The sequence below is a fragment of the Spinacia oleracea genome, chromosome 6 (genome assembly GCF_020520425.1).
Source record: "Spinacia oleracea cultivar Varoflay chromosome 6, BTI_SOV_V1, whole genome shotgun sequence".
Classification (NCBI taxonomy): domain Eukaryota; kingdom Viridiplantae; phylum Streptophyta; class Magnoliopsida; order Caryophyllales; family Amaranthaceae; genus Spinacia; species Spinacia oleracea.
In genome coordinates this window covers 856,014-907,885 of record NC_079492.1, presented here as the reverse complement: position 1 = coordinate 907,885, position 51,872 = coordinate 856,014, and the positions used below count along the sequence as shown (strand labels likewise).

At 36.1% G+C, this 51,872-nt stretch overlaps 3 protein-coding genes across 3 annotated transcripts; 2 read left to right on the top strand and 1 right to left on the bottom strand.

Moving 5' to 3' along the window:
• The first annotated feature begins 25,966 nt into the window (after nucleotides 1-25,966).
• Nucleotides 25,967-31,930, top strand: LOC130462756 (plastid-lipid-associated protein, chloroplastic-like). Its single transcript, XM_056831647.1, has 3 exons — nucleotides 25,967-26,646; nucleotides 30,396-30,591; nucleotides 31,351-31,930. The coding sequence occupies exons 1-3, from the start codon at nucleotides 26,192-26,194 to the stop codon at nucleotides 31,660-31,662; spliced, it is 963 nt and encodes a 320-aa protein (XP_056687625.1). The 5' UTR covers nucleotides 25,967-26,191; the 3' UTR covers nucleotides 31,663-31,930.
• A 4,465-nt stretch (nucleotides 31,931-36,395) lies between these two features.
• LOC110777655 (plastid-lipid-associated protein, chloroplastic-like) lies at nucleotides 36,396-42,366 on the top strand. The gene is made up of 3 exons (XM_021982246.2): nucleotides 36,396-37,075; nucleotides 40,832-41,027; nucleotides 41,787-42,366. Exons 1-3 carry the CDS (start codon nucleotides 36,621-36,623, stop codon nucleotides 42,096-42,098), a joined length of 963 nt encoding a protein of 320 aa, XP_021837938.1. The 5' UTR covers nucleotides 36,396-36,620; the 3' UTR covers nucleotides 42,099-42,366.
• Nucleotides 42,367-45,657: 3,291 nt separating this feature from the next.
• LOC110777656 (probable pectinesterase 8) lies at nucleotides 45,658-47,840 on the bottom strand. Its single transcript, XM_021982247.2, has 5 exons — nucleotides 47,190-47,840; nucleotides 46,873-47,044; nucleotides 46,568-46,774; nucleotides 46,198-46,457; nucleotides 45,658-46,124 (listed from the first exon to the last, which is right to left on the bottom strand). Exons 1-5 carry the CDS (start codon nucleotides 47,606-47,608, stop codon nucleotides 45,896-45,898), a joined length of 1,287 nt encoding a protein of 428 aa, XP_021837939.2. The 5' UTR covers nucleotides 47,609-47,840; the 3' UTR covers nucleotides 45,658-45,895.
• Nucleotides 47,841-51,872: the final 4,032 nt, after the last annotated feature.

Here is a 51,872-nt window from a genome sequence, read left to right as displayed (position 1 = left end):
ATACGGAGTTATTACAGGGCAGGGACGATGAGCCTCTCAAATTTCACATTATAAATCTTAATAAAAATAAAATTCAATTACTGGTTAATGTATTATTATGCAATACCAATGGCTAGACCTGTCAAACGGGTCGGTCGGGTCGGGTTGTAAAAATTTACTTTCGGGTTCGGGTTGAATCGGGTCGGTCACTTTCGGGTTCGGGTTTACAAATGCTTGTTCAAGACCCAGAACTTTCGGGTTCGGGTCGACTCAACGGGTTGAGAGATTTTAAAACGCGCATTATATTTTCATTAATTTAGGTGAAAAATATACAAAATATTGGCACAACTTAACAAATTTTCCTACGAAAGTTTATATTTTGTCAAATTCAATCATAAAATGGCGTATAATTCAAATTAAAATCATATTACACAGAACAATAGTAAAAACAACGTGTCTTTTATGCTTAAATTTTCTCATAATCTCATTTATTACTATAAATACAATGATTTTCAATCGGTCGGGTCTAAAACGGGTTCGGTCGGGTTTTGACCCATTCCTTTTCGGGTTGTTCGGGTTCGGATAAAATCGGGTTACGGGTCACAAAATCTTGTTCAGGACCCAGTATTTTTGGGTCGGGTTCGGGTCGGTTTTCGGGTCGGGTCGATTTTTGACAGCTCTACCAATGGCCATATATGGTTTTAATTACGGACAAATTTTCTTTTAATTTCTTTCTTTTTTTTCTTTTAATTGAATAAGAGATTCATTTTTGAAAATTTGTCTAGAATTTATAATCACCACGTTATTGTAGCCCAATACGATTACAAAAAGAATCGTAGAATAGTAATTATTAAAGTGGGTCCATACCGTAGAGAGATGGTAAAAAGGGAAAGTCAAAAGAAGAACGAACAACCAGCTTCGGATAGGTGATTTAATTATTGAGATTGAGAAATTGGAAAGAGCAAAAGACAAATTAGATAGAAGAAAAAGGGATTAGTAGACCCCAAAATTAAAGAAAAAGGGTGTTTGTGATTGGAAACTTGGAAAAAGTTGCTTGTGGGATGTTGCAAATTTAATTGGCGCCATAGTTTTGTTGTGTTTTCTATTTTATTTGTAGATCTAAGGCCCTGTTTTGTTTGGCTTAATTTCAGTTTCAGGACTTATTTGACAGTTTAATTCAGTTCAAAAAATTCAGTTCAGTTCAGCTATAAAGAACATGGCCTAAATTGTTTGCACTTTTAGGTGTTTTATAGGTTACATCTAGCCTAGCTAGAGTTGTTAATTCAGGCCAGATCCAGTTTTGATGTGGGTTAAGTCATATTTAGGTCGAGTAGGTAAATTATACACGCCACAAAATAATTTGTATAACAAAATGTTAATTAATTTATGTATTTTGGATTATTACTACTATGTATACCAACATTCCTAAATGTAGCCTAAATGGAAACACTATTGCTTGCAAGGTTGGTGAACTTGTAAGGCTTGGCGGGAAGTTGAGAGCCATTGAGTAGTAGTTATGGGCTGATTAACCAACAAAGTTGTGGTTGCATGAGTTTGTTATGAATTCAAAGTCAGTATTCAATTCAATTCATTTCTTATTGTGTGTAATTAATGTGATTTTTGGCCCCCTAGACCTCTACTCCGTAGTTATTTATATTACCAAGCTTTTCTTACCAAACTTAAGTTTATTTTGGTGCATTATTACATTGTATTTCGAGATGTGAAAAAAGGAAAGGAACAACAAGCTAAGTAGTTTTTCATGTCCTACTCGATCATAAGCTACATAGACGCATAGGTCATGGGACTTGAGGGGGTGCCATTGTACCTATGAAATATCATGTGATATCACAACACGTAGTTCTCGCGTTTAGAAACTTTAATTTTGGCTTATTTTATCTATTTTCCAGTGTTATATGTTCTTCCGATGATTTGCTCCATAATCCGTAGGTAGGATCCCATCTTATGAGTGGGGTTCGTTACGACTCTGTTCTATTCGACTTATTTTGTCTAACTTTATATTATCTGAACTTATTTTGTCTCGTACCCTACTTTTTCCATTAACCACCAATTTTTTTAAGGATGGGGTATATATGAGTATATATATATGTGACTACCCAAATAATGTATACCGTATTTCGTCCAAGAAAGTTGATCGATTCAACAAACGGTTACTATTATGTACTCCGTAATCAATATGGCGATATACCATGTACTATACGTATAAAAGATCTATTGATTCAAAAATGGAAATTTCGAATAAATACGACTATAATATAAGTAATAGGAAAAATGGTGAGGTGAGTGATTATTTATTTTATTTATTTATTTTGGTCATACTTTGGGAAACAATTAGTTAAGGACTGATTAACAAATGGTTGATTAGTGTTGATCAAAAGTATATAAATAATGTAGGAAAGAGATATCTAGGCCTTTGGCCACCTACTCGAATATTTTATATTCAGAGTCTTCTTCGATCACCTAAACTACAAGTAGCTCCAACTTAATTATTGACGCAAAGTTCAGGAATCATACGACGTGTGTGTGTATATATATATATATATATATATATATATATATATATATATATATATATATATATATATATATATATATATATATATATATATATATATATATATATATATGAAGAATATCAGAAGATCAGAGGGAATTGAGAGAGAATGATATTTTTATTATCTGATTTCTTGCCCAACAAACAAGCTAAAGTTGCCTTATATACAAGCTAGTAAAGCCTAGGCTAACAAACTCTAACTAACTGTGTAACAACTTCTAACAACCTTGTGTAATAATAATAAATATAAATAGATATTTCCTATATCCCCCCTTCAAGCTGGACTTTGGAAGCAAGGCCAAGCTTGGAAGATAAAAATCGATGTTGGGAGGAAGAAAGGGGTTTGGTGAGCAAGTCTGCTAACTGATTTGAACTTGAAACATGAGCTGTTTGGATGAATCCATCCTCAACCTGTTCACGAACATAGTGCATGTCCCTTTTTAGGTGTTTAGTTTTATCATGAAACATGGGGTTCTTGGCCAAATGCTCAGCAGAAGTATTATCACAATATAGAGGCACAGGCAATGGGACAGTGACTTGTAGGTCTTCAAGAAGCCCCTGAATCCAAACTAGTTCACTAGCTGTAGCTGACATACTTCTGTATTCAGCCTCAGCTGAAGATTTGCTCACAGTTCGTTGCTTTTTGGTTTTCCAAGAAATCAAATTTGTACCAAGAAAAACAGCATAAGCACTAAGGGATCTGCTGTTGTACTGACATGAACTCCAGTCTGCATCACTATATGCAGACAGATGAGTTGTGGAATCAGCAGAATACCATAAGCCTTCATCAACAGTCCCTTTCAAGTATTTGAGAACATGAAGAGCAGCCCTTAAGTGAGGAACCCTTGGAGAGCTCACAAACTGACTGAGGTGTTGCACTGAATAAGATAAATCTGGTCTGGTGATACTGAGATACAGTAATCTTCCCACTAATCTTCTGTATACATCAGGCTCAGTGAGTAAATCACCTTCATCAGTGGTCAGCTTTAAACCACAAGAAAGAGGTGCAGGAGCAGCAGTACAATTATCCATGCCAGCATCAAGAAGAATATCCTTGATGTATTTTCTTTGAGAAAGAAAAATTCCATTAGAGTTTCTGTGAACTTCAATGCCAAGAAAATATGATAAAAGACCAAGATCCTTAATTGTGAATGCTTGATCAAGCAAAAGTTTGACCTCATTGATTTGTGAAACAGAAGTACCAGTTATCAGAATATCATCCACATACACCAAAAGTACCAAAAATTCTCCATGAAGTGATCTGGTAAACAAGGAGTAGTCTTGCTTAGATTGCTCAAAGTGTAAAGATTTCAGAAACTTGCTTAACTCCGTGTTCCACTGTCTAGATGCCTGTCTGAGACCATAGAGAGATCTTTTCAGCTTGCAAACCTCACCAGGTTGAGCTTTAAGATAACCAGGTGGTGGCTTCATGTAAACCTCTTCATCAATAAAGCCATGCAAAAATGCATTATTAACATCCAATTGAAACAGATCCCAACCTCTGACTGCAGCTAAAGCAATTACAACCCTGACTGTTGCTAATTTGGCAACTGGGGAGAAGGTTTGAGTAAAATCCTTGCCTTCAACCTGTTGATATCCAATAGCAACTAATCTGGCTTTATATTTGTCAATAGTATAATCTGGATTTAGTTTAGTCCTGTAAACCCACTTTGATCCAATAGCCTTTTTATTCTCAGGAAGAGGAGTAAGTTCCCAAGTTTCATTGCTCTCAAGTGCTTCAATCTCTTTATTCATAGCCAGAATCCAATTGTCATCATCTTTGGCTTGATTGTAGTGTTTAGGATCATTGGAAGCAAGACCAACAGAGAGAGCCAAAGATTCCCATGTATCATAACTATCAAGAGCCATTGCAATCAACCAAGCTTCATCATTCTCAAAATTAGGAAAACAGGAATTGACTGAAAATGAAAGAGAATCACTGCTAGATGGAGTTTCTGTATGTCTGTGAGGAACATATCCTCCAACAAAACCTTTGAGAGTAGTGGAAGGTTTAATTTGTCTAGGAATATGTCTAATGACAGTATCAGTGTGAGGAAGAGATTCTGTAGCCAGAATTGGTGTAGGTTCAGTCATAGGTTGAGTGTCATTAGTGTGACTGTCTGAAGTACTAGAATCAGAAGAATGAGAAGCAGGAGAAGAGGCAATATGGTTTAAAGATGGTGGAGAAGAAGAGTTGTGATGTGTTTTAGAAGAGGAACTATCTAGAAAAGGTTCAGAAGTAGGAGTATCAGGTACAAAATCAGGAGTGAAAGGTTGAGCTGTAGAGTGAAAATTATGAGAAGAATTGGGAATGAAAGAAGAAGAGTCAGTGCCAAATTGCACCATTTGAGGATTGGTGTTAACAGAAGAAATGGACTGAGATGATAGTTTGTAAGGAAATGTGTGTTCAAAAAACACAACATCTCTTGACACAAAAACAGTGTGTGTATCCAGATCATACAACTTAAAAGCTTTAAAACCAGCAGGATATCCAAGAAATAAACATCTTCTGGTTCTGGAATCAAATTTGTCTTTCTTAACTTGAGCATTGTAGGCAAAACAAAGTGAACCAAGCACTCTCAAATTATTATAGACAGGTCTAGTATCAAACATAACCTCATATGGTGTTTTCCAGTTCAGCACCTTTGAGGGTATTCTGTTTAACAAATAAGTGGCTGTAAGAACACATTCCCCCCAAAACTGCTTTGGAAGGCCAGCATGAAACCGTAGAGATCTAGCAATCTCAAGAAGACTTCTGTGTTTTCTCTCTACCCTGCCATTTTGTTGAGGAGAATATGGAACACTCCTTTCATGTAAAATACCTTTAGAAGCAATGAATGATCTACATGATTCCTTGACAATTTCAGTACCATTATCTGTCCTAATCTTCTTGACCTTTTTATTAAATTGTGTCTCAATCATAGACACAAATTCAGATACAACTCTTTCCACTTGCAATTTGTTATGCAATAGATAGGTCCAAGTAACCCTACTGTGATCATCAAGAATGGTTAAGAAGTAAGAAGCACCATCTAAGCTTCTGGTTATGTATGGACCCCAGAGATCCAAGTGTATCAATTCAAAACACTCAGATGCTTTACTATCACTGATAGGAAAAGGAGATTTATGATGCTTAGAGCTGTAACATACACCACAATTATATTCTGAAATACCTCTGCAACATTCATCATTTACATGTTTCAGTTTGGACAGAGATGCATGACCTAGTCTAGCATGTAGAAGATCAAGATTGTTTCTGTCACTATTCTTAGGCTTAGAAATACCAGTAGCAGTTTTATTTGGTAATCTAATCATGTTCACATTATTCACAACTTCCTCAGCAACATTAGCTACTGTACTACAACTTGAAACATGACAATTAATGCCAGAACTTCTCACAATAGTTGAAGACTTGTTCTCTGCAGGTGTGACAAAATAGTAAAGACCATGTCTCCTTTTTCCAGCACCAAGCAGCACAGAATTAGAGGGGTCCTGGAAACAATATTCACTCCCAGTAAATATGACATTAACACCAGTGTGCTCAATTAGTCTACCAACAGATAAAAGGTTGTGTCTAAAACCTTTCACCAGCAAAACATTTTTCAACATCAGATTGTTCCCTAGAAAGGTATCACCAATGATTTCAACACTCATTTGAGTTCCATCTGGCAGACCAACCTTAATAGGATTAAGCAGAGTTTTCTTGTTTATCAGTATACTTTCATCATATGTCATATGATCACAAGCTCCAGAGTCAACAATCCACAAACATTCATCAGGCAATTCACTCACAGTACAATTAAAAGAGTGAGATATTGTACCTGCATAGTTGGCAAAAGAACAATTTGTGCCACTGGTTTCACCATTCTGAGTTTGTTTGCCCTTCATTGCTTTCATAACCTCTTGACAAATAGCATTCAGCATCTCATTGCTTACAGTACCAGTATCTCCAGTTGTGTCATCCAATGGATTATCTCCAATTTCAGAGGTATGAACATTCGCTGCAAGTCTACCTCCATTGGATTGAATGCCTTTAGATGCCTTGATTGAATTATACCAATCAGGATATCCAATCAGCTTGAAACATTGATCAGCTGTGTGTCCTTTTCCTTTGCAGTGAGAGCAAACTCTGTTCAGTTTCTCCTTCTTCAATTCCTTCCAATCTTTCTTGCCAGATCCAACAGTGTATCTTTGAAACTGCTGTCCTCCTTTGTTAGTTTGTGCAGCCATAGCACTACTACTCATAACAATTCCTTCAGCTGTTGTGTTATTCATTTCCTTCTGCTTCTCTATTTGTTGTGTGATAGAAAACACCTTATTTATGCTAGGCAATGGATCCATTGACAACACATTAGTAACTGTTCCTTCAAAACCTCCATTAAGACCAAGCAGAAACTTCATCATCTTATCTTCTTCCTCAAATTCAGCCATCTTTTTCAAGAACATACAGCTACACTGACTTAATGCACCACAGATACATGAAGGAAATGCTCTTAGATTCTGCATTTCATCCCAAAGCTTCTTTAATTTGCCGTAATATGTGACTATAGTCATGTTCTCCTGATTGAGATTATCAATCTGCTTTTTCAATTGATAGATCAAAGGTCCATTGGATTGACCAAACCTTTCATTCAGTTCTTTCCATAACTCCACAGCATTGTCAATATATCCAAAATCATCAGCAAGCTCATTGTTCATAGAACTCAAAATCCAGCTAACTACCATGAAATCCACACGTTTCCACTTATGGTAATCTTTGTTATTCACAGCTGGTTTTTGTATCTCACCATTAATAAAACCTTCTTTGTTCTTAGCTATCAATGCACGCCTAACATTTCTACTCCAGCGAATGAAATTCATGCCATTAAAAGCTACAGAAACTAAAGAAGCAGTAGGATTATCAGAATTAGCAATGAAGAATGGATCAAAATTACCTCCACTGTCTCCATTGTGCACCTGAGAATCAGAATTTTCTGAATTCACAATCACCATTACGCTCAACTAATTGATCGATCACAATACTTTGATCAAGATATTGTCGTATTGCGCAAGAAATTTCGCAGTTGCAAGAAATTTCGCAGCAAGTAATCTGAGAAATCACACAATTTCAATGTGCTGATTTCAGGGGAAAAAAACGAAACCTAAATCTCAGAAGAGAGATTTGGCTCTGATACCATGAAGAATATCAGAAGATCAGAGGGAATTGAGAGAGAATGATATTTTTATTATCTGATTTCTTGCCCAACAAACAAGCTAAAGTTGCCTTATATACAAGCTAGTAAAGCCTAGGCTAACAAACTCTAACTAACTGTGTAACAACTTCTAACAACCTTGTGTAATAATAATAAATATAAATAGATATTTCCTATAATATATATATATAGCCATTATTAAGCTATTGATTTTGAGCTGTTAGATTAGAAGGGAACCAAAGGCCCAGATTTATTCTCACATAAGATTGTGTTCTCACATAGAGGGAGTGTTCTCACATGTATATAGATTTTGAGCTGTTAGATTAGAAGGGAACCAAAGGCCCAGATTTATTCTCACATAAGATTGTGTTCTCACATAGAGGGAGTGTTCTCACATGTATATATATATATATACATGTGAGAACACTCCCTCTATGTGAGAACACAATCTTATGTGAGAATAAATCTGGGCCTTTGGTTCCCTTCTAATCTAACAGCTCAAAATCAATAGCTTAATAATGGCAGTTTTGTAATTTCGCGAGTGATAACCCCAATTACTTTCCTCCTCTTTCACGTTATTACTCCTCTCTCAAATATTCCACAACTCAATTTTGTGTGTTTAAAGGTTTGATTTCAAATTTGTGTTTAATTTTTCAATTTTCTTTCATGATTATGTGATTAATTTTATGATTTTGGGCCGATTATGTTGAATTTGATTGTAATTTGGAATGATTATTTGTATTTTGATTCAACTTCGTTCTTAATTTTGTGTTTTTTCGAATTCGAACATATTTAGCGAAATTGTATTGTGTGAAATTCAATCATGTATTTGCGAATTTCATTATTTATTTATGTTGTTCTTTGATCTGAGTCTACATATTGTTTGATCCTTGTTGTGATATTCTTTTTAATTTCAGGTTTCTATCTGCTTGAGCTAAGGAATTAACAGTTCTTCATAGTCTACTATCATCAATCGCTGAATTGAATCTGGTGAGTTTTCTTATTAACATATTTTGTATAATTGCTCTTCATGTTCTGAACTTTTATTCACATGTTCTATTTTATTGTTGTACATGTTCTGACCAGTTTTTTCTCTCTCCAAAATGTAGTAGCAACTCTCTCTTCTCTCTCCCTCTCTCTAATACTTAAAACTTCAATGACCGTCACCAAAATTGTGAATTCCTTTACATTATTTGTATTTTTATTATATATTTACTGCATATCTTCACCAAATACCTAGAATTTTGTCTTATTTACGTTAAAATGAAAGGTACAAATTCAAATTTGGGGATACTTTTCAATTATGTAATGTTAATTTCTTTATTTTTAGATTCGTGTTTTCGATCTGTTTATCGTTTGATAATTTCCAGAAATAGTTTGACTCAAATATTGAATATTGGAATTTTATTGATTTATAGCAATCATGTATGTTCATACCTTTTTGTGTTGGAGACTTGGAGTATTAGTTTTTCCAGTTGTAGTTTTCTTACTGATAATTAGGAAGAAAAAAAAGAAAGGCAATGGACCATTGGTGATAATTTGACTAGCATTATAAAATAATAGTACAAGGCTAAGGAGAAGCAATGTGAGGATTTAAGCCTTGAACCTGAATGTCACAGTCCCTCATCCTAGTGTCCAGTATCTTTAATAATAGCCTAGTGTCTATTTTCCCTTCAATTATTAAGTCTTTTGAATACATGTGTGATATGCAGAATTTACAAACAATAAAACTAGAGATTGGTTCTGAATCTTTTGATTATGTTGCAGCTTAGAACTTCTATGGAGAATAGTAATTCTACCTTTGACAAAGAGAAGGCACAAGAACGGTTATAAAAGCTCTCTGGTGGTGTTGCTGTTTTTAAGGTCCTATGTTTGTTCCTGAAATATGATCCCTTACTGGACCAAGCTGAGTGGCATGGTGTGGACAAAGAAACTGAAGATTCTAAGACCCCTTTTATAGCAAGGGGTTTTGCTAGCATCTCGAGTCTCTCGAGTTTGCCTGATCTTGATCCCAAAGATGGAGTAATCGTAAGAGGTGATACTCCTATGTCAGTCACATGCTTTGCTGCTCCTAGTGATCAATGATGTATGTGGTCTCCCTAATTATAATCTTATCGGCTTGTCTCCCTTAAATGCTCGCCAACAGTTTATTTTAATGATGGCAGGGGTAAATGATGAATGTGGTTGATCCCATTTTATTTGGCAGGGTAAGCAGTTGCGTGTGTTCTAATTATTGTTCCATATGTTGTAATTATGGTTGTATATATTCTAATTGTTGTATTTGCTATAGAGAATACTACATGCATTGTTTTCTTGAATATTTTGTTAAAACCTATTAGCTCAAATGGTAGAGCAATGTGTCATTGCACATGGATGTAGGTTCGAATCCTACATAGGTTGTTTACAACACACAACTTAGCTCCAATGTGTTTATATGGATAGGTCCTACAAGAGAGTTACCCTCCAAAATATATCGACACCAACTGGTGATAATTTGTGCTTTCTTATCAGATTCCGCCAATGAGGAATTATGTTGGTTATACATCTTGGACAACTCATTCGTGCTTCCCTGCTCCCTGGCTAGTTTCTCCACAAATTGTTGCCTTCAGTTGTTCTAAAAATTAAGGCTAACGTTCTACAAATTTATACATATATTCTGAATTTTATACATATATTCTAAAGTAAGTTGAACAGATTCAAAAGTAAATAGGATTTAAAAGTAAAGAATCATCAAATAGGAGAACTGATATCATAAATGGAATGCAAAGAGTTGCCTATGTAGGATTCAAACCTACATCATTGTGCTATCGCACAAAGCTCTACCAATTGAGCTAATAGGCATTGTCCCAAAACATCAAGCATTTACGACCATCACTTGTATTAACACCATACACGCAAAACTTCTAGCAGCAACCAAACATAGCAGAACCACTGCCCACCCCAGACTGACCCGCAACAACCCTCCCTGCAAAAGAAATAGCGTGCACAAGCAGCTATTCAACCACTTAAGACAAAAACCAATCTCTACAACAACTATACTACCCCATAATGTTGCCCATGAAAACACATCATACCTAACATGACCCGAATTGTCATAAAAACAGGCCAAAAATCAGACCCAGAGCACATTCAGGAACATGTTAGATACAAGAAGAGAACATTATATTGGAACATACCTTTCTAGTTTCAGAACATCTTGTTATGAAATTTAAAACATAAAATATCCATAAATAATAGCTTGTCTACAGGAAGGAACAATATAAATTATGTTCTAAAAGGTGAAACTTAATGTTCTTAAAAGTGAGGCTTCACGTCTAAAGAATTGAGATGATGAAATATCAACCATTATTTGAAAGGATGTCACCTAAAAGTGTATTTTCGACAATTGGACTATAAATGGACTCTGGCGCTGATGTTTTATCGCTTATAAACTAGTAATACGTAGTAAAAAAATTATGTTCTAAAAGGTGAAACTTAATGTTCTAACAAGAGAAATTATGTGTTCTAACAATTGAATTTATATGTTCTAACAAGTGAAGCTATATGTTCTATACATTATTCCTATATGTTCTAAGCATTTAAGCTACATGTTCTAAGCATTTAAGCTATATGTTCTGCAAAGCAATGTACACACAAGTAAGAAAGGCAATAGACTAAAAAAAATTATCCTTCTACTCTACCCAACATATTCTACCAATATATATTTTGATGCACCTTCTCTATATTCTGCCGTGCTTTAAAATATGGCATGTTGAAAACTCTTCACATAGTTTATGAACAACCTAAATAACGAAACTAAGATCCGTATATATTTGTTATATAAAACATCGAGTCTCTTTTCATTCTTCCCAACCTCTACTCCTATCCCAACCCTACCCTCAAAACTTCCCCTGCTCTACCATATGGTACGTGTAGTCAAAAAAGATATGAAAGATTTTATTTGAATGATTCGCATATAAGTGGAGAGAGGAACAAGAGATTACACATATCTCATAAGTGGACCACATCGAATTGATGGTTAGTAAAGTCAGAACATGAGCCACAACTAGTATTAACCATTGCCTAGATCCAAAAAATCGATAGACTCTATGAGCCACTAAATATATTTGTTCTAAACCGTGAACAATATAAGCTATATGTTCTGTACATTATTCCTGTATGTTCTGTACAGATAAGCTATATGTTCTAACAAGATAAGCTATATGTTCTAACAAGATAAGCTATATGTTTTGTACATTATTCCTATATGTTCTAATCAGTTAAGCTACATGTTCTAATCAGTTGAGCTACATGTTCTAATCAGTTAAGCTACATGTTCTAATCAGTTGAGCTATATGTTCTATATGTTCTAATCAGTTGAGCTATATGTTCTAATCATTATTCCTATATGTTCTAATCAGTTAAGCTACATGTTCTAATCAGTTAAGCTACATGTTCTAATCAGTTGAGCTATATGTTCTAATCAGTTAAGCTACATGTTCTAATCAGTTAAGCTACATGTTCTAGTCAGTTGAGCTACATGTTCTAATCAGTTGAGCTATATGTTCTAACAAAAAATATAACCACTAATATAGACTGGTCAATAACAAATGCACTATAAGCATAAAACATGAGCCTACAGCTTTGTACCCACATTAGTCTTCAGAAAATGTCACTAAAAACATAGATGCAGAAGCCTATAGAAGTAATCTCATCAAATTCAAAACATGTGTACTTATAATTAGAACATATGCAATTATGATGTTCTACACAACGAGATATGATGTTCTACACAGTGAGTTATGATGTTCTACATAGTGAGCTATGATGTTCTAAATTCTTAACCTTCATGTTCTGAAGTATTGAGAGTATAAAATATTACTCTAAATTGTTCATTATGGCGTTCATAAGTGATGGCGAGACGATTGGCTACATTGCTTTGGCGTGTTTATTCTCATTTTCTCTGTTTAAAAATTCAGAACATATAACTATTACTTTTAGAACATCATAAAATATCAAAAATAACGAAATATTTTGAAATTCTCAAATTAATTCAAAACCAGAAATTAAATTCTTATAAAAAGTACTAAAAGTTCATAAAATTCAGAATATCCACAATTGCAACAAACATTAAATATATGGAACATAAAAATTCACAAAATCGTTAGAAACATCCACAATTTCACAGACCAAATAATTACAAAATCAAATTTCGAAATATTTCGAAAATAATAACAAAAATTTCGAAAATTAATTTATAAGTTTCACTAAAATTAAGCACCGAATACTTACTCTTGTGGATTCTCTGGATTGTTTGCTAGTTTGTCGTGCTTTTTTTTTTTGCTGAAAATCAAAATTTAACAAAAATTAACTTCAATAATGTTTGAAAACAAAGAAAGAAGTTTAAAATTAGGTTAACAATTTGTGTATTTTTCTTATCTTCGTCGTTCATATTGTTTTTTGTGCTCCAGTCATCCTCAATTGAACAAATTAGGTTAAAATTAGGGAAAATTGTTGAAGGAGAGAAGAAATATAGAACAATTGAGCTTGAATTTGAAGGAAATAATGCCCTTGGTCCAAGTATGCATTCTATGTTAAGTCTAATAAATGCGGTTCAGTATTAATTAACAAGTTAATAATTCAGTGAGATCAAGTGAGCTGAATGCCTAGCTAGAGGCCGCTTCAGTTCAAGTGGAATTAATGATATTAATCCACAGCTTACTCTTGACTGAACCCGTAGGGTCACACAAATAGTACGTAAACGGATCAAGTATTTAATGGCATTAGATACTCCATCTATGGATATTCGGAATCGACGGATCTTGGTTTCAGTGGGAGCTGAGATCGTCACAGGCAAGAAATGAATACTCCGGAAACGATGATATTGCCGGAAACGGAAATATGGATCGTATCGGAAATATAAATATTATCCAAGTCATAGATGTTGCCGGAAACGGAAACATGGTACGTATCGGAAAATATTATCGGAAATGGAAATATTGCCAGAATCGGAAATATTGCCGGAAACGGAAATATTGTCAGAATCGGAAATATTATCGGAATCGGAAAATAATTCCGGAAACGGAAATATTAAATATTTGTTCGAAACGGAAATTGATTCCGGAATCGGAAATATTAAATATTGTTCGTATCGGAAATGAATTCCGGAATCGGGAATTTAATCGGAAGCGTATCGTACGAATTAGCATCGGACGAGGCCCGCTAGACGAAGGCCCAGCACGAAGCCAGGCCGTCGCCCAGCGAGCCAACGCACACCAGCGCACGCCAAGCCTCGACCAGGCCCAGGCCCAGCGCAAGGCCAGGCCCAGCCAAGGCCTTGGGCGCGCGCGCGGAGCGCAGCAATGGGCCGAGCGATGTGCGCCTAGCGTGGGCCGCAAGGCTTGCGCGGGTGTACGGTGCTCGTGCATTGCTTGTGCGGGAATCCTGAAGCAATCAGGATTCGAAGTTTGATTAAATCCTAAAACTATTAGATAATGATTATTTAATTAGAGTCCTAGTAGGGTTATAATTAAATAAATTAGTATCCTAATAGGATTCCAAAACCCTTTCCATAACTCTATAAATACGTGCCTAGGGTCACATATTTTAACAGATTATTCAAGTATTCAAAGTGAGTTTTTGAGAGAAAATTCAGACACATTTCTTACCTAAGAGTGCCGAAAATCTTTAGTACCTTAAGGGCGATTCTAGTTGGTCAATCTTAAGGCGGATCCGGACGTGCTGTGGACTATCTACGGAGGGACGACACTTGGAGTCCTAAAGACTTGTTCTTGTTCGGTTCGGGCGCAGCTAGGGAAGGCACGCAACAAAGAGTATGCATCTAAACTATGCTATATGATTATGTGTAAATAATATGTATTCCTGGCTAAATGGTTTTTCCGCATGATTTATGAATTGTCATATGTATCATAACCTAACAGTGGTATCACGAGCCCCTTATTATTTTCATAATCTAAATTGCATGAACATGGTTAAATATTACAAATTTGCATGAATTAAAAGGGGTGATTAATTTTCGTAATTGTTAATTAATTGCAAATTGCGTTTATTTAATTATACATACGCAGTTTTTCGGCAGTTTCTTCGTTACTCATCAAAATCGAGTGATTTTTGTGTCAATTCCGCATGTAAAAGGCATTCTAAAATTTTGACAAAAATAGTATTTTTCTGCCGAACCCAGAATTCTCAAATTCGAAGCCTAACTATGACTTTTCGAAGGTTTTAGTTTTTCGAATGCAAAATTTCGTAAATTTAAGATGTTAAATTAAATATTTGCGATTCTTGTTGATAAATCTTCAATTTTTGATTGACCTACTGTATATGTTTAACAAGTTTGAATGCCTAGCCTTGTTAATTATGCAATCTAATTTGTAATTATGATTAATTTGTTGAAAATTAGAATAATTTAGAATTAATTTGATTTTCATAATTTTAATTATAATTTAATTAGAAACCTATGATTAAAAACCACCATAAAAATTGTAAATTTATGATAAATTTTAAATTTTTATGACCTAGGCTTGAATCCATAATAATCGGAAATCAATTGAATAATAAATTTTCGATTTTTTCGCCCTAAAATTATGAAATTAATATTATTTATTAATTTGTCATTAATTTTAAATATAAATTTTAAATTTTTTATGCGATTCGTTCATATAACTTGCACGCACAAAGCAATGGACGCTTCGTGTTACCCTTAAGGGGTGTTGTATAGTGCGGGCATGCGACGACGAGCAAGGGAACTCGTCGCCCGTGCGGCACGAATGCAATGAGCAGGGGCATGGTGCACGAGCACAAGGCAGTAGCCCTGCCTTGTGTCGTGGGCCACGAGCTATGGACGAATGGGCATGGGCGAAGGCAAGGCACGGCAGTCGCGTGTGGGCAGCAAGCGAGCTGCGCCACAACGCGCACTGCCTCGCGCAAGCGCGCGCAGCCTCGCGCGCAGCGAGCGCAAGCTCGCGTGCCACGAACGCTGCGCCCAGCGTCGATCGCGCGCAGCGAGCAATTGCTCGCGCACAGCGAGCGATGGCTCGCGCACAGCGAGCGATGGCTCGCGCACAGCGAGCGATGGCTCACGCACAGCGAGCGATGGCTCGCGTGCATCGAGCGCTGGAGCGCGCGCAGCGAGCGCTGGCGAGCGCGCACAGCGAGCGATGGCTCGCGTGCATCGAGCGCTGGCGCGCGCGCAGCGAGCACCACTTGTGCGATGGCTTGCGATGGAAGATGCAGCAACTATGCGACGAGCGCATGGGCTGCGCGCACATGGCCAGCGATGGCTGTGTGCGTGTGGCCCATGGGCGTGCGATGCGTAGGGTGTTTGCGTTGCGATTAGATCGTTTTGAATGTTTAATTTGAAATTTTTCAGTTTACGTAATTTTAATTAATTTTAAAATTAATAATTTAAATTATTTTCTTGGATTTTAATTTTAAATATTGTAATTATAATAAATTTTATTTATTCTAATTATTTTACTAAAATTAAAATCATGAATTAATTTAAATACGACTGAAATTAAATTAATCTTTTTGGATTCAATTATAAATTCATATGAGCTTTAAATTTTAATTAAATTTGTATGTTTTCGGTTAGACTAGAAATACATTTTTATGTTTAAAATTAGTAAAGCATATAAATTTATTGGTTTAAGTGGGAGCGCTTTTTAGTCATAAACTCTTGATTAGGTCTACGAATCCTTAAGGTTAAAACAACTTGATTAGAATTAATAAGGACTGAATAATTGGTAGATTATTGGTGCCCTTGATTAATTGTTGCAAATGTTTACGTGATGCATAATGTGTTTTACTAACCAGCTATGTGGGCCATTCATGATAATGAATGGGTGAATGGTATATATTGTATATGTTCTGTTTTGCAGGTTATGAAGTGACTAGTATGACCCAAATAGGATAGAAAATATGGTCTGCGTACCATTAATTTGAATGTAATTGGTCTAAAGTACCAAAGTTGTTTTTCAATTCAAATATGGTCTGCGTACCATCAAATAGTTGTAATTAGTTTTAATTATAGCTTATCCTATTTGAAGAAAATGGTGCCTCCCACGGAGATTTTCAAGACGGACTTTGAAGTCAAAGCTTCAAGATGAAGTCGGGCCATACTAGATCACCTTTATCTTATGCATGCTTTAAGTTATTTATTGCTTTAAATATGTCTTAATTATGCATAAGATTATGGCTTGATTATGTTGCATGATTAAGGATTTTAGTTCACTTAAAATCTAACCAACATAGTAAGAGCCTTAAGTTCCAAACTTAAAAATTGAGTTAAAAGGTGCCATGCCAAAATATACACTTGCTTGGATATCCTTTACATCAATCTAGTAATAGTTTTCGCTCAGCGAGGTGTTACTTATTGGTCCTAAAGGGGCAAGGTACACAAATAATTGTGAGTACATGTTAGTTTTGGTGAAACTCAACGATATAAGTAAGGAGTCCTTTTATGTCGTGGCAAAATCGATAGGTTTACCTAATAAGTTCTTAGACGTACCTATCAACCAAGAATAGTTTCTAGACTATTAGCAAAAGGCTTTTGCTTACCTAAGATGTTCTAGGATTAAGTCGACAAACTGTGCTTAGTTCTTCAATGATTTTAGGATCTTGGAATCATTTTATTCACACCTGCCGGAACAAATAACTTGAATAAAATGCTTAATAAACATTGAATTATGCATGTATGCTAGGATTTAAGTTTATTAAGAGAAACTGTGAATGGTAATTTATTTGTTTATTCTTTTCAATTGTAGTTTTTAATATGGCAAACAACAATTCATTCAACATTCGATCAATTCTCGAAAAGGAGAAGTTGAACGGGAAAAACTTCCTTGACTGGCAAAGGAACTTGCAAATAGTTCTTATGCAGGAAGAAAAGGAGTATGTCCTAGATGAGGCGATGCCCGAAGCCGCAGGCGACGGGGTCACTCAGGCAGCCCTCAATCGTTGGATTGATGCCAACAAGGATGTGAAATGTCTAATGCTCGCCACCATGAGTGCGGATCTGCAGAAAACGTTCATCAACTCAGATGCTTTCACAATCATCAGTGAGTTGAAGAATATGTTCCAAGATCTGGCTCGAGTCGAAAGATTCGAGACTCATAGGCAAATTCTTGAGACCAAGCTTAAGAAAGGCGAGCCCGTAAGTCCACATGTTCTCAAAATGATTGGACTCATTGAGAATATGAGTCGGCTGGATCAGCAATTTTCTCAGGAAATGGCTATAGACACCATCCTCCATTCTCTTCATAGCGGGTATGATCAGTTCAAACTGAACTACAGTATGAATAGTCTGGACAAAACGCTCACTGAGCTTCACGGTATGCTGAAAACCGCTGAAAAGACGCTCAAAAGTGATAAGCAGGATGTGCTTATGGTGCGTGGGGGCAAGTTCAAGAAATCTGGAAAGAAGAGGAATGCTAAGAAAGGTGGCAACAAGGCCAGCCCAACTAAGCAAACTGGCGCCAAATCTGTAAAGAGGAAGGTCAGTCAACCCACTTCTGAATCCGAATGCTTCTACTGCAAGAAGAAGGGGCATTGGAAGAGAGATTGCTTGAAGCTAAAGGAAGATCAGAAGAACGGAACAGTCGTTCCATCTTCAGGTATTTTCGTTATAGACTGTATACTTGCTAATTCAACTTCTTGGGTATTAGATACAGGTTGTGGCTCACACTTATGTTCCAATCCACAGGGACTAAGAAGAAGTAGAAAGTTAAGCAAGGGTGAAGTCGACCTACGAGTGGGAAATGGAGCACGGATTGCTGCATTAGCTGTAGGAACTTACTATTTGTCGTTGCCCTCCGGGCTAGTTTTGGAACTGGAAGAATGTTTCCATGTTCCAAGTCTTACTAAAAACATCATTTCAGTTTCTTGCTTAGATGCTAAGGGATTTTCCTTTTTAATAAAAGACAATAGTTGTTCGTTTTATTTTAAAGAGATGTTTTATGGATCTGCTAGATTAGTCAATGGACTTTATTTATTAGATCACGACAAACAAGTATATAACATAAATACCAAAAAGGCCAAAAAGGATGATTCAGATCTCACCTATCTGTGGCATTGTCGATTAGGCCATATAAACTTGAAACGCTAAGAAAGACTTCAAAAGGAAGGAATTCTAGAACCATTTGACTTAGAGGATTATGGTAAATGCGAATCATGTTTACTTGGCAAAATAACAAAGCAACCTTTCTCTAAAGTTGGAGAAAGAGCAAATGAACTATTGGGTTTAATCCATACAGATGTATGTGGACCAATGAGTACAAATGCTAGAGGTGGTTTCAGCTACTTTATCACTTTTACTGATGACTTCAGTAGGTATGGTTATGTCTACCTAATGAAGCATAAGTCTGAATCCTTTGACAAATTCAAGGAATTTCAGAGTGAAGTAGAGAATCAATTAGGCAAGAAGATTAAGGCACTGCGGTCTGATAGAGGCGGTGAATATCTGAGCTATGAATTTGATGACCATCTGAAAGAATGTGGAATTCTATCAGAATTGACTCCTCCTGGAACACCACAATGGAACGGTGTGTCAGAACGGAGGAACAGAACCTTGCTAGACATGGTCAGGTCAACGATGGGTCAGGCCGAACTTCCATTAGAATTTTGGGGACATGCACCAAATACAGCTGCACTCACTATAAATAGAGCTCCGTCTAAAGCTGTCGAAAAGACTCAATACGAATTATGGTTTGGAAAGCCTCCAAATGTGTCTTTTCTTAAGATTTGGGGATGTGAAGTATACGTCAAACGATTAATTTCAGACAAACTTCATCCAAAATCTGACAACTGTATCCTTGTGGGCTATCCAAAGGAAACAAAGGGGTATTACATCTACAATACATCTGAGAACAAGGTGTTTGTTGCTCGAGATGATGTCTTTTTGGAGAAAGATCACATTTCCAAAATGACAAGTGGGAGAAAAGTAGACCTCGAAGAAATTCGAGTCGAACAACAAACTCTAGAGAATGCTCAAGATGACATTCAGGATGAAACTCAGAGATCTTTAGAAGAATCTGGTGAGAATCATGGTCAAACTAGAAATGTTACCCCGCGTAGATCGCAAAGATATAGATCTCAACCGGAAAGGTACTTAGGTATTCTGACGAACGAGAGCTATGAAGTTCTATTACTTGAAAGTGATGAACCTGCGACTTACAAACAAGCTATGACGAGCCCTAGCTCCAAGCAATGGCAAGAAGCCATGCAATCTGAATTAGACTCCATGTCTGAAAACCAAGTATGGGATTTGGTCGATTTGCCAGATGGCTACCAAGCCATTGGAAGCAAATGGGTTTTCAAACTGAAAAAGGACAAGGATGGGAAACTTGAAGTTTTCAAAGCTAGATTGGTTGCAAAAGGTTACAGGCAAGTCCACGGTGTGGATTATGATGAAACCTTTTCACCAGTTGCAATGCTAAAGTCTATTCGGATAATGTTAGCAATCGCTGCATATTACGATTACGAAATATGGCAGATGGATGTCAAAACTGCTTTCTTAAACGGCGTTTTAACAGAAACTGTGTTTATGACACAGCCTGAAGGTTTTGAGGATCCAAAGAATGCTAAAAAGGTATGCAAGCTAAAGAAGTCAATCTACGGATTGAAGCAGGCATCCAGGAGCTGGAATATACGTTTTGATGAAGCAGTCAGTGACTTTGGTTTCATCAAGAACACAGACGAATCTTGTGTATACAAGAAAGTCAGTGGGAGCAAAATTGCTTTCCTAGTATTATATGTCGACGACATATTACTTATCGGAAATGACATTCCTATGTTGAACTCTGTCAAGATTTGGCTTGGGAAATGTTTTTCGATGAAAGATCTAGGAGAAGCACAGTACATATTGGGCATCAAGATTTACAGAGATAGATCTAAAAGGATGATTGGACTTAGTCAAAGCACTTATATCAATAAGGTGCTTGATAGGTTCAAGATGGCAGACTCCAAGCGAGGCTACCTACCCATGTCTCATGGAATAACTCTAAGCAAGACTCAGTGCCCAAAAACACTTGATGAGCGTGGACGAATGAATGGGATTCCATATGCATCATTGATTGGTTCAATAATGTATGCTATGATATGTACACGCCCGGATGTTGCGTACGCACCCAGTGCTACGAGCAGATACCAGTCAGACCCAGGAGAGGCGCATTGGACTGCTGCCAAGAATATTCTGAAGTACCTAAAAAGGCACAAAGATGACTTCCTGGTCTATGGTGGAGATGATGAATTAATTGTTAAAGGCTATACGGACGCAAGTTTCCAAACCGACAAAGATGATTTCAGATCACAGTCTGGGTTTGTCTTCTGCCTCAACGGGGGTGCAGTAAGCTGGAAAAGTGCTAAGCAAAGCACCATTGCGGATTCTACAACTGAAGCGGAGTACATTGCTGCACATGAAGCAGCAAAGGAAGCTATATGGCTAAGGAAGTTCATAAGTGAACTTGGTGTAGTCCCCTCCATTAAAGGACCAATAGCCCTGTATTGTGATAATAACGGAGCTATTGCACAGGCAAAGGAGCCTAGACACCACCAGAGAGTCAAGCATGTACTTCGTAGATTTCACCTTCTACGAGAGTTCGTTGAAAGAAAAGAAGTCGAGATAAACAAGATTGGAGCTGATGACAACATATCAGATCCATTAACTAAACCTCTGCCGCAGGCGAAGCACAACTCGCACACTGCAGCTATGGGAATCAAGCATATTGGAGAATGGCTTTGATATCCCTGTTTAATGTTTTAAAGTTTTAGAGTTTAAATCTTTGTAAAACATTATTGGTTAATCATTCACAATAAATGAAAAGAATTCATTTTTCCATTTAATTTGTGGTTTATTAAATGATGAGTCCCTTCAATTTGACGATGTATTCAAGATAGACTGTCAGGAGAAGTCCTGTGACTAAGAAATGTCTATCAGGTGAACTTGAATGTCAAAGGTTGAAAATGGTCCCTAGTCGGAGTTTTCTATAAAATTGGACGCATAGAAAACGTTAGACGACTAGAATGCAAGATGACTAGTAGTTCTGTTTCTTGAACTATGTGGACATGGCAATGTCATAATCATTTGCATAGATACTTACTTTGGGAAGACTAGTATCGGACAAGACCTATGAAACTTTACTGTAAGAGATGAAAATCTGTCATAAGTAAATTTCATTAAAATTATTAGACACTAAATCCTCAATACCTGAGTGATTTGAGATTACTTGTTTGAGAACTGGTTGCTTTGACGTTGACCAACCGTCGCACCGTAAAAGGAGGCTATAAAGGCAACGCTCAGGTAATCACCTATCAAACGAAGTCTAATCTCAAGATCGCAAGATTGGGATTGTCCTCCCATAAATCGGGATGAGATGCTTAAAAGTTGTACAAGGCCACTCGGAGAGCTAGAAACTGTGAAATGCATGGCCGTGCTCGGATGAATCATAGGCTATGATTATCTGTTTATTTGATCAGTTGAACTCTAAAACCGAGAAACACCTCTGGACATAATAAGGATGACAACTCTTACCTTATGTTCAAGAGCAAGCATCGAGCGACAAAGGAATTAGGAAATGCACACTTGTCCCTAAGGACAAGTGGGAGACTGAAGGAAATAATGCCCTTGGTCCAAGTATGCATTCTATGTTAAGTCTAATAAATGCGGTTCAGTATTAATTAACAAGTTAATAATTCAGTGAGATCAAGTGAGCTGAATGCCTAGCTAGAGGCCGCTTCAGTTCAAGTGGAATTAATGATATTAATCCACAGCTTACTCTTGACTGAACCCGTAGGGTCACACAAATAGTACGTAAACGGATCAAGTATTTAATGGCATTAGATACTCCATCTATGGATATTCGGAATCGACGGATCTTGGTTTCAGTGGGAGCTGAGATCGTCACAGGCAAGAAATGAATACTCCAGAAACGATGATATTGCCGGAAACGGAAATATGGATCGTATCGGAAATATAAATATTATCCAAGTCGTAGATGTTGCCGGAAACGGAAACATGGTACGTATCGGAAAATATTATCGGAAATGGAAATATTGCCAGAATCGGAAATATTGCCGGAAACGGAAATATTGTCAGAATCGGAAATATTATCGGAATCGGAAAATAATTCCGGAAACGGAAATATTAAATATTTGTTCGAAACGGAAATTGATTCCGGAATCGAAAATATTAAATATTGTTCGTATCGGAAATGAATTCCGGAATCGGGAATTTAATCGGAAGCGTATCGTACGAATTAGCATCGGACAAGGCCCGCTAGACGAAGGCCCAGCACGAAGCCAGGCCGTCGCCCAGCGAGCCAACGCACACCAGCGCACGCCAAGCCTCGACCAGGCCCAGGCCCAGCGCAAGGCCAGGCCCAGCCAAGGCCTTGGGCGCGCGCGCGCGGAGCGCAGCAATGGGCCGAGCGCTGTGCGCCTAGCGTGGGCCGCAAGGCTTGCGCGGGTGTACGGTGCTCGTGCATTGCTTGTGCGGGAATCCTGAAGCAATCAGGATTCGAAGTTTGATTAAATCCTAAAACTATTAGATAATGATTATTTAATTAGAGTCCTAGTAGGGTTATAATTAAATAAATTAGTATCCTAATAGGATTCCAAAACCCTTTCCATAACTCTATAAATACGTGCCTAGGATCACATATTTTAACAGATTATTCAAGTATTCAAAGTGAGTTTTTGAGAGAAAATTCAGACACATTTCTTACCTAAGAGTGCCGAAAATCTTTAGTACCTTAAGGGCGATTCTAGTTGGTCAATCTTAAGGCGGATCCGGACGTGCTGCGGACTATCTACGGAGGGACGACACTTGGAGTCCTAAAGACTTGTTCTTGTTCGATTCGGGCGCAGCTAGGGAAGGCACGCAACAAAGAGTATGCATCTAAACTATGCTATATGATTATGTGTAAATAATATGTATTCCTGGCTAAATGGTTTTTCCGCATGATTTATGAATTGTCATATGTATCATAACCTAACAGAATTTATCTTAAATCAACAATACACCGGCGACGAAGGAGGTTGATCAGCGGTTCTTTGAGCTTCGATGGTGGTTTTGTCGAGAGGAGAGAGAAAACGGTGAGAGAGAACAGGGAGTCGCGAGAGGGAGAAAGTGAAGAGGGAGGTTTAGAGAGAGAAAGTGGTTGGGGTTTATGAAAGAAACGTGGTTTTTATTTAGGAAAGATGGATGGTTGTTTCATCATTTAATCCTAACCATTAGATCGTATCTAATCCTACGGATTAGATTCATTCTCATATATAGTAGTATACTCACATAGGGACCTATTTTCACATGATCCCTCCCCTACATGGATATTACTTGTTTCTCCGTGACTTTCTTGGTTTCTATTATTCAAATTCATAGATATCTTAATTTTTAGAGTATTGATAGTATAATCATTCTCCGATGTCAAAAAAAAAAAACAAAAAAAAAAAACAAAAAAATAGTATAATCATTCGTCTATATATTAAATTGGCAGGTTCGTAAATCCTAAAACAAAATAGAAGTTGATTTGATGGATGTTATGTTAACAATTACTTCGTATGTTGTTGCGTGTGTAGTTATTTTTAAGACCATCTTAGTCATGTTGCAAGTCGTTCTTATAACTTGGCTCTACTCCACCTTTAGTGAGAAGCTCAAACTTTTAGGTTCATTCGGTATGTCAAAAGGAGAGTTTACAGATTAGAGGCTGGAATGTGAAATGATAATTTTTTGTTGGGAATTCATAAAAATATAGCCTATACCTTGTTTGGTCGTTGATAGGCAATTCACAAAAATATAGCCTATACCTTGTTTGGTTGTTGATGGGAATATGCAGGGAAAAAATAATAAATTTACAAAGTTATGCTTTCTCCGTATCTCTCGTCTTCCTTTAGCAATTTAGGCTCTGTTACGTTCACTTTATTTTTAACTTCATTAGGAAGAAATAAATTTAGATAAGTTCAATTAAATTCAGGCAATTTCATATAGTTCCAAACAATAAGAGTTGTTCAAGTAGTGACCTGGTCAAAATGAACTTGATTCAAATGACTTGTTTGTCAGTCTAGCCATCTAGTCATCTTGATTCAAATGACTTCCAATGGGCCTTGAAACAAGTTGTTCTTCCAATGGGCCTTGAGAGATGAATGAAGTATATGCAGTCCATCATCCAATCTCTTTTAGGCCACTTTAATATTGATCAGGATAACTAGATACTCTGTAAGTGATAACAAGGCAAGAGAAGCCTCTAGAGAACTAAAATCTAGATATTTTCTTCCAAATTCCCACTGCTTTGCGTTAGAAGCAGCCAAAGCGTTAATGACCTCTCAATAAATCAATCAAAAAATGTGGTACGTACTATTACTTTTCTTTTTATGGTTTCTCGATTGTTCACTTGTTGTATCTATGACCAAGTTTGTGACGTTTTCACACTTACTCAGCACTAGCTTTGACTACTAATAATTTTTTTGATGTGGTAAGTTACTGGTAACAAAGACTCAAAATTTAAACCAAAATTTTAAACCATCCATACGAGATTCAAGCTTAAACCAAAATTTAGACCATCCATACAAGATTCAAGTTTAAACCAAAATTTAGTAACAAATCAATAAATTGCGTATTGAGGAGTGTAGAACGAGAAGCATGGTCAATTTTGTCATTGTGCTTCTCAAAGATAATGCGTACATGATATGTAATTACTAATTACGTAGTCGTATTAATTAAGAGTCGATCTAATGATGAGAATTAATAACTTGAAAATTCTTCATATGTTAATTTGATCAAATGATTTGATATGCTTAATATAATTAATTTAATGAAAATATTGAGCAAATATTTTTTTCATACATAATCAATTAATAAAAATGGACATAAAATATACTGTAAAAAATAAATGAAATATTATTTTTAGGAAAAATATTTTAGATGGGAAAATTTTACACAAGTATGTGACATATTTCTTTCCTATTGTCTGTTTTAGTAAAAAATTATACATCTATATTGTTAAATGAAACGAAGTACATATAAAACTCTGTTCTATTTGACTTATTTTGACTGAACTTATATTAACTGAACTTATCTGAACTTACCTAGACTTACTTTCGTATTATTTGAACTTAACCGAACTTATTTAAACTTAACTGAAATTATTTGAACTTATCTGAATTTAACTGAAAAGAAGGGAGCAATAGATTTTGCCACAAAAATTGCAAAATTTGAAAATCACATTCTTGTATTCAACTATTAATTGCGTGGCTACATATACTCCCATCAAATACTTGGTTACCAAATCCACCACTATAAAAAAACCAAACTACCCACCTCTAGAATAAAATAACGTCATTTTTCTAATCATCTTTCAATTAAAATTTGTCAGTAGTGATCGTGCATTTCTTCTTTCAAAAGTAATCAAATACGGAGTAATTTGTAATTCAATTAGGAAAATAAATTGCTAAAATAATGTCGATAATCTCGCAATTTTGCCTACTGCCGGTAAAATCCCACACTTCACCTTCACAAACCCAACAGTTTACCACCAAATCCCGGCTCCTTTCTCCAACCCCACTAAACTCGACCCTTTTGAGCTCAGGGGCAAAAAGGGAAATCTCAACCATCACTGTGAAAGCAGCAGCGTCATCAGAGTCATTTGAGTGGGGATCAGAAAAACCCACCACCAGCAGCAACGGCGGTGCAGCGATTGCAGTTGCGGATGAGGAGACGGCAGTGGATGTGGATGAGAATTCTAGGTTGAAGCAACAACTGGTGGATTCGTTTTACGGGACAGATAGAGGGTTGAAAGCAAGCAGTGACACGAGGGCGGAGGTTGTAGAGTTGATTACGCAATTAGAAGCGAAGAATCCAACACCTTCTCCTACTGATGCTCTTTCTCTTCTCAATGGCAAGTGGATTTTAGCGTGAGTTTTCTTCTTACTCTCTCCTTATTTTTTGTTTTTAACTGTTTAAGCATAAATTATTTACGTATTGTGAAATATTGAAAACAGTTGATACTCCCTCCGTCCCGGAATACTCGATCCGGTTTGACCAGCACAGAGTTTAAGGGACTTGAATTGACTTATTTAATTTAATGGGTAGTAGTTGATAGTGGGGTATTATTTTAATGTAGTTAGTGGGAAATGTGTTAAGAGGTGGGGTTGAGAGAGAGTAGGGGTTGAATTTTTAATTATTTTTTGTATGGAGTAGGGGGTAGGTGGATTAATAGGGGTGGAGTGAGAAATAATATAATATTGTTAGAATATTTCCATTTTTAGAAATAGGTCAAGTATTAAGGGACGACCCGATAAGGAAAACAGGTCAAGTATTCCGGGACGGAGAGAGTATTTGAAATGAATCAAACAAGATCGTATTTGGTCCTCATCACATGAATTCTTTGTATGATTTTTGTTTGTATTTGAATTTGAACCTGATGTGGTATCAATTATCAATTTATCATGGTATGGTTTATAAGTTTGATTAGCTAAATTAGTTGGTAATGGTAAAATGTTAGGGTTGTATATTATATGCATCCAAGAGGCCAAGACAAGACCCAGGATCAAATCCCTTTTACTGTTTTACATCATTGTGCTGCTTTGGGGCTCTTTACATGGTGTTGGCAAGAAATATACCAAATATGTCAAGTTTGGTATAGTGCATTCATTACCTAATGTTTGGTATGAGACTTAATAACTTCCATATTTCTGTGCCTGTGGTAACAGAACACGTTAAGTGCATGCTTGGTATGGAAAAATTGAAGCTGAGAAACGGAATAAAGTAACCCAATCTGTTTTCAGGTGTTTGTTAAAATTAAAATGTAACCCATTCCGTTATCCGACGGTAATAGACTCCTCCAGAATGTTACCCTTCCCTTCTGCGTGGTAACGCAATCCGGTAACCTCCTCTAACAAAGAAATTAGAAGTTGAGCCTCCATTTATCGGAGACTCATCTCATCTCAACCTCCCTTCCCATATCTTATTATCTCTAACAAATTTGGAAATTATGAATTTGTTTAACTGTGCTTCATGCTCTTACCTGAATGGCTGAATCTCAGTAGTATTGATTTTTCTTTCCTCCTGATTGTGGTTTTGATTACTTTGAAAACAAATATCAAAATTTGAGAATCTGGAAAAGAATCTAAAATTTTAAAACTGGAAGAAAAAGTTCCAAAAGATTTGGTTTTGAAATTTTGAATCATTATGATTATCGTGATGGTAAGATAGGGAACAGGTTATTTTTTTGATAAAAAAAGGGAACAGGCAGATGATGTTGGAAAGGGGATTTTATGTTTTTTTGGTTTTTCCAAATATGTCTTATGAAATACTGTGATTCCATTCCTTTTGTAAAACCAAACAACTTTTAACGGTAACACTTATTATTACCTTTTCTCTCATCACTGATTCCATTCCTTTTTCTTTCATGTGATCGTAGTCATCGTACCATACACGCCCCAATACGTGACCCTCCCTCAATCTCCAATCTGATACAAGTACAGTGGACTATTTTCCTTAGTTTATGTATCTAGCACATAATTTTACCCTTTAACATTACCCTTTAACTTTCTAATGTGTTTCCCATTTGGCTATTCCATTTCCTGGATTCATACCCATCATGCACATAATTTCTTTCAATCAGGAAAGAAGTAAAACTATTGGCAAGGATGGATTAGTAAGATTTGCCACTACATTGTTTAAGATAAATATAGGAAGAATATTCATGTTAATGACTCTCTGGAAAAACCTAAGGTTACTCTAAAATGTCGTACTCTCAAGGTCGCAAATATCTTGACCGTTTGCATATTATGAATTATCAAATGTTCACGATGATTCACAAGGAAGCTAGATGTGGAGTCCTAGTACCTAGAGGAGATTTGAGTTTAGGTTTCAAATACAACCTTTTAAAGGCTTTACTAGTTGACTTAATTAACTGTGTGATTGTTGTTGTTTAAAAATGTACATGTGGGTCCTGAGGATATGAAAGCGTTTACATGGATCAAAAGGTCTTGCACACACTAGGGGTACAATACTTCCTCCGTCTTTTAATACTCGCAACGTTTGGACTTTTGCCACTATTCATATAATCTACTTTGACTATTCTTAGTGCTTTTTATATAAGATAAAACATAGTCATGTGGGATCTTGTTAGTGTCGTCTCAATGTGTATTTTCAAAATATCAACTTTTTATAATTTTTGCATAAAGAGAATTTAAGATATAAATGATCAAAGTTGTGCATAGGCATGCGTGAAACTAACAAACGTTGCGAGTATTAAAAGACGGAGGAAGTATATCATTGTACCCTGATTTTTAACATGTTTTGATTAACTTTTATATTATATTTTTTTTTAATGGATAAGCATTTTAAAGGGTTACATAGTTAACTTTATATATTATTAGTGACTTTGAAGGGATAATTTTTATTAAAGCGATTTTTTTTATTACTACAATATAATAACTTTTATATTATACCGGAGTAACTTTTAAACATTTTGACTTAACTTTTACTCCGATGTACAATATTTATTGTACACCACCTTTAAATAAGAATTTGTGTACGTGGATAGACTGGTTCATCACTACGAAGAGCTCCTTATGATTTACATTGCTGTTTCTGCAAAAAGTTTCCAGAGCATTTCAATCGGTATTACTGTGCTCAGTTTGTCTCAAACTAAATAGGTGATCATCAGTATTTTGAGCTGTTTAGATACCTTAACACTTTGTTCGGTTAACTGGAAATGGAGAGAAATAGAGGGAAGGGAGGGATACAAGCTCCCTTCTTTGGATAAAAGGTTAGGGGAAGGAAGGGAGGGATCCATTTTCCCCCTCTTTAATAAACACCACCCCTCTAAAATAGGAGAGGTTTGGAGGGAAAATGGAGCTCACCTCCCCCCCCTCCCTCCCTTTCTTTCCCTTCTCCCTTCCTCCTTTTTTCCTCCCCTCCCCTTCCCTTCTATCTTCCTATTGAAACACACCGTAAACTTGATTATGTAATAGCCGCAGTCCAATGCGTGTCACTACTCGAAACACCTTTCTGTTTTGTCTCAAACTAAATAGGTGATCATCAGTTTATGGAGCTGTTTTGGTACCTTAAATCTGATTCTGTAATGGCCGCAGTTCAATGCATGTCATTTGATCTAAACACCTTTCTGTTTTGTCCTGATAAACTCTTTTATAATTGTGTGACCTTTACACTTAGTTTGGATAAGCGGAATTGGAAAGAAAGAGAGGGAAGGGAAATGGAGGGGAACTAGTTGTCTTGTTTGGATAAGGGGTTGGGGGAAGGAAGGGGAGGGGAGGGGTCCTTTCCTTATTAATAAACACCATCCCTCCAAAATTGGAGATATTTGTAGGGAAAATGGAGCTCCACCTTCGCTCTCCCTCCCTTTCTTTCTTTCTCCTCTCCTCTCTCTTCTCTCACCCTCCCCCCCTCCCCCCCTCCATTTCAATTTTATCTTGCTATCCAAATACAGTACGTGTTAATTTCATTCCTTGGTGCAAACAACTGAGTCTAGAACTGACATTCTTCTCTTGCTAGGTGTGCATTCTTATTTTGGAATGATTGATCAGTAAATCATGTGTCTATGGAGTCTATGAAAAGGGTGATTGCTTGTGAAGTTGTGAGTCAAATACCTCTTATTACTGGAATGATTTATCCTCTATTTTTCATTTTGCAGATACACATCATTTTCTGGCTTGTTCCCACTGCTTTCCCAGGGGAAATTACCACTTGTCAAAGTGGACGAAATCTCACAGACTATTGATTCTCAAAATTTAACTGTCCAGAACTCGGTGCAGTTTTCAGGTCCCCTGGCTACCACTTCTCTCAGTACCAATGCCAAGTTTGAAGTCCGCAGCCCCAAACGTGTTCAGGTATCTTTCTAAATGCTTCTTTTGGTAATTTGAGAAGTCTTGATGTTAGACCTAGATTTTTCGGATAATTGTACGCTTTTAGCCCAAATTCAAGTCCTAAGTGTTCATACTCATGCTTGACTGTCATTGTGAGTAGTATCGAAGAGTCTGATAACATTGGGATGTAACTGTTGATGGAGAAAAAATGAGACTAGATGGATGATCACCTATCTGAGCTATTGTTGTTTGAATTGGGACACAGTGGAGATGCATGCATTAGGCGTTATTTGGAATCTAGATTGTGCTTGGTTAAGATATGTTTTCACGAGCCTGTTTCCCTTCAATGAATACTTAGCAGTATATAATTTCTGCAGATATTCATTAACCTTGAGTCCTTGATTTAGCTTATACTTGGTTAGAGATTAGTGTTGACCATTTACTTTTAAATTGCAAATTTAGTAAGCCTATTTTGTAGACGATAATACACTGAGGTTGTGGTAATGAGTTTATGTCATTTTGTAAAGAAAATCTCTTACCAATGTCAATGGCGGTGGTTGTCTATTTCCAAGTATCCCTTTTTCTTTGTTAATTTCTATCACCACTCAATTCTACCTCTAAAAATTGCAATGGAAATTCATGAAGAAAAAGACTTTTAAATAGAACTGATCTTACAAAGTTATATTTCAATCTACCATTAGGTATACGGAGCTATTCTCCAATCTCGATGTAATCCTTAATTTTCTGCATTTGATTTTGTTTATAATTATAAACCGCTTGCAGATCAAGTTTGTTGAAGGAATCATTGGCACTCCCCAGATAACCGACAGCGTAGTTTTACCTGAGAATGTAGAGTTTCTGGGGCAAAAAATTGATCTTACACCTTTGAAGGGCTTGTTTAACTCAGTACAGGACACTGCTTCATCAGTTGCAAGGTCAATTTCCAGTCAACCACCGTTGAAATTCAACATTAATCAAAATGAAGGGTCGTGGTTGCTTACTACCTACCTCGATCAAGAGCTTCGAATCTCAAGGGGTGACGGAGGCAGTGTGTTTGTTTTCGTAAAGGAAGGAAGTGCTCTTTTGTCTCCCTAAACAAAGCTTAATGCCTCTTAATTAATTAGTATACACTGCAATCTAGACTGGGTTACATACTATATATGTAGTCGCAATAAAGCCACCCGTATTTGGTTCAAATGATTATACAGAATGGTAACTAGCTTGAACTGCTACTTGTATATGTTGAACTGCTACTTGTATATGTATATAGTTCAAAGAGATGCTGTAATATGCTTTCAGTGATTATATACAGTAAATTTCAGTCAGTCAAATACAAGAAAGATGAGGTTTTTATTTATTCCCATCCGTCCGACGTTTGGAATTGATAATCACACTTATTTTGCAATTTGAACTAGTAATGTGACAACTAAATCCAGATGGATAGTGTAAAAATCAAGTTATACTTGGTACACAGGTTCATTTTTCTCTCTGTTTGTAAGTGTCATGTTCCCCTTTCAAGGATTTATTTTGTTGTGAATTGCGAGTTAATAATGCCTCATATGTATGTAGGAGAGTAATAAACATCAAGCCGAGCATTATTTGATCAAGGATGTGGTATGCTTCATCATAATACATGGTTGAATCAGGTACGCCGTATGCTGGCTAGCTACTTGCTGTAGTGACTTTCATGGAAGCATTTTAAAGCTTTCCTTTGCACTATAACAGTTCCTACTTCCTACTTACAGTTTTGGTAACTTTAAAACCTTCTCTGTAGTATAAACGTCAGTTCTATTTAACTGGCTTGGAAGTTGGACTTCCCCTGCTCTACCATATGGTACGTGTAGTAAAAAAAGATATGAAAGATTTTATTTGAATGATTCGCATATAAGCGGAGAGAGGAACAAGAGCTTACACATATCTCATAAGTGGACCACATTGAATTGATGGTTAGTAAAGTCAGAACATGAGCCACAACTAGTATTAACCATTGCCTAGATCCAAAAAATCGATAGACTCTATGAGCCACTAAATATATTTGTTCTAAACCGTGAACAATATAAGCTATATGTTCTGTACATTATTCCTGTATGTTCTGTACAGATAAGCTATATGTTCTAACAAGATAAGCTATATGTTCTAACAAGATAAGCTATATGTTTTGTACATTATTCCTATATGTTCTAATCAGTTAAGCTACATGTTCTAATCAGTTGAGCTACATGTTCTAATCAGTTAAGCTACATGTTCTAATCAGTTGAGCTATATGTTCTATATGTTCTAATCAGTTGAGCTATATGTTCTAATCATTATTCCTATATGTTCTAATCAGTTAAGCTACATGTTCTAATCAGTTAAGCTACATGTTCTAATCAGTTGAGCTATATGTTCTAATCAGTTAAGCTACATGTTCTAATCAGTTAAGCTACATGTTCTAGTCAGTTGAGCTACATGTTCTAATCAGTTGAGCTATATGTTCTAACAAAAAATATAACCACTAATATAGACTGGTCAATAACAAATGCACTATAAGCATAAAACATGAGCCTACAGCTTTGTACCCACATTAGTCTTCAGAAAATGTCACTAAAAACATAGATGCAGAAGCCTATAGAAGTAATCTCATCAAATTCAAAACATGTGTACTTATAATTAGAACATATGCAATTATGATGTTCTACACAACGAGATATGATGTTCTACACAGTGAGTTATGATGTTCTACATAGTGAGCTATGATGTTCTAAATTCTTAACCTTCATGTTCTGAAGTATTGAGAGTATAAAATATTACTCTAAATTGTTCATTATGGCGTTCATAAGTGATGGCGGGACGATTGGCTACGTTGCTTTGGCGTGTTTATTCTCATTTTCTCTGTTTAAAAATTCAGAACATATAACTATTACTTTTAGAACATCATAAAATATCAAAAATAACGAAATATTTTGAAATTCTCAAATTAATTCAAAACCAGAAATTAAATTCTTAAAAAAAGTACTAAAAGTTCATAAAATTCAGAATATCCACAATTGCAACAAACATTAAATATATGGAACATAAAAATTCACAAAATCGTTAGAAACATCCACAATTTCACAGACCAAATAATTACAAAATCAAATTTCGAAATATTTCGAAAATAATAACAAAAATTTCGAAAATTAATAAATAAGTTTCACTAAAATTAAGCACCGAATACTTACTCTTGTGGATTCTCTGGATTGTTTGCTAGTTTGTCGTGCTTTTTTTTTTTGCTGAAAATCAAAATTTAACAAAAATTAACTTCAATAATGTTTGAAAACAAAGAAAGAAGTTTAAAATTAGGTTAACAATTTGTGTAATTTTCTTATCTTCGTCGTTCATATTGTTTTTTGTGCTCCAGTCATCCTCAATTGAACAAATTAGGTTAAAATTAGGGAAAATTGTTGAAGGAGAGAAGAAATATAGAACAATTGAGCTTGAATTTACCTTAAATCAACAATACACCGGCGACGAAGGAGGTTGATCAGCGGTTCTTTGAGCTTCGATGGTGGTTTTGTCGAGAGGAGAGAGAAAACGGTGAGAGAGAACAGGGAGTCGCGAGAGGGAGAAAGTGAAGAGGGAGGTTTAGAGAGAGAAAATGGTTGGGGTTTATGAAAGAAACGTGGTTTTTATTTAGGAAAGATGGATGGTTGTTTCATCATTTAATCCTAACCATTAGATCGTATCTAATCCTACGGATTAGATTTATTCTCATATATATTAGTATACTCACATAGGGACCTATTTTCACATGATCCCTCCCCTATATATATATATATATATATATATATATATATATATATATATATATATATATATATATATATATATATATATATATATATATATATATATATATATATATATATATATATATATGATATATATATATATATATATATATACATGGATATTACTTGTTTCTCCGTGACTTTCTTGGTTTCTATTATTCAAATTCATAGATATCTTAATTTTTAGAGTATTGATAGTATAATCATTCTCCGATGTCAAAAAAAAAAACAAAAAAAAAAAACAAAAAAATAGTATAATCATTCGTCTATATATTAAATTGGCAGGTTCGTAAATCCTAAAACAAAATAGAAGTTGATTTGATGGATGTTATGTTAACAATTACTTCGTATGTTGTTGCGTGTGTAGTTATTTTTTAAGACCATCTTAGTCATGTTGCAAGTCGTTCTTATAACTTGGCTCTACTCCACCTTTAGTGAGAAGCTCAAACTTTTAGGTTCATTCGGTATGTCAAAAAGAGAGTTTACAGATTAGAGGCTGGAATGTGAAATGATAATTTTTTGTTGGGAATTCATAAAAATATAGCCTATACCTTGTTTGGTCGTCGATAGGCAATTCACAAAAATATAGCCTATACCTTGTTTGGTTGTTGATGGGAATATGCAGGGAAAAAATAATAAATTTACAAAGTTATGCTTTCTCCGTATCTCTCGTCTTCCTTTAGCAATTTAGGCTCTGTTACGTTCACTTTATTTTTAACTTCATTAGGAAGAAATAAATTTAGATAAGTTCAATTAAATTCAGGCAATTTCATATAGTTCCAAACAATAAGAGTTGTTCAAGTAGTGACCTGGTCAAAATGAACTTGATTCAAATGACTTGTTTGTCAGTCTAGCCATCTAGTCATCTTGATTCAAATGACTTCCAATGGGCCTTGAAACAAGTTGTTCTTCCAATGGGCCTTGAGAGATGAATGAAGTATATGCAGTCCATCATCCAATCTCTTTTAGGCCACTTTAATATTGATCAGGATAACTAGATACTCTGTAAGTGATAACAAGGCAAGAGAAGCCTCTAGAGAACTAAAATCTAGATATTTTCTTCCAAATTCCCACTGCTTTGCGTTAGAAGCAGCCAAAGCGTTAATGACCTCTCAATAAATCAATCAAAAAATGTGGTACGTACTATTACTTTTCTTTTTATGGTTTCTCGATTGTTCACTTGTTGTATCTATGACCAAGTTTGTGACGTTTTCACACTTACTCAGCACTAGCTTTGACTACTAATAATTTTTTTGATGTGGTAAGTTACTGGTAACAAAGACTCAAAATTTAAACCAAAATTTTAAACCATCCATACGAGATTCAAGCTTAAACCAAAATTTAGACCATCCATACAAGATTCAAGTTTAAACCAAAATTTAGTAACAAATCAATAAATTGCGTATTGAGGAGTGTAGAACGAGAAGCATGGTCAATTTTGTCATTGTGCTTCTCAAAGATAATGCGTACATGATATGTAATTACTAATTACGTAGTCGTATTAATTAAGAGTCGATCTAATGATGAGAATTAATAACTTGAAAATTCTTCATATGTTAATTTGATCAAATGATTTGATATGCTTAATATAATTAATTTAATGAAAATATTGAGCAAATATTTTTTTCATACATAATCAATTAATAAAAATGGACATAAAATATACTGTAAAAAATAAATGAAATATTATTTTTAGGAAAAATATTTTAGATGGGAAAATTTTACACAAGTATGTGACATATTTCTTTCCTATTGTCTGTTTTAGTAAAAAATTATACATCTATATTGTTAAATGAAACGAAGTACATATAAAACTCTGTTCTATTTGACTTATTTTGACTGAACTTATATTAACTGAACTTATCTGAACTTACCTAGACTTACTTTCGTATTATTTGAACTTAACCGAACTTATTTAAACTTAACTGAAATTATTTGAACTTATCTGAATTTAACTGAAAAGAAGGGAGCAATAGATTTTGCCACAAAAATTGCAAAATTTGAAAATCACATTCTTGTATTCAACTATTAATTGCGTGGCTACATATACTCCCATCAAATACTTGGTTACCAAATCCACCACTATAAAAAAACCAAACTACCCACCTCTAGAATAAAATAACGTCATTTTTCTAATCATCTTTCAATTAAAATTTGTCAGTAGTGATCGTGCATTTCTTCTTTCAAAAGTAATCAAATACGGAGTAATTTGTAATTCAATTAGGAAAATAAATTGCTAAAATAATGTCGATAATCTCGCAATTTTGCCTACTGCCGGTAAAATCCCACACTTCACCTTCACAAACCCAACAGTTTACCACCAAATCCCGGCTCCTTTCTCCAACCCCACTAAACTCGACCCTTTTGAGCTCAGGGGCAAAAAGGGAAATCTCAACCATCACTGTGAAAGCAGCAGCGTCATCAGAGTCATTTGAGTGGGGATCAGAAAAACCCACCACCAGCAGCAACGGCGGTGCAGCGATTGCAGTTGCGGATGAGGAGACGGCAGTGGATGTGGATGAGAATTCTAGGTTGAAGCAACAACTGGTGGATTCGTTTTACGGGACAGATAGAGGGTTGAAAGCAAGCAGTGACACGAGGGCGGAGGTTGTAGAGTTGATTACGCAATTAGAAGCGAAGAATCCAACACCTTCTCCTACTGATGCTCTTTCTCTTCTCAATGGCAAGTGGATTTTAGCGTGAGTTTTCTTCTTACTCTCTCCTTATTTTTTGTTTTTAACTGTTTAAGCATAAATTATTTACGTATTGTGAAATATTGAAAACAGTTGATACTCCCTCCGTCCCGGAATACTCGATCCGGTTTGACCAGCACAGAGTTTAAGGGACTTGAATTGACTTATTTAATTTAATGGGTAGTAGTTGATAGTGGGGTATTATTTTAATGTAGTTAGTGGGAAATGTGTTAAGAGGTGGGGTTGAGAGAGAGTAGGGGTTGAATTTTTAATTATTTTTTGTATGGAGTAGGGGGTAGGTGGATTAATAGGGGTGGAGTGAGAAATAATATAATATTGTTAGAATATTTCCATTTTTAGAAATAGGTCAAGTATTAAGGGACGACCCGATAAGGAAAACAGGTCAAGTATTCCGGGACGGAGAGAGTATTTGAAATGAATCAAACAAGATCGTATTTGGTCCTCATCACATGAATTCTTTGTATGATTTTTGTTTGTATTTGAATTTGAACCTGATGTGGTATCAATTATCAATTTATCATGGTATGGTTTATAAGTTTGATTAGCTAAATTAGTTGGTAATGGTAAAATGTTAGGGTTGTATATTATATGCATCCAAGAGGCCAAGACAAGACCCAGGATCAAATCCCTTTTACTGTTTTACATCATTGTGCTGCTTTGGGGCTCTTTACATGGTGTTGGCAAGAAATATACCAAATATGTCAAGTTTGGTATAGTGCATTCATTACCTAATGTTTGGTATGAGACTTAATAACTTCCATATTTCTGTGCCTGTGGTAACAGAACACGTTAAGTGCATGCTTGGTATGGAAAAATTGAAGCTGAGAAACGGAATAAAGTAACCCAATCTGTTTTCAGGTGTTTGTTAAAATTAAAATGTAACCCATTCCGTTATCCGACGGTAATAGACTCCTCCAGAATGTTACCCTTCCCTTCTGCGTGGTAACGCAATCCGGTAACCTCCTCTAACAAAGAAATTAGAAGTTGAGCCTCCATTTATCGGAGACTCATCTCATCTCAACCTCCCTTCCCATATCTTATTATCTCTAACAAATTTGGAAATTATGAATTTGTTTAACTGTGCTTCATGCTCTTACCTGAATGGCTGAATCTCAGTAGTATTGATTTTTCTTTCCTCCTGATTGTGGTTTTGATTACTTTGAAAACAAATATCAAAATTTGAGAATCTGGAAAAGAATCTAAAATTTTAAAACTGGAAGAAAAAGTTCCAAAAGATTTGGTTTTGAAATTTTGAATCATTATGATTATCGTGATGGTAAGATAGGGAACAGGTTATTTTTTTGATAAAAAAAGGGAACAGGCAGATGATGTTGGAAAGGGGATTTTATGTTTTTTTGGTTTTTCCAAATATGTCTTATGAAATACTGTGATTCCATTCCTTTTGTAAAACCAAACAACTTTTAACGGTAACACTTATTATTACCTTTTCTCTCATCACTGATTCCATTCCTTTTTCTTTCATGTGATCGTAGTCATCGTACCATACACGCCCCAATACGTGACCCTCCCTCAATCTCCAATCTGATACAAGTACAGTGGACTATTTTCCTTAGTTTATGTATCTAGCACATAATTTTACCCTTTAACATTACCCTTTAACTTTCTAATGTGTTTCCCATTTGGCTATTCCATTTCCTGGATTCATACCCATCATGCACATAATTTCTTTCAATCAGGAAAGAAGTAAAACTATTGGCAAGGATGGATTAGTAAGATTTGCCACTACATTGTTTAAGATAAATATAGGAAGAATATTCATGTTAATGACTCTCTGGAAAAACCTAAGGTTACTCTAAAATGTCGTACTCTCAAGGTCGCAAATATCTTGACCGTTTGCATATTATGAATTATCAAATGTTCACGATGATTCACAAGGAAGCTAGATGTGGAGTCCTAGTACCTAGAGGAGATTTGAGTTTAGGTTTCAAATACAACCTTTTAAAGGCTTTACTAGTTGACTTAATTAACTGTGTGATTGTTGTTGTTTAAAAATGTACATGTGGGTCCTGAGGATATGAAAGCGTTTACATGGATCAAAAGGTCTTGCACACACTAGGGGTACAATACTTCCTCCGTCTTTTAATACTCGCAACGTTTGGACTTTTGCCACTATTCATATAATCTACTTTGACTATTCTTAGTGCTTTTTATATAAGATAAAACATAGTCATGTGGGATCTTGTTAGTGTCGTCTCAATGTGTATTTTCAAAATATCAACTTTTTATAATTTTTGCATAAAGAGAATTTAAGATATAAATGATCAAAGTTGTGCATAGGCATGCGTGAAACTAACAAACGTTGCGAGTATTAAAAGACGGAGGAAGTATATCATTGTACCCTGATTTTTAACATGTTTTGATTAACTTTTATATTATATTTTTTTTAATGGATAAGCATTTTAAAGGGTTACATAGTTAACTTTATATATTATTAGTGACTTTGAAGGGATAATTTTTATTAAAGCGATTTTTTTTATTACTACAATATAATAACTTTTATATTATACCGGAGTAACTTTTAAACATTTTGACTTAACTTTTACTCCGATGTACAATATTTATTGTACACCACCTTTAAATAAGAATTTGTGTACGTGGATAGACTGGTTCATCACTACGAAGAGCTCCTTATGATTTACATTGCTGTTTCTGCAAAAAGTTTCCAGAGCATTTCAATCGATATTACTGTGCTCAGTTTGTCTCAAACTAAATAGGTGATCATCAGTATTTTGAGCTGTTTAGATACCTTAACACTTTGTTCGGTTAACTGGAAATGGAGAGAAATAGAGGGAAGGGAGGGATACAAGCTCCCTTCTTTGGATAAAAGGTTAGGGGAAGGAAGGGAGGGATCCATTTTCCCCCTCTTTAATAAACACCACCCCTCTAAAATAGGAGAGGTTTGGAGGGAAAATGGAGCTCACCTCCCCCCCCTCCCCCCCTCCCTCCCTTTCTTTCCCTTCTCCCTTCCTCCTTTTTTCCTCCCCTCCCCTTCCCTTCTATCTTCCTATTGAAACACACCGTAAACTTGATTATGTAATAGCCGCAGTCCAATGCGTGTCACTACTCGAAACACCTTTCTGTTTTGTCTCAAACTAAATAGGTGATCATCAGTTTATGGAGCTGTTTTGGTACCTTAAATCTGATTCTGTAATGGCCGCAGTTCAATGCATGTCATTTGATCTAAACACCTTTCTGTTTTGTCCTGATAAACTCTTTTATAATTGTGTGACCTTTACACTTAGTTTGGATAAGCGGAATTGGAAAGAAAGAGAGGGAAGGGAAATGGAGGGGAACTAGTTGTCTTGTTTGGATAAGGGGTTGGGGGAAGGAAGGGGAGGGGAGGGGTCCTTTCCTTATTAATAAACACCATCCCTCCAAAATTGGAGATATTTGTAGGGAAAATGGAGCTCCACCTTCGCTCTCCCTCCCTTTCTTTCTTTCTCCTCTCCTCTCTCTTCTCTCACCCTCCCCCCCTCCCCCCCTCCATTTCAATTTTATCTTGCTATCCAAATACAGTACGTGTTAATTTCATTCCTTGGTGCAAACAACTGAGTCTAGAACTGACATTCTTCTCTTGCTAGGTGTGCATTCTTATTTTGGAATGATTGATCAGTAAATCATGTGTCTATGGAGTCTATGAAAAGGGTGATTGCTTGTGAAGTTGTGAGTCAAATACCTCTTATTACTGGAATGATTTATCCTCTATTTTTCATTTTGCAGATACACATCATTTTCTGGCTTGTTCCCACTGCTTTCCCAGGGGAAATTACCACTTGTCAAAGTGGACGAAATCTCACAGACTATTGATTCTCAAAATTTAACTGTCCAGAACTCGGTGCAGTTTTCAGGTCCCCTGGCTACCACTTCTCTCAGTACCAATGCCAAGTTTGAAGTCCGCAGCCCCAAACGTGTTCAGGTATCTTTCTAAATGCTTCTTTTGGTAATTTGAGAAGTCTTGATGTTAGACCTAGATTTTTCGGATAATTGTACGCTTTTAGCCCAAATTCAAGTCCTAAGTGTTCATACTCATGCTTGACTGTCATTGTGAGTAGTATCGAAGAGTCTGATAACATTGGGATGTAACTGTTGATGGAGAAAAAATGAGACTAGATGGATGATCACCTATCTGAGCTATTGTTGTTTGAATTGGGACACAGTGGAGATGCATGCATTAGGCGTTATTTGGAATCTAGATTGTGCTTGGTTAAGATATGTTTTCACGAGCCTGTTTCCCTTCAATGAATACTTAGCAGTATATAATTTCTGCAGATATTCATTAACCTTGAGTCCTTGATTTAGCTTATACTTGGTTAGAGATTAGTGTTGACCATTTACTTTTAAATTGCAAATTTAGTAAGCCTATTTTGTAGACGATAATACACTGAGGTTGTGGTAATGAGTTTATGTCATTTTGTAAAGAAAATCTCTTACCAATGTCAATGGCGGTGGTTGTCTATTTCCAAGTATCCCTTTTTCTTTGTTAATTTCTATCACCACTCAATTCTACCTCTAAAAATTGCAATGGAAATTCATGAAGAAAAAGACTTTTAAATAGAACTGATCTTACAAAGTTATATTTCAATCTACCATTAGGTATACGGAGCTATTCTCCAATCTCGATGTAATCCTTAATTTTCTGCATTTGATTTTGTTTATAATTATAAACCGCTTGCAGATCAAGTTTGTTGAAGGAATCATTGGCACTCCCCAGATAACCGACAGCGTAGTTTTACCTGAGAATGTAGAGTTTCTGGGGCAAAAAATTGATCTTACACCTTTGAAGGGCTTGTTTAACTCAGTACAGGACACTGCTTCATCAGTTGCAAGGTCAATTTCCAGTCAACCACCGTTGAAATTCAACATTAATCAAAATGAAGGGTCGTGGTTGCTTACTACCTACCTCGATCAAGAGCTTCGAATCTCAAGGGGTGACGGAGGCAGTGTGTTTGTTTTCGTAAAGGAAGGAAGTGCTCTTTTGTCTCCCTAAACAAAGCTTAATGCCTCTTAATTAATTAGTATACACTGCAATCTAGACTGGGTTACATACTATATATGTAGTCGCAATAAAGCCACCCGTATTTGGTTCAAATGATTATACAGAATGGTAACTAGCTTGAACTGCTACTTGTATATGTTGAACTGCTACTTGTATATGTATATAGTTCAAAGAGATGCTGTAATATGCTTTCAGTGATTATATACAGTAAATTTCAGTCAGTCAAATACAAGAAAGATGAGGTTTTTATTTATTCCCATCCGTCCGACGTTTGGAATTGATAATCACACTTATTTTGCAATTTGAACTAGTAATGTGACAACTAAATCCAGATGGATAGTGTAAAAATCAAGTTATACTTGGTACACAGGTTCATTTTTCTCTCTGTTTGTAAGTGTCATGTTCCCCTTTCAAGGATTTATTTTGTTGTGAATTGCGAGTTAATAATGCCTCATATGTATGTAGGAGAGTAATAAACATCAAGCCGAGCATTATTTGATCAAGGATGTGGTATGCTTCATCATAATACATGGTTGAATCAGGTACGCCGTATGCTGGCTAGCTACTTGCTGTAGTGACTTTCATGGAAGCATTTTAAAGCTTTCCTTTGCACTATAACAGTTCCTACTTCCTACTTACAGTTTTGGTAACTTTAAAACCTTCTCTGTAGTATAAACGTCAGTTCTATTTAACTGGCTTGGAAGTTGGACCTCCTAGCACATTAATAAAATCTCCTGATTTCACTTTGAATAATATATAATACAGGTACTTCTAATCTCCTAATCTCACTTTGAATTATAAATGAAGTAACAAAATCGTCTAAGTTAGTGTTACTCATGTACTATACTGTAGTATAAAAAACATCAATACGTAGTACATCAAATTCTATGATCTTTTATTTTATTCCCTCCGTTTTTAATTAGCAGTCACGTATGCAGGAATCCTGTATTAAACCTCTCTGTTTGTATGGACTGCTTCACGGTGCTTCCATTACAGGAAATACTACACTGCAAATCCTACTACAGGATGACGTTAACACTTAACAGTATATTAAGAAATACAGTTCTTCATTTAGAAATACAGTTTTTCAGATTTTACATAATTTAGGTGGCTGAAATGAAAAATTATTAATGTGTACAATATCATCTCATCAGTGGCATTTACAGCAAAAGAAAATATCAGTGCAAACCTGGTAGAAAACCTCAAGTATAATCCCTCTATACTCAACAGAATTCATTGAAGTGTAACACTTCAATATATACCGGAGGTCCTTTGGATCTTTTATACGGTTTGCTAGTATCACCTCCACCATGGACCGCCTAAAATCTTCCCTTGGATTATGAGAAGATGTCTCCATAGCAAGCATCAGATGTAACCTTCTATTGTTGTTGTTGTTGTTGCTGTTGCTGCTACTACTAGTAGTGGCTTTTTTTACTACCTGCTTTTGCTTCCTTTTTCTTGCCTCAGTTAATTTTCTTGCTTGATCTTCCTCGCTTTCCTTAATCATTTGATTCAATCTCTCTTGGACCATGAAATGTGAGATGGTTGAGATTGATGCGTAACGGTCTGACGACCTAGAGCTTTCACCACCTTCTATTGATGTTCTGCAGTCAGTGCAACATAAGGCTCTGCACCCTCCTGTACCCTTAGACCTGTTGCTCTTACCTTGCATTTTATTGTGAGACATTACTCCTAAGTTTCTTAAAGAGTATGATGTTTATTACATAATTATAATTAGTGGCTTAATTAGCGAAATAAGGCAAGTGGGGTCTGGTTAGTGATGATTGTGTTCTGATTCTGAGAATATTGAGGAATATCAGGAGGGCATGCAGGAAACATTGAGTATATTGATTTGCATTATTATAGTATTAGACATATGGGTGTTATTAAATGATTTGATTATGAGGTTTTGTTTACCTTTAACTGTGATATATTAACTGCTATGTTACTCGGACTCAGGTGCTAATTAAGTGTCCAACTTGGCTAATTTTTGTGAAAGAAAATTCCATGATTTTGGCCCAAAATGACGTGTCGAATAAGGTGTCCGTATTCATATCGGAGCGCCAAGGATTCAACACGGGTACTTTAGAGTCGGAGTAACAAACTAACAATAGATAAAATGAACTTTGGTAGCATTACATTACATTAATTAGGTGACATCTTTGCTGGAAAATTTGATCTACTGCTACTAGTATAGGGGACCATGTTTTAGAGTTTATCTTAGTTGGTAGCTAGCTAGGTTAGTAATGCTGAATATGATGGTAAAGGTTAAGAGGTTTGATTTACTTTACATGTCAATGTGCCATGCTTCTGTTAGTTCTGGAGTTTAATTTTTAAAAGGTGCTTTTGGTGATTGAATAATATATGCATATACGGATATACCCTGTAAGTGCTTGTATATGACTATATGTTCAATTGTACAGTCCATATCATGACTTGTACGAGTAGTAGCTTAGAACTAATTAAGAACATTGGCCTAGTTAAGACATCCTTATTAATTATATATGTGAACATTGGCATAGTTAAGACATCCTTATTAATATGTGAACATTTCAGATATTCTGTTCTGTAAGATGATAGTCTGTATCAGATTAAGTGTACGTTATATAAAACGTGTGACATTAAACGTACGGCATTAGACTGCATTACATTAAACGCACGACATTAGACTGCATTCACGGTTTTATCCTAAGATATAGATATAATAATTATAATCTAATCCTTAATGAATATTATCATTAGACTGCAAACTTTTGGTAGAGCACACAAGGGTGGGGGAGGCCGGGGATATATGGTATATGGTAGGCTTAGGGAGTTGCAGATTCATTGAAACAAGCTAGGCTTTTACTTCTTGTTTTATGAAACATGAAACTAAGCACATGCAGAAAAACTTTAAAACACTTGATATTGATTTTGTTAATTACTTAATTATCTAACTTTTTTCCTAGACATGATAACTTAAAATACTGAGAAACCCAGAAAATGAAATTAAAACCAGTAAAATAATGGGATTTCATTCTTAAAATTTAAAGGCTAGAATTAGGTGCACATCCATTGAAACAAGACTTGAGTTGTTATTTATTTTGATAGAACATAATTAAACTAAGAATGCATGTTATTTTTATAATCAAATTAAGGTCTAATAATTAGGACTCTTTATCCAAAACATAATCGTAAGTTGCAAAATCAAAGTAATTATGAGAAATCTGACAAAAGAAGATAACAGCTTGTAAAAATTTGTGCCCTGCATTTTGGACAGCAAAAAAGAGATGGATTTATTTATTTGTAAAGTATGGAATTGTAGGATTGTGGGTTATTTTTAGCATCGTTTATTGGTCCAGTATTTGTGGGCCAGAAATTACATACTTAGGAGTCGGTACTGAGTACTGAGCTAAGTAAGGGAGAGCTTGACTTGGTAGTTGGTAGACCTCTAGGATCCAAGGTCAGACGACTAGCTCTTAGCCTCTTACCAATTAATTAAGTGAGTCAAAACTTGCTCGATAGTCTTAATTTATAAGCTTAACAAGTAAATACGAAATAACAAAGCATGTGATGTAATTAGTGGAGTCCTGATATTCCTTCTTTTTTGTTTGATTTGGTTCCCTAATTCAACATCAGTACTGTCCATTGTTTATAAACAATATCATCATATATTAATATCCATCCATCCATCCATCCATCCATCCATCCATCCATCATCAGCATTAATTAGTGCAAGCTAGAGTATATAGTTTTGAAAATCAGAAATAACAGGTAAACATGTACATTTTCCGTAGAATAGAAAAAAATTACAAAAAAGGTGTAGGAGTAGGAGTAGGAGTAGGAGTAGTAGGAGTAGGAGTAGGAGAATGGAGTACAAGGTTAGTAGTATAAGAGTCCAACCACTGATCTGCTTCAATGTATGTAAGATTAAGGAAAGGAGCAACTATTGTTTGATTAAGCTTTTGTTCGTAAGGCACTCTTGTAGTGGAAGTTGCGCCGGGTCCTGAACACATATATTCGCCGTAGAACACAGTCCTGCATCATCCAATATTTTAATATATATAATTTCTTAATTAAATTAGAGGAGTAGTAAAAGTTAATTGCTTACTGGTCATTGTTGGGGTTGTTGAAGTCATTCCAGCCCTCAGGGGCAATAATATCAGACATGGTGGTGTAAGCAAAGAGTACACGAGAATATGAACGCCATGCACGTCCAAGCCAAATTCTACCTGTTCCTCCAATACTACAATTGTAGAATACAAACCCAGACTTCTCTTCTTCAGACCCTCTTCCACTCGCGGTTACTACTCCGTTTATATTTCTTTGTCCTGCTGGAATTGGGCTTGCTATGGAGATCAATGCGCAATTCTGAACCCAACACATGACCCGACCCAACCCAACCCAACCCATTAATTAATTAATTAATTAATATAAATTGAACTCCAACATCAATTAATTAATTAATTAAATAAAATTACCTCGTAAAATGATCTTCCATTTCCAAAGATGAAATCGATTGAACCTTGGATATAACAATCCTTAAAGTAATGGCGGCCTCTATCATCATGAAGTGTGTCTTGAGCTCCAAAGAAACCGCAACCCCAAAAGGCAGCTAGATCTCCCCCGATTCTAATAGCCACTGCTTGTGCTCCTACCGCCCCAGGACTAGGTATTGGAGCTACATTCTACACGTAACCAACCCAATATTAATATTAATATTAATATTATATTATTCTAATGTTGATACTACTTCTATATTTGTTAAGTAAAATAAATGCATTACCATAAAACTTATGTTCTTAGCAACGAAGTTAGGACCAAATACTTCAAGTGAAGCACTACTGAAAGTGCCATGAGCAGAGTTGGCTGTATCATTCCATACAATAGCGGTAGAGGTATACCCTTGCCCTTGGAAGGTTATGTTTGCCTTATTTTTTGGAACCATCACCTTTTCACTATAACATACATGTTACTTTCACCATATATATATATATATATATATATATATATATATATATATATATATATATATATATATATATATATATATATATATATATATATATAATTAAATAAGAAAATGCAAATTAATTAACTTACTAGTACAAACCCGAGTTGATCCAAATAATGACTCTTTTCTGGCTAAGAAGAGGGGCAGCATCCACAGCAGATTGAACCGTTGTGTAGTTACAACATCCTTTACTATCAACACACAATATTGATGTCAAATTGGTATCAGCAGGAGGAAAATCTGGCGGGAAATCATCACAAATATTGACTGTTATATTTTGATGATCATCTTTATCTTTGTGATGATGATGATGATGATGATGATGATGATGATGATTATGTGATCCATGTCCATGATGACGGCTTAACATCATGTTAATGTTAGGCGCAACCTTGTAGATGTGTTTCAAGGATAGTAGCGGAGGATAATTACTAAGATAATTAGTCGAGTTTAAGGATAACCCGACGGAGATTAACAAGACGAATGATGCATATTTGAGACTAATCATTTTATTTTATGGTAAGGTATGAATCGGAGCTAGATGAAGAACAATGATAGATAGATAGATAGATAGATATATAGATAGATAGATAATTCTGAAAATATTAATATCGATGCATGTGTTTATTGTATAGAGATGCACTTGAAGTGTAAGCATTTAATGACATGCCTTGCAAATTAAGTACCCATCAATTAATCTTATATACTTATTACGTGATAGAATTTTCTAAGCTACGTACCAAATTAACCTATAAGCTAAACTATATTCATCTCTCGATCTTCTGCTAATTAATCCATCCAAATAAGGTGTATTAACTATAATATCTCAGCTAATCCATTCAAATACGGTTATGAACTGTAATTTCTCATCACCCTAATTATAAAATATTACTGTTATTTCACACACTTTCTGTTTCTTGGATATCAAAACAGGAAGCTTGGTATACGTTTGAAAATATTTGCACTTTTTTTTCGACTTATTCTACTCTTCCGTTCGATCCACCTTTTATATGTAAGACAATGTAAGGGGTTGTACCTATAACTTCGTGCACCCAAGATCCACAAACCCACAATACATTTTTCGGTGGATTCCTCAGAGGTTCGGGGCTCATGCTTAGTGATGATTAGCGCATTTCACATTTAAAATTTTGTTCGCACATCTTGTTATCCCACTTTTTGGACTAACGACATAACTGCCTTAATGTTTGATCATGTCGTGTCGACCAGGTATTGTCATGTCACAGGTAAGGTCGTGTCAAATGAACGTGTCGAGTATGAATGTAGGCATAAAAAATGTAATAAATGCCACGTCATTATTTCTGGTCCCGCAAAAAGTCAAATGTTGACTTCTTTTATTTAAATGTCAGATAAATTGTTTAAGTTTGGGTTATAAATCAATAGACCCATTTTAATAAATGACGCTCATTTAATAGAAGTGGGTTATTTAAATGAGCTTAAGTAAAGAGGCTCATTTATCCATAAAGAGGGAAAACCTTAAACCTAAGAGGAGGATATAAAAAGCTCTCTCCAAGTCATTTGGCACGGACGGAATGTAATATTCAAAAAACACACTACTCTCCAGAAAACCCTAAGACTGCTTCCAAGCATACAAGTCGACATCAAATCTCGGTGGAAGAGGAACAACAAGCACAAACGCCGTTCTATCTCCATACTACGTCATTGAAAGAGATTAAGCCCGGTGGCCCTCGCTCAAGACGTCCGACAAAACAAATTCTTATGGTTGTAGAGATCGAATTAGTGGATAAACACACTAGAGATTGTACCCAAATACAAAAATCAATACAAATTATTTTGTTCACATATTTTGATTCTCTTATTTTTGCAGACTCTTAAATTTGTGTTTACAAATTTGGCACGCTCGGTAGGACAACTCTACCACTCATCTCCTTCTCTACAGAAAAAAAAAATCAATCTACCAACGAAGATGGCTGCTCAACAAACCGTTTCCATGTCCGATGCTGAGAAGGCCGCTATGGTGAAACAAAGGGCGGCAGAATTGGCTGAGATGATGAAAGGGCGTGACGAGGGTATACGCACCAGAGGAATGAAGAATGCCGATCTGAATGAGGCTGCTTCAAGTCTGCGTTCGGCGCCTATCACCACCAAAACAAGGAGGAAGAGCCATGTCCGTGCCTCCTCCGACGTGTCCCCGAATCCGTATTACCGCAAGTCCCGCAACATCCCTGTTTTCGGGTCCTTTCCTGCCGAAGGTGCACGATTCCTTATGCCGGGTGAAGAAGATATGCGTCCTCACCAAAAGCCTGACAGGTTGGTCATCCACACCAGTCCTTTGTTCGATCCTTTCTATGTAGAAAGCGATGCAAAGAGTAGTACCGGGTCTTCTCCAACGTCACCCCTCAAAGTATCAGACTGTGAAGAATCGGTCCAGTCCCTACAAACCGACATTACGGAGGTGATGGCGATCGAATCAAAGACCGTTGAGGAGCAGCTTGCCGAAATGAAGGGCATGATCATGAAGCTCATGAAGGATGGCGAAGAGAAAGACGAGGAAATCAAGAAGCAGAATGAGAGGATTTCTTCCTTAACCAAAAAGCTCAAGAAACAGGAAGATATCATGGACGAAGAAAACGACGACTCTGAAGGGAGTACGGCTTCAAAATCTACCAAAAAGGGTGGAAAACCTGACGACGCATTCACCATGAAAAAGATCCAGGATATGATAACGAATGCGGTGAAGAACCACATCACTGGAGATTCCGGCCCCAGTCATCTATATGAAAAGCCGTACACGAAGAGGATTGATTACTTGAGGATGCCCGTCGGTTATCAACCTCCGAAGTTCCAGCAGTTTGATGGAAAGGGGAACCCCAAGCAGCATGTAGCCCACTTCATCAAAACGTGCAACAATGCTGGCACGTGGGGAGATCTACTCGTCAAACAGTTCGTCCGTTCTCTAAAGGATACATCATTCGACTGGTACACGGACCTTCCTGCAGAAGCCATCGACAGTTGGGCAGAAATGGAGGAAGAATTCAAGGCCAGGTTCTACAGTACACGGAGTGTCGTCAGCATGATTGAATTGACAAAGACGACACAATGGGAGAACGAGCCAGTTGTAGATTACATCAATCGATGACGCACGTTAAGCCTGGAATGCAAAGATCGTCTGACGGAAACTTCGGCTATTGCAATGTGTATTCAAGGTATGAACTGGGATTTGCTGTACATTTTACAGGGCATAAAACCAAGATCCTTTCAAGATTTGGCTACCCGTGCTCATGACATGGAGATCAGTATCACCAATAATAGTGGAGGAAGTTCTTCAAGTTTCAAGAAGGAAAAGAAGGACTTCAAGAAACCCGAGAAATACGTGAAAGATTCAACCAAGGAGTCATTTGCCGTTGCCACTAGCTCTGCCCCTGTAAAAATTTCGGCGAAGCCTAAAACTAAGCAGAAGAAAGGGCCATTTTCAAAGGATGCTCGGAGAGATAAGCCAACGCTTAAAGAACTTCAAGCAAATAAGTATCCATTTTCGGATTCAGACTTGGCCGGCATGCTGGACGATTTGTTGGAAAAGAAGGTCATAAGCTTGCCTGAGTCTAAGCGCCCAGATCAAATGGGAAGGACATCCGACCCAAACTTTTGCCCTTATCATCGAATAGTGAGCCATCCTATTGAAAAGTGCATCACTCTCAAGGAGAGAATCATGCAACTTGCAACATGACAGGCTTAAGTCGTATCACCTAATCAAAAATAACCTAAATCCACTAACTAGGTAGCAAGGGAAGTCAGGATCGAATCCACAAGGAAACAGGCGTTCTTTCTACTATCAATTAATTAATCTAGACTATTGGGAACAAGAGTTGGTTGATGATTTGTATACTAAGACTACGAACGAATATTAAACGAGTATGAATCAATATATTAAGGAATCTAGGGTATAGGTTTACCAACAAATAACAATCCAGGAAAATGAACAATCACGATAATCAGCAAGGTAATTAATTAGACTAGCATGCTCTTTCGAATCGATACTAATCATAGACTCAGAATTAACGGGCTCTCGCTACGTATTAACTCTAATTCCACCTATTGACACAAGCCTAAACATCAAATTGCATCTCTCGAATCTTAATTTGATATTGCATAACTACCACAATTAAACCTGCGCAAATCTAATTGTATAGTGAAATAAACCAATCAATAGGAATTAATTACAATGCCAACAATCACAATTATTCAATATCCCTTCATATTATTCAAGGATCCCCAAACCCTAGAAAATAGACTACTCAAGCATATTAACAATAAACAAAGCAATTAGCATGATTGAAAACATGATTATAGCAAAACAAAGAATTGAAATAAAGAACAATACCTTAATTGAAGAACAATGGAAATAGAAAGCTTGAATTTTTATTGAATTTGAAAACTAAGTGTTTGTATAAATCTAGAGAGAAAATTAAGCTAAGGAAAATAAACTAAGGGTTTAATACTAAGAAATAAGATCTCTTTCAAAATAATCCAAGCTAAGTATATATAGTTTGCCTAAATTAATACTAAAAAACGTAAATAAAACTCGCGAAATTCTGCTGTAGGTTGTCGTCGCCCGAATCCGCCCGACGGGCGCAGGTCTGCCCGGCGGGCGTAGGGAGAAATTCTGAAACCATCTGCACGCGGCCGGTCGGGCGCCACTCGCCCGTCGGGCGGTTTGAGATTTTCGCTGCTGCTGCTTCTGATGGGCGCCCGGTGGGCACCGGGCGAAGACCCGTCCGTCGGGCGCCTGCTGC

Coding starts and splice junctions, on each gene's coding strand:
- LOC130462756 (XM_056831647.1), top strand. CDS start 26,192: ATGTCGATAATCTCGCAATTTTGCCTACTGCCGGTAAAATCCCACACT. Junction 26,647..30,395: donor AATGGCAAGTGGATTTTAGC/GTGAGTTTTCTT, acceptor TTCATTTTGCAG/ATACACATCATTTTCTGGCT. Junction 30,592..31,350: donor GCAGCCCCAAACGTGTTCAG/GTATCTTTCTAA, acceptor AACCGCTTGCAG/ATCAAGTTTGTTGAAGGAAT.
- LOC110777655 (XM_021982246.2), top strand. CDS start 36,621: ATGTCGATAATCTCGCAATTTTGCCTACTGCCGGTAAAATCCCACACT. Junction 37,076..40,831: donor AATGGCAAGTGGATTTTAGC/GTGAGTTTTCTT, acceptor TTCATTTTGCAG/ATACACATCATTTTCTGGCT. Junction 41,028..41,786: donor GCAGCCCCAAACGTGTTCAG/GTATCTTTCTAA, acceptor AACCGCTTGCAG/ATCAAGTTTGTTGAAGGAAT.
- LOC110777656 (XM_021982247.2), bottom strand. CDS start 47,608: ATGATTAGTCTCAAATATGCATCATTCGTCTTGTTAATCTCCGTCGGG. Junction 46,775..46,872: donor CTAAGAACATAAGTTTTATG/GTAATGCATTTA, acceptor GGTTACGTGTAG/AATGTAGCTCCAATACCTAG. Junction 46,458..46,567: donor ATGGAAGATCATTTTACGAG/GTAATTTTATTT, acceptor TGTTGGGTTCAG/AATTGCGCATTGATCTCCAT.